Raw genomic sequence first — 72,089 nt, forward strand, 5'->3', positions numbered from 1 at the left:
TTATTTAGCAAATCCTCTTGCAATAAAACATGACCATTATTTTGCTTTTCTATGGCCTAATTTGTGTTTTACAGAGAGATTGAGAGAGAGAGAGAGAGAACCGAATAGGGTGCGTCGGTGGAATAACACATCTGACCCGAAGGTGGGGTTTGGATTTGAACTACAAAGCTTCTGAGGTTGGAGTGTACAGTCGTTGGCCTGGTATATAGTCCCACCACTAAGTTTTCCTTCAATTCGCATGACAGCTTGAATTGCTGTTCTCAATTACTGACTTCCCTTTCTGTAAGAGAATTACATACATACATACAATATATAATTGATGACAGATATATATATATATATATTTCGGGGTCAACAGATATTGACTTACGGTGAAATAAAAGAGCAGAAAGAGGCTGAGAGAGCTTTTGTGTTCTACCTGTCTGCATTTTCCCGATCAGAAACCCGAGGCCCATGAACTACACGGTCTTGCTCAATAACAGGCAAAGTTCAGGAACTCAGTGAGCCATGCACCAGGCCCCCTGCTTTCTCCACTGCATTCCCCAGTGAGTGTCCTTTCTAACCAGGAGAGGGTGCAAGGCCTGGGGCCCCTTCCTGGTCCCACGAGAAGTATTTCCCTGGGCAGAGTCCAGCTGCAAGGTTAGGAGGAAGCCATGACTCTGTATGTCCTTCTCTTCCTGGTACGACTTCCCTCTGTTATTTTCAGATTGCTGGATTGTATTAAAAAATCACAGTCTTCGTCTTTCCGAAAGCTGAGTGTGTCTGTTTTAATTAAGAATGGGGGGCGGTAGGTCTGGGGTGGGGGACACACGCCAGAATAATGTGATGGTTACGTTCCCTCGTCTGAAGCTCTTCCAGGGACCTTTGCCAGAGTTCCTTTATTAGGAGTCACTTTGGGCAAGGACCCAGTTGCCTGCGGGACTTGCCCTTCCCGCCATAAAGACATCATCAGCTTCCAGGAAATGAGCCTGAACAGACCCACGGGTGATCACGGAGCTGAGGCCAGTCCCATGCAAGTAGGTGAAGAGCCCATATACACAGCAGTGGGGATTTGCTGCAGCTGACTCAGAGAAGGAATCCGATGCTTTCTCCACTGCAACTTTCAGGGCTCCGGGATGAGTAGTGCATCCCCCGGGCTTCAGTCCAAGTCCCCATGGCGTGTACATGTGACAAATTCATCGTCTGAGCTTAAGAACTCCTCACTCTTACCAATCTGTGGCAAAAATACACATCCATAAAATGGCCGTAAATTAAGCAGCTGATAGGAAAAGATGGAGTTTGCATTCTATCGAGCAAGCACAGTTTTATTATTAACTTTATGCTTTATTTACAGTGATAGTTAAACATATTGATCTTAGCAACGCAGGAAGTGTTGTTACACCAGCAGCTAGATTTGACTAAGGAAAAGGTAATAATTATCAGTTAGCGGGAATTACTGCTAATAAGGGTGGGGGAAGTGCAGAAAATTCCTGATTAGCAAGCACTGACACTTTCCCAGTGTTGTGTGTAAATTGCCAGGATTTAAAAAATACATCTGCCTCATATGATATTTAAAAAGAAAAAAAAAGGACCAGGCACATAATTACTAGACACATCTAAGATGCAAACCTTTTTTGTTGTTCTTTTAATCGTTTGGAAGAAGAGGAGCCCTTGCTCAGAAGAATTTTGCCCTTTTCTGTGGATAACAAGTAAAATTAACTAACAGCTCAATTATTCTGTTAATGAGGCAATTCCCTCCCCACCTGCATAAATTCAAGTTTTAATTTTTTGCTTCCCAATATCCTTTCTTCTGCCATCAATCAGCGCTCCTTTCGGGGGGAGAGGACTGCAGAGGGAGGGCGAGACTGAGACGGATCCTGCCTCCTAACACGGCAGCGGCAGCGGAAAAGGACAGAAAAGGGCCCATTCTGCAGAGGAGGAAACCGAGACCGGCCTGGGACCGAGTGCGGCTGATGCTGAAGTCCGGTTTCCCCCGCGATGAGATTCAGCCTGCTCTTTATTCCGCCTCTCCTGAGTCTAGACGGAGGCAGGCTCCTGTGTGCCCCCAAGTTCCTGCTGTTTGCTGGCCTTCCCACTGTGTTCATCAGTCAGAGCTCCTCTGCTGCTGGAGAAGTGACGCAAGTGGAATAATCCGCGACCAAAGCAAAGCAAAGGGCCCTTAAGTTGGTGAGGGCAGCCTCACGCCAGGGAACCACAAGGCTTCCTTCGGGCTTTGGAGACACTGGTGATCTGCGAGGTGTTGCCCTGGTGCCTTTGAGCCACTGTGGAAAGTAAGTTCAGGAACCACAAGTTAGGAAATGAGCTAAGGCTCGGGCCATTCAGCTCCAGTGCGTGACAAGCTAGGTCCGCTGAGTCGCACTGCCTGAGGACCCAAATAAAGTGGTCTGCCTGCTCACCCATCTCCTACAGCCTGGATCTCAGTTGTTTTTCCATTTCCTAAGTACGACGCCTGCCTAAGATCATGCCAAGCCCAGGCAGGCTCAGAATTCAAAGGCTTTTCCACACTCTCCATTACTGAGCACTGTCCACGGCAAAGCCACCGTCCGGCCCCTTACCCCGGAAGCTCTGTGCAGCCTGGTGGACTAGTGTCTTGCCCTGTTTGACCTCTCGGTCGTCTGGATTCGGCCTTCTCAGCCTCTCGTGACTTGAGCAGAATTCTGTTCTCCGAACTCAGGTGTCTCTGTAGGTTCCGCACACCGATGAATGCCCTTGGGGGCGGGGTTGCCTGCTTGTTACCCTCACTGGGCTCCCTGACTTCCCTCCTGTCTGCCACCCACTGCTCAGTCCTCCTTCCAGCTGCTGCCAGAACGATCAATTCCTGAATCCCTGCCATTGTTTGTCTTTTGCATCACATGACACCCTCACTGTAAAATTACTAAAATTAAATAACGTAGAGCACATTATTAGACTTCCTCTCTACGCCAAGATAAATATGACACCTTCAAACAGCCCTGCTCCCCTCTGAGGCCCCAGAACGCCTCCTGTTCAGCGAGCGATGGTGGTGTGCTCTGGGTCTCTTGTTTGTGTGTCCCCTGGGAACTAACAGTCCATCCTCGATTGGCTGATTTTTCTTCTATTAAATTGCTTTCAAAAAACAATATTAATAACTTTTCTGTACAAGTGGCAAATATGTCCTCCCAATCTGTTGTCTTGACTTTGCGTATAGAATCTTTTGATGATGAACTTGCAGTTACCTACAAACGAGTTCCCATAAGGTTATCAGCTGATTTCTCAATGAAAAGGCTCACATTGTTATGTACTCAAATATACCTTTTTATTGGGTTTTAGTTTCATTTTCTTGTTTGGAAGATATATCTACTCCAAGACTCTATTTATCTACCTATCTATCTATCACTTATCTTTTACATAATGAAAATGCAGTTAAATACACAAACACACACAGAACTTTCTTATCTACAGTAACTTTTACAACTAGGACTATAGATTTAAAAGGAAATTTTTTCTCTTTAAATATATTTTATTGATTACACTATTACAGTTGACCCATTTTTTTCTCTGCTTTATTCCCCTCCACCCTGTACCCCACCCCACCATGATTCCCCCACCTTAGTTCATGTCCATGGGTTGTACGTATAAGTTCTTTGGCTTCTTCATTTTCCATACTATTCTTAACCTCCCCCTGCCTATTTTCTGTGATTCTCTTCCTGTTCTAGTTGTTTGCTTTGTTCATTTTTTGTTTTTTTTTAGGTTTGGTTGTTGATAGTTGTGAGTTTGTTGTCATTTTACTGCTCATATTTTTTTATCTTCTTTTTCTGAGATCAGTCCCTTTAACATTTTGTAGAATAAGGGCTTGGTGATGATGAACTCACAGTTACCTACAAAGGAGTTCACATAAAACTATCAGCTAATTTCACAAAAGAAACCTTGCAGGCAAGAAGGGGCTGGAAAGAAGTATTCCAAGTCATGAAAGGCAAGGTCCTATTACTCTATTCAGCAGAGCTATCATTTAGAATGGAAGGGCAGATAAAGAGCTACCTAGATAAGGTCAAGTTAAACTATGAATTTAATGTCTTCCTTCCGAGTTTAAAATTCTTAATGGTTTTCTACATTCTTACTCTTCAGAATAAAGTTTTAACTCCAGTGTGCTATCGGCCTCTCCCGACCTTGCCTGCTCCTCCCCCCAGCTCACTGCACCACTGGCCATCTAGAAGCAGCTTCAGGTCACACCCCCAAGAGCCAGACTCCCTCCTGCCTCCAGACCCTTAACCATGCTGCACACCCCGATGGAAGGAGGATCGCCCACCAGTTTCCTCAGGGCTCCTTTGAAAGATGAGAGCAGGAAGGGAAGGGGGAAGAGAGTGAAGAGAAACATAGCAACTGCCAAGTGTTTACTGTTTAGCGGGAGAATCTTCCTGAAATCCTCTGTGCCGTGGTATGAAAAGGCAGGGAGCCGGAGGCAGGGCAGGACGGAGGACCGTAGATACAGCTTCCCTGAACTGACCCCACAGGTCCTGAGACCACTTTCTCTCCTGGGAGAGGGTTTCTGAGACACCTGATTGTCTCGCTGACAGATCTACCAGGGGTGGCTGAGGACCACCCTACGGAAAATGGGAATGAAGCAAATTCTCCATGTTTGGAAGTATGTGTTTGATGTCGCCCCTGCCCCAAATCCACCTGCTCTTTCTATAATCTTCAGGCTGAATCGAACACTTTATTGCAGGTTGCAAGGGCTTCCCTCTGACCCTCAGCATCCTGCCTTGCCTCACCCTCTAATTGCTCCTACCAGCACAGGGCCCTCTGGGAAGGTCCCTACATCACCTCCCTAAGCACAGGATCGTGCCGTTCCCTCTGCAGGGGGCAATTCTGAACTAGTTGTTCAGTGGACATACTTACACTCACCATTCACAAGCCGGCTCACAGCATCACCTCTCACGGAAGACTTCTGTGTCCCCTCCCCAAATGTTTTCTAACCTGGACCCTCACTCTATAGATCCCTAACCTTAAACCTCACCTCACTTCCCATCCTTGGCCTTAAACTTAACCTAGCTAATAATCGTAAACACAGCCTTCCTCACCCTGCCCACCTTAATCTTAAGCCCCACTGCACCTTTTCCATCTCTAGCCATAAACCTTACCTCGCACTGCTCACTCCTAACCCTAAAGCTGACCCTCACAGGTGACTGGAGGCATGAATGCATAAGTGGGTAGATGGATGGATGCACAGAAGATGCATGGATGGACACATAGATGCATGGTGGATAATGGATGGATGCATGCATGCATGGATGGATAGATGATTGAATAGATGAATAGGTGAATGGATGGATGAATAAATGTATGAATAGATGGATGGATAGAAAGTAGATTGTGTGTGTATTTGTGGGTATGGGAGTATGAGGATTGAAAAGTGGTAATGAAATGACCTACTGCAGAAGTTTCAGGCATTGCTTCTAGGCTGCAGTGTACGATTTTCCAGGTAGATGTTTTAGAGTATTATCTCTCTCTCTCTCTCTCTCTCTCTCTGATGGTGCCTGGCAAAACTCCCACTAGTGGCTACTACACCACTACAGATTTGTAAGGAGGACAACCACAACACAAAGGCGGTGTCCCAATGACACAGGTGGCTTCTGTGTTGCTTGAATTTGCTGAGCTGTGGCAGCGGTTTGTGGCTGCAGCCAAACCTGCTTATTTAGAATCCTGGGCAGCAAACAGAGTGGAGAAAAGAGAAATGACCATTTTCTGGCTTAGACATCACCTCATCGTGACTGTGAGGATTCCTGGACAAGCCTATTTCTGTGGCCTCGTGTCTTCACAGAGAAAACGGAAACAAGAAGCTCTGACCCCTGCGAACTTGCGATGAGGCGATGACCGTGAGACACTCTAATACCACGCAGACTCTCGGTGGTATGGATAGGTGGCTCTTGGACCAAGCTACCTGATGATTTTGTGAATATTCTTTGACCATATGTATTAGATTGTCGTATCGCTCCTAGAAATTCTCTTTTTAATTGTAAAATATGTCTGATGAAATTAAAAAGATAAGTAATAACTGGTAAACACAGGTGGCACTGAAGTATTAATGGAAAAATTGCTGTTTGGCTTCTTTTAAAGAATAACAGCAGAAGCTGTTACCTTTCCTCACCCCACAGATAGAATCTAAAGGTTCAGAAAATGTTACTTTGATTTTTACTTTTATCAAAGTACATTAGTTTAATGAGCCAAACAGTGTGTAACCCCAGGCCGTATCCTGTCCGTTTCCAAATCCAGCTCCTCTGCGCCAACCACTCACACGTTATTTCCATGTTGTTCCCATGTTTATTTGTTCAGATAGCTTTATGATGTGTCTGAGCTGCTCTTTGCTGACTTTCCCTTTCTGAGTAGCATTTAGCACCTTCCTTCTGGGGAAAAGGTCGAGCTAAAGGGTCCAGTACTTGTCTGTGAGTGACTGGAACCCCCCGGGAGCCAGCTGAGTCATGAGTTCAATAATGCATTCCACAGACGGTCAGCTCCGTGCCAGGCACGGGGGTCGCCGGATGTCACAGGCCACTAGGAGTGTCCCTCTGTCATGGGCCCCAACTCTGCTGCAGGACGGTGGGGCGTCATCACAGACAGGAGAGACGAGACCAGGGCAAAGTAGTCCTCCCAGAGGACAGCAAGTACGGCGGGCCCTGAGGACGAAGGAAGCGGAGAAGCCACCTGCAGGTCGAGTTGAAACGTCTCCGTATCCGCCCTGCACTGCCCCTTTCTTCACCCTCTGTGTGAATCCACCCGGCCTCCTAGTCCATGGGGGAGAAGTTGCTGCTGGGCCAGACGCTGTGTGCACAGCTGTGGCTCTGCGGTGGCAAGTGAGTCCAGTCCAGAGGGTCCCGCTACAGAGGCCCCGCTACTCTCTCAGACCTCCACCGTCCTAGTTGGCTTTGTCTGCAGGACAGAGACAGCAGAGCCGCTGTCTGTGTTGGAAACTGTGCTTTCGTGCACCAATGGTGCTGATGACAAGTGGGATCCATTTTGCTGGAATCCCACAAGGGTATGTCCAGCCCTCTCTCACCCTACAGGAGTAGAACACACACGTCAGTGGGCCCATGAGCACCCCGGTCAAGTGCACCATTGGCATAGGGAGGGAGGAGAAGAGGAAAAGAGGAGGAGGAGAAAGTTGGAGAAGAGAAACTGTTCCGCGGCTGACAAACCCTTTTCGCACATCTCGTTTCACATTTGCAGTCTGCCCGTGACACAGATGGCACAGAGGAAGACCCCGCACGCGGTACAGGTGAAGGGACAGTGTGAGCAGCTCTGCAGAAGACACCTGAGTACTGCAGCATGGGCCGACTCAGAAGTCAACCCAGTTTTTTGCTCACACCCCCACTCCTGGATGAGACAATGTTAAACAACCATCACAATACATAATCTTTAAGAATGACCATATCTAAGCTTCTCTCACACTCTAGTTGTCTGGAAGTCTGGACATGCTACCTGACTTCTCAAAGCCTCAGCGTCCTCAGATAGGATTGGAAACAGGAACAGCAGCCCCGAGCATTCAAGGCGATGCTGTCTGCCCTGCATTGCTTGCCCGGATCCACACTGTCAGAGTGCCCGGCACACACTGGTCCTGTCCACTGGCCCTGTGAGGCAGGCGCTACGGTGAGCACCGTCTCTGTCTTACAGGTGAGGAGAGTAGCCTCAGGTGAGGTTGCGTGATATTCCGAGGCTCATGCATCTGTGAGGGGCAGGGCTGGGACTCAGGCCTCGGCAGTGTGGTACCGGAGTCTGAGCTCACGGCCACTTACACGGCACCGACACACCCTTCTAAACGTGTGGGGGGCTGCAGAGGGAGCAGGTTCTCAGTAAATGCTGGTCTTTCAGCAACATCCCTGGGATCGCATGGCAGAAGGTGCTAGAAGCCTCCAGGCAACTAATCGGTTGGAATCTCTCCCACTGCACGGACCTGGTCATTTCTTCTCTTCTCTCCCTGCACAGCATAGGTTATTTCAGAGATGTTGTTGCCAATACTGTGAAATCTCTTCCTCTCTCTCGTCTTTCATATCCATCTGAGTAAAACCTAAACCGCAGATGAACTTGGAGATCTACTGGTCTTCCCTGAAGAAACAACTGGTGTTGGAAGAATTCTCCCAACAAGGCAGAATGCACTGATGGCCAGCTTCAAATCAAGCTCACCACCTCCAGGCAGTCCTCCTGCGTTTTTTGACCCATCGAAATCCTGTTTTCACAACAAATACCTCAAAGCTTTACTATTTTGTTCATACCTCTAACCATCCCCGTGCCACACAGATGACAACACCTCCTACTTCTCAGAGAAAAATCAGAACAGTAGGATGAAAACTCCCTCAACATCCCCTGAATACTGGATCTTCAAGCTACCAGCATCCTCTCTTTCGATGCTGATGACTAGATGTGACACCCTCCCCCTTCTTATGGAAGCCATTTCTACCCCTAGTTCTGAGGCCACGTTCCCGGTTACCAGGAATCTTAAAACCTCGATGATTCCTTTAGTACCTTTCACTAGATGACACTCGATCTTCTGAACATGACCATCCCACTTTTTTTTTTTAAGATGCTATTGCTCTCGGCCCCCTGATGAGCACCTGATCTCATCCTTCCTCGTGCAGACACCTTCTGAAAAGAAGCCGGCGTTGGTCCCTGCAATCGCCACCACTCCCTTTGTCCCTGTATCCGCCCGTCCCCTGCCCACATCTGTCCTGCAGACGGCTGAGTGCCCGAGAGGGTGCTCAGTCCTCTTCACGCTCTTTCCCCAACCTCCAAGACACAGGTCTTCCAGACTTTTCTTCTCCAGTTCAGGATCCCTTTTCCTCAGCCACTACTGCCTTTGAATTTTGGTATTCCTTCATCTTGGGCCCTATAATTTTGTTTGGTTCTCCTTTCCTGAACCAAATCAAGCAAGCCTGTGGCTCTAGCAGTCATTTCGGCTGATGACTCCCAGATGTGGGCTGGAAGCAAGCTTCCCCTCTGAGCTGCAGACCCAGGTATGGGGCCACGTGCTCACCGCCCCCACCTTGGGCACTGGGAGTTCCATGCAACTCGAAGTGTGCAGGGCCACGCTGTCGGTCTTGGACCCTCCTCTGTCTCAGTGAACAGCATTACCATCGGGAAACAGCACCACGTGGGCACTTGAAGGTCGCAGGATGTCCCCTGGAGATGTGGCCTCTCACTCCAGCCCTGGCCGAGTCGGGGTCATTTACCCTCTGAAGCCCTCTGTCCCCTTTTCACTTCTGTCGACAGCCACCGTGGCCAGGTCAGTTCTAGGTGCCACCGTTTCTCACCCAGACACTTCAATGACTTCTCTCAAACCAGCACTGAAGCTTGGGTGACCTCTCGAAACGCAGATCTGGTTCTTTTCTCCAAGATTAAAACCTCCCAGAAAAGCCACACTGCTCTGGGGACAGTGACCAGAGTCCTCAATAGGTCTCCAAGGCCAGGCACTGTCTGGACAAGGTTACCTCCACCCACGGGGACCCCTCCCACAGCTCCTGTCCCCTTCGTCCAGTGACGTGAAACAAACCATGCCGCACTTACAAGAACCAACCACAACCACTGTATCAGATCGGGAACTCCACGAGTGGGAAACTCTGAAAGCGCCCAGAGAGGACGGCTCTTTCCTGCGCTGGGATGTCTCAGAGTCGGGACTGGGACTCCTCAGGGACCGCAGAAGCGACTGCCCCACTGGTGTCTTCCTCACAAGCCTGGGGGTGGGCCCGGTGGCCAGTAGCACCAACCCCTGGCTTCTCTGTAGGATCCGAACTCCTCAGAGTGGGCGGACTCTGAAAAGGAGTGAGCAGCAGTCATTCTGAGCTGGCATTGCAAGAGAACCTTCCAGAAATTGTGCCGTGCACAGCCTTACCCTGGAAGTCCCAGAGTGTCATTTTTGTCCCATTCCACTTGCTGAGGTGGTCACACGTCTGCTCATTTTCAATGTCACTCTGATGAAAGGAATATCTACTCTTTGAGGACCAAGTTTTAAAACTGCTGCCTCTTTTTCCCCCTCCCTTGGTGACACTGTGGAGTCCCCTTCAGGCTTTTGCCCAGTCCCTCCCCCACCACCTGAACAATCCCCCTCATTCTTCAGATGCCAGCTCGTCCTTCTCGGCCTCAGGGACACTCTTCCTCGGATTCCAGTTTGACTCAGCTCCCACTCCACCCCTGCTTCTCCCAGCCTGCACTGCTCCGTGGCTGTCAACCCCACTGTCGCTCTAACGTCAAGCGATGGGTGGGCGCCCGGCTCTCCCCCACTGCACAGAAAACTTCCCACAGGCAGCCACCTTAGAGAGTGAGCGAAGAACGAAAGGAGAGAGAGAGAGAGAGAGAGAGAGAGAAACTAGTGCACGGTCTCTCCCCGACAGGCAGTCCTCACCTGGCTGCATGTTGACTCATTGCAATTCACAGATACTGAGTTTGTTACAAACAGAAGATGAGACCAGGCCCGGCAAAAAAGACCAGCACCCCACGAAGGCTCAGACGATGGTGTTCTCTAGCAGTAAAGTACCCCCATTACGGTGTTCACATTGTTAGACACCGCTCTGTGGAACGCTGGACAGTAGCGTGCAAACAGAACTTTTAGAAGCATTGGGAAATTTTAAAAAATTGATGTGACTCCCTTTATTGTGATGCTTGTTTTATTTTGGTGGCCTGGGCCATGTGCCCGGTATCCCTGATGTCTGCCTGTGAGTGCACAGGGCCCTTTGTATGGCAGTTTGCTCCCTCTGTGTGACAAGGAAGAACGTTCTGGCACATGAGGCAAAAAAGGGCGAAGCTTGTCTTCCCAGAACTATGTGCAAAGGTCCTCAGGGGAGGCACCTGGGAAGAACTCTCTTGCCCAGTTTCCTAATCATCCGAAGTGAAAAAAGAACCTCCGCTGCCTCCCCTGGCAGCTGCCGGCCTCGGCACAAGGCGGCAGGTCAGTATGGGGTGGGCGCTTGCCCCGGACTCTGCAGGGGTAGGCGGAGGGCTCGGCTGTGAAGCCACAGTGAGGAACAGACGTGGCAGCTACACCTGGATGTTCACCTCCTTTGAGCTCTGGGGGCTCTTGGAGGCTGTCCAGAAGGGGAACACCTGGGTCCCCCACGGCCTGGATGGCTGCCACACAACTTCACTCCCTGCTGAAACCTTGGGCAGGACAGTCAGCACTGCGAGGGACACGCAGACCCCATGCGGGGGTGGGGAACAGGGAGGGCGCGGTGGAGCAGGCTCCTGCTGTCACATGCTGCCTTCCTGAGTCCCTGCACTGCCACCTTTCCTGCCTCTTCTCGGAGGGACGCTTGTCTTCCCTGAGCTGCTCGGGTCTGGCACCCAGGAGGGACCCAAACACCTGGGTCCCGGCAGGTGGGGCGGGATGACTCACTTAGTGAAATGTTCAGGCAACAACAAATCCTGAATGGAGAAGTCACAGAACAAGGACCCTCCTTACTCTGATTCAAGACCTTACCAAGTCCAAGGGCATGATGTTGAAAGAAGAACGAAGAGGGGGACAGGCTTTACTTTGGGTACCTCCCTTTTCATGTGAGGTACCAACCTCCTAGCAACCCAGCTTGTTCTGTAGTCACTTATTTATTTATGATTTTTACTTTTTAAATATTTTATTGAATGTATTGGAGAGGCGTTGGTTAGTAAAATTACACAGGTTTCAGGTGTGCAGTTCTTTAGCCCATCACCTGTATATTGTACCCTGTGTTCACCACCCCAGCTCATGGCTTCTCCCACCACCATTCAGCCACCTTCACCCTCTTCTGCCTCCCCCACCCACTTCCCTTTGGTGGTCAACATACTGCTGTCTTCGTGGGGTCTTTTTTTTTTTTTTTTGCTTAATCCCTTCACCTGGTTTGCCCAGTTCCCAACCCCCCACCTCTCTGACAGCTGTCAGTCTGGTCCCTGTATCTGTGGGTCTGTTTCGACGTTGATTCTTTGTTTATTCTGCTCATTAGAGTCCACATATATGTGACTTCTTTTCTTTGCATTTTCCTTAGATCAGGTTCCGTAGAGGCTGAACGACTTAGAAACCTTAGCTGCACTGCACGCAGCCACAGAGATCAGCAACACAATCATCAGTCGTGAAAGGTAATGATAATATCGATTCCTCCCACCTCAGACTCCTTTAAATCGACTCCCAGACACATGACATCAGACTGGATGTCATCAGCGTGAGCTCCAAAGTGTCGCACTGGACTCTGAGAAGCCACATGACTTCACTGTGGTCATATGCTCACAATCAACCAGAGTAGAAAATGACCTCTGGCAATTTCATTAATACATGGAATTATGAATTTATAAACCGGGGCCGCCTTTCCTGTGAGCAGGGGTATCGGGTTAGCATTTCGAAACGGATTAAACGCATCTTCCTTTGAAGTGGGTATGCTTTATTTCGGACGAAGGGCAACAGCAAACATAATACCTCCTGTAGTCATATCCTGTTCCTCTTCCGCTCCTCTCCAGGGATCTGAAGCTGCCCTCTTCCTTTTAAAATACGATCACTATGCCTTTAAATAATAATAAAACCTTGTCTCCGTTCTCTCCATCTGCAGCCACAGAGACAGACTGTGGGCCTTGTCTACAGTCACCGTCTATTTCACCTCGTGTGAGAATCACGGATGTGGATGGACTCGGCCACGGGCCATGTGCTAAGAACCCAGTTCATGTCACAAGACACGTGTCCCAGTTCTGTGAGACCCAGTGTCAAGGGAAGGCAGGGCCCGCTGTGAGAAATGACCTTACGGAAACCCTGACCTCGCCAGAGACAACCTTTCTCCCGCAAGACGTGTTAGAATTACAATCAGATCCATGTTTCGGTTTCAAACGCAGTCTGCCTTTCCTCCCGCACTTCTCTGACCGAGTGAAGAGTCCTGGGTAGCTCGGATGAAGCCACACCACGGTCCTGCTTCCCCTCCGCAGCGTGGGGTGATTTGCTCCCGTCTGCCCACACCCACAGAAGGAGGCTGCTCCCCTGAGTTCCTCTAAGGGCCCATCTGAGGTCCGAGTTATTGCTGTTTTAGCTGGATGTTTTACCACTGTATCTGTACCTGATATTTCCTGGGTGGCCTCATTTTGAAAATGCCACCCCCAAATTCCCCAGGCACCCTTGGTTTAAGTCAAATTCATGTTTTATCCATGTGTTAATCAAACTGAAAATTCCCAGGCCCTTAAAATGCTGCTAAAGTGAAACGTTCACATCAGCTTGCGTTTGGATAGCCTGGTGTGGGGGGGGGGGGCTGGGGGGCTAGTGACAGACTGGGGGCAGAATTTTGTGGTAGTAGTGACAGGGGGACAAGTGTCGCTCCAAAGCCACACTGGGAAACAGGCTTTAATGGGTACTTTAGTCTGGTTTGTTATTTGGTCATTGTTTTTTGTTTGTTTGTTCCTGTTTTCTGGGGGGGTTTGTCTTTGTTTTGTTTTGTTTTTTTAGTTTTCATCTCTCTGCTTTTCAGTGCAAATGAAATCCATTTTTTTGGTCAGTACTAATTCCATGCAACGCAGAGAGCCTTCTGCATCAGTACCTGGCTGCCAAAGCATGTGATTTCAGAGCGCCTGCCCCTGTCGGAAAGGGAGGATGGCTGCCGAGCCCTCCCTGATTGGTGCTTTCCCGCTGGTGGTGCTGGAGGTGATGAACACAAGGCTCCACCCCCAAGGCCAATGGGAAGTCACCGGAGTTGGAATCCTCTCCAAAGCAGGGAGCCCACTAGAGTCACAGCCTCTTTTTGGCCTGAGGTCTGGGCACAGGTGCACGCACATGGCATGCCATTGGGTGTGTTGCCATAGGGACCCATTTTCAGCAGGGTCACCTTGGTCCATCCGCCCGACTTCCGCCTCTGAGTGGCAACGGTAGTGTCTACACCACGTGTCCGCTCTGAAGAGCAGCTGCGATGACACGAGTGAAACGCCTGGGATAAAGCACAGCACGAAGTTAGAGTCAGGGCTCAGGGTGGGAGCAGCACCAGGGCTCCCAGGTCCCCTCCATCCTTGTTTGACAGAAGATGACAGGAAGGCAATGGGCTGACCAGGCAGAGCCAGCATCCTGGACCTTGAGTACGTGCTAATCACGCTGTCCTTTTGTTGTCACCAGAGAGAAATGTTGATCCTCTCTTTCAGATTTGAAAAATATATGCTGGGGAAGAACTCTGATTGGCTTAAATTTGTCACATGACCACTTTGTATTAGAACACACTATTTGGAGAATGGCAATAGAACACTGGAGTTTGAAAAAGCCTGCTCTCAGAAGAGCTGTCTTATTCTGAGTTGACAAAATAATAAATATTCTCACCTTGGCTGGTGTGGCTCAGTGGATTGAGCACAGGCCTGCAAACCAAAGGGTCGCTGGTTCAATTCCCAGTCAGGGCTCATGCCTGGGTTGCCGGCCAAGTCCCCAGTAGGAGGTGTGCAAAAGGCAACCACACGTTGATGTTTTTCTCCCTCACTTTCTCTTTCCCTTCCCCTCTCTCTAAAAATAAATAAATAAAATCTTCTTAAAAAGAAAAAGAAAACCCTTTAAAAAAATAAACATTCTCTTCAATTTGTCGGAGATGCTACAGAGATTTCAGCATCCACTCCCTGTTCACAGTTACCTCCAGTAACTGTCTTCACACTTCCTCCCAAGCTATTTGATGGTATACAAAGCAGTCCTTCATAGCAAATAAAAAGTTTTGTGTCTGGGAACCTTGCTTCCCACTTTTTCCTTAGAGCATACAGGGTTGGAAAAAAGTAGATTTACAATTTTCCATTATGAAGAATAATACAATAGTTAATAAAAATCATACAGAAAGAAACTGTTTCATGTGCTCACCACTGTGAACCCCCTTTGCCCTGCCTTGCATTTCACGAATGAGCCCGGGTCGTTTCTGTGCACAACTTCCTCCATTACAGGGATGACAAGTCTTCCCACGCTCCTCCTGGATTTGGCGTTTCCAATGTGCTTTTGTGTTCACGTTCTCATTTGATGTTCATGTCACTGGTATGCAAACTGGGGACACAGGTAAGGACTGTAACTCATTGCTCATTGACTTGCTGAAGTCAAGATTCCTTACAAAGTTCCTAAAGGGTAGAGTCAGGACTCGTAACTCAGGACATTGGTCTGAAAATTAAATGATTAAAAGCCATTTCATCCATCCAGAAATCCTTTTTAACCTAATTTTAAAATGATGACTTTGGCCCTGACTGGGTAGCTCAGTTGGTTAGAGTGTCGTTCTGATATGCCAAGGTTGCAGGTTCAATTTCTGGTTAGGGCACATAAATGCATAAAAGACTGGAACAATAATAAAAAGAACATGGTGATGAAAAATGAAGACTGTTGCTGGCTGGGCATAGCCTATAATGCTGAGATCCACACCTCTTCTATGAGGAGCATGAGGACCTCCCATCCATGAGAGTTTCATGTAGGACCCTCCAGTATTCCAGCAAAAGGCAGCCTTGCTGCGGCTCAATTACCTTTGATAAATGAATGTTCTTGCCTTAATTCAGAATCTAGACACTTTCTGGGACTCAGAGAATGTACCATAGGGCTGTCTTGCTTCTCTGTTCTTGTCAAAAACCTGGTCAAGATTTATGAAAGCTCCTCTGATGAGTGTGAGGTGTTCCCATAACTCCGCTACATCTGACACATTTGATACAGTCGTCTTGGTCTTGGAAGCCTGCGTTGCTGACCTCCCCCTCCTGGTTCTTCCAGAGCTTCCAGCCTTTGACAATGTTTTGGTTTTATGTCATCAACTTCAAGCCAATGTCACTAAAAACCATCATAGTCCTTTAGGATATGAGTGTTTAATAAGTATTTGCTGAGTGATTGTGTGTGTAACTGAATTGGCCAACTTAATTTTAAAAATATCTCCCTGGAAAGGTGATCTTGCTAGCTTTTCCCTATAATTCTGTGATGGTTTGTTTTCCGTATTTTGAGAATACAATAAATGTTGAAATCAAGTAGAAAATAATTATATCTTCTTGACACATTGACACCTATTGTTGTTACAGAGACTGTCTCCATACATAACCTACTTGTCTGAAATTCTACTTATCTAATTTCCATATGGTTAGTATTTATCTGCTGGATCCTCTGTTACTTCTTATTGTCCACCTTTCTGTGTTGTCACATGTTAAGTATAACTTTGTAAACAACATATACTTGATTTTTGTACCTAGTCTTAAAATCAGTAACAATTTACTAACTGAATGTGCTCTATTTATGTTTTTATAATTATTCGCATCATTGGTCTTCTTTCTAGCATCTTAATTTATGCCTCTTACTTAATGTCTTCGTAATAATATGATTTCTGTAACTCTTTATTTATATTTCTGGAATTGTAAGTTCGGGTAAGATGGAGTAGGAAAATCAATTGTGGAATTTTGTTGTTAGGTTAATTTTGTTTTGTTTTTATTGGCTTGGAATATATGTATATATATATATATTTATTTATTTATTTTCAATAGTCATATTTGAAATTTTGTATTGTATATATACTTAATAGGGTTTAAATCCAGTAAGCACTTTAAACCTTCTCTCCAAAAGAAGAAATTAAAAAAATGTCTGATATTTTTTCCCCAAGTGTTTATCTTTTCAAAGAATACATTTTTAAAGTTCCTTTAGAGAACTGTGTTGGTCATAATTGTCTAAGTTTTGAGTTATCAGAAAATATACATATTTATGTTGATTTTAATGATAGTTTTACTGGACACACAATTCTTGGGTGAAAGTCACAGCCTCTCAGAATTTGGAAGATGCCACTCCACTGTCTTCTTGCTCCCATTACTCTCATTGAGAAGTCTGTTGTCAGCTGGTTGAACTCTTCCATTGCTTTTAGAATCTTATTTGAAGTTCTGCAGTTTTACAACAATATATCTAAGTGCGAAGTTCTTTTGTTTTGTTTAATATTGCTTGATATGCACTACATTTTATTCTTTATATTCTATATTTCTATATTCTCTGTTTTTTATATTTTTTATTTTCTTGCCTCTCTTTCAAACATTCTGGGTGTCTCTTCTGATTGACCTTTGTGATCCTCAATATTCAGTTCACTTGTGCCTTATTCAATGTTTAACCCACTTATTAAGCTTTGAAATTATATATATAAATATATTTTTATATAAGTGTAATTTATATATATTTATACATATAAATATATATAAAACATATATGTATACATTACATATATTATGCATTATATAAAATATATTTTATTTAATATATAAAATATGTATTTCATATATTTAATGTTTTAAACAACATGTATAATTTATATATTTATATATAGATGTATATTTATAGATATATAAAATATAAATGTAAATATATGCGTTATGTTTTTTAATGTCTCTATAATTTTAATATATTTTATAAAATGTCTGTATGATTATATTTTAAATCTGTATGAAATGTTTTATTTAATATTGGTATGTTTTCATTTTGTTCTATTTCCTTAAATACTTCACACATTTATTTATATCATATTTATGACTCTGTGCACATGTGTGTGTCTAGGACCCGCATTTGACATACAATCTCCAGAGAAGATGTTCATTTGCTTTTCCTACTGACCAGGGCACTCCATTGGTTTGGTGCTGTTTGGATCATTGTGAGATCCCTGGTCCAAAGCAGAGGTCTTAGAGTGAGTTCCTCCACTCTGTCAGAGTCTAGACTTCACTCGTTTAACACTGACTTGCTTATTGCCAGAGATCCATGTTCCGATTTCAGCCTGGTCATCTCTTTTGTATGCATGTTTGTTTTTAGTTTATGTATACTTACTTATAGTCCACGAAGTCCAAAACAATTTAAAAATTATGTGTATTTATGTTAGTATTATTAAATCAAAATTAAACCATAATCCGGTTGCACTTTAGCCAAAATGGTCGTCTGATCACCACGCCTGCCGTTCCACCAGAAGCCCGTTCACTGGAATGATGTTGTCTTCTCAAGCATTTGGGGCCCCCATACTTTCAGATAATGATGAAAAGCAGTGCTAATAACAGCAACTACAAACTGAAAATTTACAAGGCACCAGAGGTCATATCACCATTTGTAAGTAACGCCTGTAAGTAACGCCTTTGTCTCCCCAGTGTGGTGACAAAGCCGTGCTTTGGGGAGTTAAAGTGAATGCTGTCTGCTTGTCCTAAACCTGGTCGAGAGGGTAGCTGGGATTGAAAGAAGGCCACCAAAGGATTCTGCGCCTTTAATACTATATCGCGATAGTTCTCAATTTAAAAAATATAATGTCCTATAAAAGCTTTTAGAAAAATTACTTTTAGAATTCAAAGCCGGAAAACATAGGAATTTATCTGCTCTTTGTAAACAGTTAGGATTCCCTGCGTGGTCACGGGTCCACTTCACCTGTGGCACCGGAAAGCTCTGGAACAGACTGGAAGGTCAGCCCAGTCAAGTACGGCTGCCATCGTTATTCCCATTTCCCCCTCTAGTCATAATACTCTACTCGTGTGTGTATTTGACTGTACATTCATTGTAGAGTGTTACATTGTAACCATTTAAAATGAATCAATGATTAAAGAAATAAAAACAGAGTATTGTAGAGACATGACTGCTTTACAGAGGAAGACTAAACGACACAGACTGTGTTTTCAACGCATACACTAGGTCCCGACAGGCCGATCATCCACATTGTGTAACGTTGTGACTTTATTTTTTGGAGGGTGAATCCCCTCCTAAGCATGCCAAGCAACCACAACTCGAAATTCATTGTGGTAAACACAATCTGATTGACATTAGAAACCTTACACAGGTTTTCCTCCAACATTTCCTTTACGCGGAGCAATTTTTCTGGGTCTGCTGAGTCCTGCTCATTGCGAAGTTGAGAGGAACAGAAGCCCAGGCTCTGTGGTCTGCCAATCTCGCCAAGACCACAGGACGGTGTACCAGGCAGGATTCTCCAGAGAAACAGAACCAGTACAACAGAGATATGTTAAGTATGATAAGAAATTGGTTCAAGTGCAATTATGGAGGCTGAGGAGTCCCTGCAAGTTGAAGACCCAGGGAAGGTGGTGACACAGTTTTGAGGCCAGAGGCTACAGCTCTCAGTCCCAGTGAGGGCAGAAGCCTCATGTCCCAGCTCAAGCAGGGCTCCCAGACCAGCTCAAAAGGCCCCCCTTTTCTCTGCCTTTTTGTCCCGCTCAGGCCCTCCCTGGATTAAATGAGGCCCACCCACACTGGGGAGAGCAGTCTGCTTCCCTCAGGCCACTGATTCAATTCAATTCTAGGCAATGTAAGCACCCTCTAGCCACACCCAGAAAACTGTTTAATGTGGACACCCCAAGTCCCATTCAATTTGACCAGAATTAATCACTATAGCCAGCAAGTGGATGGGCAGGACTCTCTTTTGCTTTCTCTATATTAAATATATATATAACGTTATATAAAACCTTCAAATAACACTGTCATCTCCACTTTCCCAGCTCTCCAGGAGGGAAAAGCCTTTCATTTGTGGTTCTTCTTGATGTTATTTCTCCACACTCTAATTCCATTAAGATAAAATCATCTATTGCCCATTTTCCTTGAAATACAATATTTTCTAATTATTGGTTCCTGGGGCTCCAAGTGCAGCTGAGAGGGTCTAGGCACTAACCTGAGTGGTCTCAGGGCCCGCTGGGTTTTCCCTCATTTCCAGTGTCAAGTGGCTACACCGAGGGTCTCTGAGTGTGCCTTCCATAAATATGCCTTTCCTCCATCAAAACGACCCCTTGCCTTTAGAAGAGCCCCTATTTCTCTACAAGATTTGTCACGGCCAAATTATGCACCATCTCTTCTCTGCAACATACTACACTAGGTATTATGTTTTTATTCTAACTTGTGAAGTGACGGCTTGCAAAACATGTTTTAAATTTAAATCGATGCGCTTTTTAGGATGTCTTGTCTTTCTCAGATACAAAGGTTGCAACTCTCTAAGTTCAGAGGGAGCATTGGAAAATTCAGGAGACAGAAGGCCAGATATTCCTTAGGAATCTTGAGCTGCAAGGGCACCCACACGATTAGGTTGTTCAGTACTTTTTTTATTTGAGGAAACTGATGACCAGAGACATCAAGTCACTTGCTCAAGAACACACAGGAAATTTTGACAGAAGTACTAAAAACTCATTGTTCTGTGCTGAAAATTGTCATAATCACAGGAGATTACAAATCCTGAAGGGAAGTTATAATCTGTCCATAATTCTCATTATATACTATTTTGGTGATAAAGTCAGACCCTCAGAAAAGTAACGTTCACCCATCCAAAGATCATAGCATTTCAGGACAACCTGAAAACTTACAGCAGAAGAGAAGATTGTGTGTCAAAAGTCACAAGAGTGTCCTCACCTGCTGGGAACCAGGCCAGGGGCTCCTCAGCACATCACCTTGTTCAGTCCCAGTGAGAACTGGGAGAGGCGCCTACAGCAACCATTTTACAGGTGAGGAGACTGAGATTTATAAAACTAACTGATCTGCTCAGATTCACCGGATGGCCAGGGACCAGGCAAAGTGTCTGATCTTGGTTTCACCATCTCTGAAGCTCCAGCTTCTAGCAGTGGGTTGTTCTGCCTCTCTGGATACATGGGTGCCCTGGGGACCAACCGAGGCACGTGGGACCTGCCGCCTGGAATTGAAAAGGCCAGTAGAGCTCACCTGGCTGGGAGCCCAGGCTGGGAGGCGGAGACTGCAAAGGAGAGGATGAGGGTGCTGCAGGGGGTGGGGCAGTCAACACAGAGGAGCTCAGGCCCCATTCGGCGTCGGAAGCTGTGTATAAGGCAGACTCATAGGCAGGATCAGAATTCAGCCACGAGAACAAAAGAAACCCTGCCATTTGCAGGGCCAGGTGGATGGACCTAGAGGGCAATAGGTTCTGATGGCGTGAACTGGCTCTTCTGAAACGTCCTCTCTGTTAGTAACCTCTCCGTTAGGTTCTGTAACAAATTACCACGAACGTAGTGGCTTATCTTAAAGTCAGGAAGTCTTATTGCACAAAGATCGGGGTGCTGGCAGGGCTGCGTGCTGCCTATAGGCTCAGGGGGGAGTCTGTCCCCTTGTCCCTTCTACCCACCCTCATGCCTTGACTCATGGATTTTCCCTCCAACTTCAAATCCAGCACCGTAACACCTTTTAATCTCTCTCTCTGCTTTTGCAGACCCCAGGCCATTCTTGTGGAAGGAGCCATGTGATTACATTGGGCTCATCTGGATAATGTGGGAAAATCTCCCCATCTCAAGATCCTTAATTTCGTCACACCTGGGATGTCCCTTTGTCATGTAAGGCAGCATTTAGCCATAGATAACTGGGACAAGGGTGTAGACGTTTTGGGGTTCACTCTTCTACTGACCACACCCTGTCAGGACCAAACTATCCCCGAGAGACATGGGGCATGAAGTGTCCAGACAAGGCTGACCTGGAACCGCAGCAGAGAAGCAGGTGGGGGGGTGACTCCATCAGTGCAGGTGCCGGCAACCCCCCACCGCTCTTTCATCCCACAGCCGAGAAAACAGAGCCCAGAAAGGTGGCGTCTCCTCCAAGAGAGGCTTCTGGGAGCTCAGGTGATGTGTTTGGATGCATCCTGCAGCCCAGAGGGAACCCACTCATCCTCTCTGACCCCTGGGGAGCCGGTGCAGAGCCCAGGTTAATGGGGGTGAGCCTGGGAGGAGGCTGTGGTGAATGAGTCGTACAGAACCAGAACTCAGTGTGCAAGAGGCACTAGGACAGCAGGAAGGAGAAGCACCCGGGGTGTGAATTCACCATCAGTGTTAGCGCGCGTGAAAATCTCCCCTCACACGGCTCTGGCTTCACCCCGAAAAATCGTTCTTAAACTCATTATCTCATAATAACGTATGTAATAGAAGTTACTCACCCCATTCAACAGAACAGAAAACCGAGGCTCAGAAAACCAGGGAAACATGCCTGTGGCTATGCCGCTAGTGAGTTCTATGCTGGTTTGAACACTGTCATCTCTTGGCAGCAAGTATCAGCTTCTGCCAAGCAGCAAGCTTCCATGTCCAGAAGACCTAGGACCCGTGAGTATCACCTGCTATGGCCAAAGCTGTGATAACGTTAGGGTGTTGAGAGAAGGAGTATATCCTGGGTTATCCAGGTGGGCCTCAAATGTCATCAGAGATATCCTATAAAAGAGAGGCAGAAGGAGCTTTAAGAGAGAAGAGGAAGAGACCACGTGACCATGAAGGCGGAGATGTGGCCACAAGCCAAGGAACGCCTGCAGCTCCCAGAAGCTAGAAGAGATAAGGGACTGATTGTCTCCTGGAGCCTTCAGAGGGGTCACTGCCCTGCCACCACCTGGATGGCAGACTTCCGGTCTCTGGAACCGTGACAAAGTAAATTTCTGTTGTTGGAAGCCTCTCGCTTTGCTGTAATTTGTTACAGCAGCCACAGGAAACTGAAACATCCCCAGTCTCTGGCTTTACCTAATCTGAAAAATTTCAAATAGGTCTGGGGCCCTTTTAAATGAAAAATGTTACATTTTAACAGAAAAGTTTGCAGAGAGGACCATTAACGAAGCGTTAAAAACATGATTCCGAGCTTTAAAGAAATCTCTGTGTACAATGCACTAAGCACCTACTTACAAGGTCTGCGCTTCTCATTAGCCCGACTGGCCAGGGTGCAGACTTTCTGCCATGTTTCCAGGGCGTGCGCAGGGCGAGACCCGTGACTTCTGCGGGGGTCGTCCGCCAGGGCAACCGCTGCTCTTTAGGACCAGTGTCCTCCCATTCGCTGGCTGCAGAATTAGCTCACTGAGGGCAGGGGCGCTAGAGCGTCGCATTATTCCCCAGGGAACTTCAGGGGCCTTTTATGGAGAAATCTCCCCCAGAGGACCCAAAATAAAGGTTACACTTACCATCACCTAAAACTGAAACTCAAGTAGTGGCATAAGCCCCAGGTAGGGAGTGCCTGACCAGCTCCATCTGCCCCGACTGAAACCACGATCAAAGTTAATGTGATGTAGAGCCACAAGGACAATGGTAGGTTCTGGAAGGAAGTGTGGCTGCTGTGGGCCTGGGAGTTGGAGTTCCCTTCAGTTTCTGCTCAGGAGCAAATGCCAAGCACACAGAGCTGGAGGCCAACCTTCAACATCCTTTACCCACTGACTGTAAACACTGGAGGGGTCACTGGGTTCACGCACAGAACTGAAGTCCTCTTCTCAGAGACTGGCTGCAGTGGACGATCCCCATGAGCGAATTAAACCTGAACCGCTTTGGGAGGCCTGGTCACAAAGGAACACAGACGTTCTCCTCAAACATTTGCGAAGTGCTCAAAGTCACGAGGAGCTCCAAGGATGGTGGTGGCCGCGATGGGGAGATGGCAGGGGTGGTGGCCGTGGGAAGGGAATGAGGATGATGGTGATGGTGGTGACGGTGATGTCATTGCTATTCACTCAGACCTTTTCCATCCTAAAATTCTGTTCTTTGGGTCAGCAGGGTTCTATTAGATCTTTGGTTCCACTGAGACAAACATTTCAGGAATTATGTCTGATTGCGAATTGATGGTTTGGTCCAATAAGCATTCACCAAGTGCCTGCAATATTCAAGGTGCTGCCTCGTGCCTTGCAAAGCAAATTTTAATCAAGTCATCTCCAGTAATTTTAATCAAGTCATCTCCAGTAATTCAGGGTCGAGGAGGGAAGACGGGAATAGCCTGGAATTCTACCAGGGTTTTGGGAAGGGCTGGGGTGAAGGCACACTTAACTGAGCCTGGGTGTTGAAGGGAGCCTGCCCGGAGGAGGTGGTGAGCACCATCTGGATAGAACAACTTGTGAGAGTAGCTCTTGCCACAGGGAAGAGCAGGTGGGACCCTGGATGGAAAAAGACTGTGCCCCAGTCTGTCCCTGTTGGTCAGGTAGAGCAGGAATGGGAGGTGTGTATAATGTGTGTGTGCCCATGTAATTTGTGTGCAAGTGCTAGTGTGTGCTGGCGACCAGAGAGAGGGTGCTGAAAACCTAAAATGACTTTAAATTTTCACACGGGGAAGTGAGGTGGACGAGTCTGAGATTTACTAAACTTGGTCAATCATCAGAATTATCGGAGCATTTAAGAGGTGTAAATGAGTCGGGGGGTGGCTGGGGTTTCAGAAGATTTTTTAGCATGCCAGGCCCGCTGCTGTGCCCGAAATGTAGATCCCCTCCGGTAACCCTGAGGACATCCGAATAAGGTTAATACTATCATTATGCCCATTTTGCAGATCAAGAAACTGAGGCCCAGAGTCCAACAGTTCTCTCAAGGCCTCCCCGTGGCCCAGCCAGAGGCAGGTCCAGGCTTTAAGTCTTAAGCTCCTGTGGCCTTAACCCCCAGGCCCTGCCTTTCAGGGCTGCGTGTGGGTGAGCGGTTGTGCCAACTTGGGGTCCGGGCCTGCAGGGTCTCGGTCTCAGCAGGGACATAAACTCTCCGGTAGCTTTTTCTCAGCTGTAGTGTGTTAACATCATGCTGTGCTCTGCTGTTTGGTAGCATCCACTGTGTACACACTGTCCGGTCTCAGGACACCAGGTGGGGTCCTCAGTGTCGGGGGGCAGGACACTTCTGGGGTGGGCAGATGGAGACCGGAAGTCAGCAAACCTGGGCTCCTCTCTGCATGGCCGACCTTGCTTCTTCCTTCGTGAGGTGCCCACTTCCCCAGGATGAGCATTTGTAAAATGCCTGGTCATTCTCCACAGCATAGCAGGTGTTCGGTAAATAATGGTTGTAATTATTACTTTGCAAAACATCTACCCGATGGACACTTAAGGGTTCCCCTCACTCCTTCTCCCAAATGGACATTCTCCCTTGGAGTCTCCAAACGTTCTCAGGGCCCTGAGGCATGCACTGCCCCTCGCTGTGGGCTCAGCCTTCCCCTGATGCATTGGCCACTTCTGGGGCCTGTGGTCTGCACCTCAGCTCCTGCTGCAACTCTCGAAGCAGGTCCTGCATCCTCACTGCCCAGTGAACTTACCGAGGGACATGATGGGGGCGCAGACCGCGCACAGGTTCCCTGACCCCGCCCACCTGGGCCTTCCTGCAGGAGAAAGGGAGGAGCCGTTGGCCTGCTCCTCGGGCCTTCCGACCCTCGACCCTCGCTGCCAGGGCGAGTGCTGTGAGCTGCTTCCAGATAGTTCTACTGGTGCCCCTTCCTGCTTGTGGCCTTCGCACAAATGTCCCTCTGAATGACTCCCCCACCTCCCGCCTGGCACTTCCTACCCCCTCCCTTATTTTTCCTTCAAGGCGCTGTCACCATTGATAAAATGTCATGTTTTGTACTTGTGTAGTTTACTTCCTTTCGCTTACTAAGTTTATTATCTGGTGTATATGTAAGAGGGCACTCAGGGCCATGTCCCCAGTGGCTGCATTGTGACCATCGCCAAGCAGCTACTGAAACGATGTTCTTTAAATGAAGACGTCTTGCTGGCAAGTCTTGTCGCCAAGGAGGCCACTGTGCAGGTGATTTCAGTAACTACCACCCTGACGTACTCGATTCCACAGAACAGTGAGTGACCTGGCCAATGGCTCCAACGGCAGCCACTGCTGGTGATGGGACGGTCACCAACAATGACGTGCACTCGAATAGCTCTCTTCATTGAATGTAAAGCGCTTTGCAGTGAGTACTTCGGAGGGGACAGACGGTTTGCCCAAACGGTGACCTGAGGCTATAGTAGAGTCTGGGTCAACTCCTATGCCAAAATGGCCCCAACGTCTGCATTTAACCCATGGCAAGAGGAAGTTCCAAATGTATTCAACATCAGAACCTGATGTGATTCTTGGAATCAATACGCTTTTCCAGGTCTTGGCTGTGGAGTGCAGGTGCCAGAGGTGTGAGCAGGGGCACAGGGGTCAGCTATCCACACACATCCCGTGGTCTCACGCATCAGGTCTCGGGGTGATGGTGGGAGAAGCTCAGCCACCACCCTGCCCCTGGTCCATTCAAAGAGCTGAAGGGTGTGCAACCCGGGCCTCCTTTCCCCCGCCCCCCAGGGCAGGCTGCCCTTTGTGGTTCTCTGTGAGAGAGAGAGACAAGGGGAAGGGGGCAGAACAAACAGAGAAGGCAGAAATGACAGGGGGGTATTATTTTCTCCTTTCCCCTCCCCAGATATTTATAGTTCAGACAACGCCCCAAAGAGACCCCTAGACTCTAAACTCATAAAATGCCTAGCTGGGAGTCAGACCACAATTTACTTTTCTAAAGATGCCTCAATTATATCCAAGGAAAAGCCTGGTTACATTTTTAACACTCGGGAGCAGCGGCTTTTAAATTTATTCAGACTAATGAGCGAGTATAAATTCGGGGAACGCTAACTCACAGGAGTCGGCTGCGGCTCTGGGAGAAACACAACAAGAATGTCACTGCCGGGGAACAAAGTGAGTGGGTGATATGAGTGACAGTAAAGATTTCTTTTAACATCCCTAAAAGGCGGCTGAAGTGACAGGTGAGGGGACGGACGTGGAATTCTGCAGCGCGCGGAGATTCTGTGGACTATCAAGAAGGGGCGCACTGACTTGATACCAACCTAGTAAGTTCAGCGGAGAGGATGGGGGGGACTGGAGGGCGGCTCTGATGGCGGAAGGGCGTCCACCTGCTTTCTCGGGAGGCCAGGGACACCTATCGCCACAGAGCCCGGAGGAGGTGACTTGCCATTGAACAAGGGGCCTGCATCCCCCACACTGGCAAATTTCACGGAAATCAGGCACATGATTTCAATCTCTTCCCGCGGAACTCCAAAGTGAACTTCACATCCTCTGGAGACGGCTTCCACTTAGGATCATCTCAGAGGGAACGGAATCCTAAATTAAAACCCATCAGCGTACACCTGCTTTTCAAGGGAGTCGCTCCGCAATCAAATCTGCAGGTTTCTGGAGCTGGAAGGAAGCCTTCAGCTCAGGGAGAAAAGAGTGGGAAGCAAAACTTTGAAGCCTTAATAAGTGTGGCGTTGTAACACACAGTCCTGCTTTCTGGGGGGCTGGTGGCAGTGTCTGAATGGACTCCAAATACCAAGATGGCTCAAGTCTTGTCACTTTGATTTCCTTCTGCATCCTAACCCTGCCCACTGGGACCAGGGCCCACCCTGAGCTGAGCGCAGCCCGGCTCACCTCTCCAGCCTTTTCTCTCCCTCTGCCCACACACCTCCTTAGTGTCAGGTGTTTGAGCTTCGTCACCATTTATCGTGGGCTAAATTCTCTCCCAACGTCACAGATCCAAGCTCTAACTTCCAATATGATGCATTGGGAGATAAAAAACTAAAGTTAAATGAGGGCACAAGGGTGAAGCCCTGAACTGATAGGACTGGTGTCCTTATAAGAAGAGGAGACCCCATCACCCTTCCTCTGCATGAACGTGTAGGAAAGGACAACGAGGACCAAGCCAGGTGGCTGTCTGCGAGCCAGAAAGAGGGCCAACCCCAGAAACCAACCCTCTGACACCCGCATCTTGAACTTCCAGCCTGCGGAACTGTGAGGTGATGTCTGCTGAGTAAGACCCCCCAGACGGCGGTACTTTGTTACAGCAACTCAAGGTGGCTAATGCACTGTTCTCAGGAATAGCCCTATGGCTTGACTCCTGTGTCCGCTGTTCCCTCTCTCTGGAACGCCATCCTCTTGTCACCCACTCGATGATCTCGGGGTCCTCAGCTCAGGCACCTGGGAGTTCCCCCTGGACTTTCTATACTGGAAAGAATCTCCCTGCTCTGTGCTGACCGGCACGCCATGCCCCTTCTCTCCTCAGATGCAGTGCACCGCCTTGAAAAAAGATGGTTTTGCCTCATGCACCTGTCAACTTATTCCCAATACCTCCAGGCCACAGGCTTGGATTTGCATTTTGGTGTTTTCAGAACCTAGCTTGGCATCTGTCTCAAATTTCCTGCTTATGGAGTAGATTGATTGCTGGAAAGATGAAATACATAGATAAATAAACAAATGACTGAATAGACACATGGATGGATGGATGGATGGATGGATGGATGGATGGATGGATAGATACATGAAACTCTATTAACTTTTATGGTCTGCAGGTCCCCCAATGCCAAGAAAGAGAAAGGGCTGAGGCTGAAGCAGCAAAGTGTACTTTCTTAACACACACCACTCTTTTTTATCAAACCTTTGTGACTAAAATGTCCTTCCTTGTTCCCTTGTTGCACATGTCACTGATTGCTGAATCTTTGCAGTACTGGCTAGATTTTCCTAAATCTTTGCTTGTGAGCTGACTAAACCCTTTATTTATTTAGTACATCATCACATCTCATCTCCACGCTGATTTTACTTCAAAACGGCAGCTAAAGGATAATGTGGGATAATCAGAATTGTGGACCAGGCGTTTCGACAAGCCACCATCTCCTCTCACCCTCACGGAGAATTGCCGGAGAGTGAATATCCCGAACTCCCGTTATCCTGAACACCATGGGGATCAGCAAGCTGAGGCCCAAGACAAGATTCCAACTGCCTCTCTGTGGCCCCCCGTCCAAGGCCACCAGAAAAATGGGGAAGCCCGCTGCCCAGTGCCCTCCCAAAAGACAGACAGTCAGGACTGTCTGGAATCACACCTATACGTTCTGCAGGAGGAATTAGGCTGGGAGATATATTTTGTCTTTGAAATATTTTACTGGGGAAATTTGCTACGGTGCTGAAAGCTGACCTCTTGGACAAACACACTGTCATAAAATGTGCTGTTTGCTATGAGTGCATTGGGGGTTTTAAATCACCAAACTAAAGTACCCCAGGCTCTGACAGTAAAATTTTCATTCAAAGAAGGACTCAGCTTCACAACACAATAAATTATATATGACTGGGGCATATAAAACATTTAAAGATATACAGAATATCGCTGCTTTTGTGTTCGGTGGGAGAGTTCGGCTCTGGAAGTACTTCGTTATGTCAATTCTGCCTATTCCCAAGGAGAAGAGACACCTTCTCTGCCCTCCCCGCCACCTGAGAAGCAACAAAAGTTGCCTATCTCCCCTAAAGTTTAGATTTTATGTTTTCTTTTCTTTTGTTCTGTGTATGTGTTGGAATGAAACAATGCCCCAGTGGGTACCGAGGAGGAAGGAAATGGTAAGCAGAGCCTTTGGTGACTTCTAAAGCCAGAATAATTAATCATAACCTGCAGAGACACACACCAGACAGACTTGAGGGAGCTATCCAAGGCACGTCAAGATGCAGTTGGGAGACTTGGAGGGACTATCCAATATTTATTTATTATACAATAAAAGCTGTAATTACGGGAACCACTCTTTTAAGGGAGCCGAGTTTAGAGGGCTGCATATTAAAATAATTGACGCAAGGCATTCTTATATGCAAGGTTGCAAACACAGTCCTGGTGCGTGATAAAAACCCATCATACATGTTTTTAACCTTTCTGGACTGACATGTGATCACAACATAGTGCTCACATGCAAGAGTGTGTTAGTCAGCAATTACTTCATGAATGCCGTATAACAAACAACCCCCAATATAGCAGTTTACCCCCACAAACACGCCCTCGCTGTGGGCCTGCAGGCCACCTGAGTTTAAATAAACTAGTCTGGCCTTGTCTGAGCGGTTGTGATTCAAGACTCTGGTCAGTTGGACTTGCGTCCAGGCAGAGTCAGAGTCAAGTTTACACTCCCTATTTCTGTTTGGACTGGAGCTATCTGGGGCTCTGTTCATGGCCAAGGGCAGGAATTCAAGACAGTCAACAGCAACAGGCAATGTCTCTGGAGGTCTTGGCTCAGAACTGGCTCAACTCTCCTTTCACCAAATGCCAATGACCCAACCACGTCATGCGGGCAACCCTGCAAAGCTAACAAAGCAGGGGAAGGGGACTTCACTCTGGTGGGCGCTTGTGAAAAGTCACATGACCTGTGGCATCAACACATAATTCAAACAGAGGAAGCTCATGAAGAATTGCAAATAGTAATTTTGTCATCCTCCGCTGGATTTTATCTCTGCCCCGGTCTTAACTTGAGTAAATCATGTCTCTCACCCATTCCAGTGGCAAGGTGTGATCCCAAATCAACAATGTCAGCCTCGCCTTGGAATTTGTTCAGCAAGCAAGCCCTCATGCCCCACCCACCCCCTGAATCAGAAACCCAGCTTCAGGTAGTGACAGCAACCTGCCTAAGCTCACGGAGCACTAAGTGATGATCTGACCCCAGAGACCCTTCTCTTCTCCCTACCTCTCTGTCAACCAGGAAGAATGGAGGGGGACAAGTAAGTGGAATGGGTTAGACAGTATTTCTTTAAGTGGAAAGGAGAGTGAAAGCACTTCACAAGTATGCAGACAGATTCATTCATGTGCCTTTCACCTCCTGCCAAGCCCACATTCCAGCACAGGTATTTAGTTAATCACTGTTTGTGCAGAAACTTGATCCAAACCCTCAGGTCACTTCATTGTGACTTAGTCTATTTTTGTTTTCTGCAATCCCATCAGTTTCACCGGTGACTTCCAGGCCTGCCCAGCCCTGGAAGGGACATGGGCAATCTCCCAGCAAGGAAAAACCTGTTTTCCATGGGGCAGGAGCCTGAGGGGTGTCCTCCCCTGAGTAGGGGTGACAGACCCTGGGAATGCTGGGAAGTGCCAACTGCATGCTGAGCATGGGCAGCCCAGTGAGCCGGACAGAAAGCCTCACATGATTACACGGGAGCCCTGGCTGGGGCGGGGCCCGGCTCACAGAGCCAGGACATCCTGGAGGGACTCAGACTCGGGGGGAGGCCCACCCTCTGCTTCTGACACGAGCCGTGACCCTCAGGAGCTCTGTGACCCAATAGTAGAATAACTGACATTATATTATGTTATGTTACATTATATTATATCATATTATATTATCAGTGTTATCATGTCAATACGAAATATAGTACAATACATGATATAACATTTTATTAGATCATATATGTCATTGTATATACACATATGCCACAATAATTATTAGAATTTTGTATAATATAACTATGTCCCCTTACAATATCTTAAATTGATAGGATATGAATGTATTTTCTGTTATGGTATGTTATAGCATAATTAATATAATTACATTGTATTATGTATTTTAAATATAAATATATTGCACATCATATATAATACATTGTAATGCGGTATCATATCATTATACCTAATAAATGTAATGCAATGACATATGTGTACCTATGTTGCCATTACATTGCATTATTTTTACTATGATTGCCCTGCACCGAGTTTGCCCCGGGGCAGGGCTCCCCACCTCCCTTCCTCCAACCCCACAACCTGTGAGCACGAATCTTGAGCAGTCCCGGCTTCTGTAGAAAACGGGGCTTCGAAGGGGAGGGGCCTCTGAGGTCAGAGGGTCAAAGACACTGCATGTGTGGGTCTGGCGAACTGAGCTGGAACCTCAGTGCTGCCCCTGGGCCTTGGGCCCGGACCCTCCCGAGGCCTCATCTACACGAGGTGGTGATCGTGTCAGCAGGTAAGTACATGCAGCGGCCGCTGCGTTCACGCACCCAGCGTACACCTAGCACGTACCAGGTGTCAGAATAGATGTGAACCTGTCTGAGGGGCGTGTGTGTGGGGGTCTGGGGTCAGACGGTATAAAAGGGAGCCTCAGGTTCCAATTCACCACTCGGGGACCCTCAGGTGAGTCTCGTCACCTGTTCCAGGCTTTCCGGAATCCGCACGAGGAGGTGTGAGCCCCGCCCCAGGGCGTGGTGGGGGGCCCCCCCGACTGTGACAAAGCTTGCCAAGCACCGACCTCTCAGTTGGTCCCCAATGAGGGACAGTTTACTTCCGAGCAGCTCTGGTCTCCTTCTGGAAACAGGACAAGTTACACTGGGGGTGACAGGGAAATGACACAGTCTTGCTTTGCATCTTCATCTCCGATACGGGGATTGTCCAGGGGACCGTGCAGGTTCTGGGAAGGCGGGGGGCGTCTGAAGGAGCGGCCCTCCGCTGCCGAGGTCGAGTGACTGCGGCGCGTGAGCCCAAGGGCAGCTCTGCGCACACTGTCGCGGACTCTCCCACCGCAGCAGCACCCCCACGTGCCTCCTCCCTGGGCTCACTCAGTCACTGGCCACTCACTGTCTCCGCCCTGGCAGCCCCGAGACTCCCCGAACAGTGTAGCAGGCTGCTCTCAGCCCTTCCCGTGGCCCGTGGCCCGCCGACCCCTCGGAGGGGGTTTGCTTAGGCCGCTCAGCACTGCGAGGCTGGGCCCCAGCAGTCGTCTGGCTGAGGAAGCAATGCAAGACTGCAAGGAATTTCTGCAGTCAGACGGTTTGGAGAGTGCTCTGTGCACATGTAAATAAGGAAACGATAACAGCCACTAGCTACACGTGGCTAAACTCAAATTAGTGAAAATAAAATACAATTTAAAATGCAGACGCTCAGGCCCTGGCTGGTGTAGCTCAGTGGATTGAGCACAGGCTTGGGAACCAAAGAGGTTCAGTTCCCAGTCAAGGCACATGCCTGGGTAGCAGGCCAGTTCCCAGCAGGGGACACACAACCATACATTGATATTTCTCTCCTTCTCTCCTTCTCTCCTTCCCTTTCCCTCTAAAGATAAATAAATAAAATTTTAAAAATATAGAAATAAATAAAATACAGATGCTCAGTCACGCTGCCAAGGCCCAGCAGCCACTGTGGTGAGGGGTGGCCGTGACCCAGACAGAACCTCTTTGTCTTTGTGGAACATTCCATGGCTCAAGGTGCTCTCTCCCCTCTCATCATTGCTACTGCCCCTCGCTTGTCGTCCTTGCCTGTTAAAAAAAACCCTAACCGATCACTCGTGCACTAACTTGTTCAACAGCTGTCCCCCCAACCCCACTGGCTTGGAGCTCCCTGCGAACAAGGGGTAAGCTTATCTCTTTTGACATTTCAACTCCCCCCTACCCCAGGGAGTATGAAGGGGGTTCGTACCTAGGGGGCACTGAAACTATGGGGTTAAAGCGAATGAGTGACAGACTGAGCCTTCGCATCCCCTGAAACTGACCGCAAAATCTGTTTATAAACCAACTAGTCTTTTGGTGGGATACACCCACTAGGTGGCCATAGCTCTTCGAAAGGACAGCAGCTACCATTTTTTCAGGCCCACCTGTCCCCACTGATGCTGTTGATACGTCGTGCACTGGCCACACAGGTTGGCCAGTCTGGCCCCCTCCTCCTTGCCTTTACTCATGTAAGGTGCCCGGCTCCCTGACATCCTCCAACATCCACGTCTGTACAATTAAATCCAGTCCAGAGTTCAAGAGCCAAGGAAGGGCCACCTTCTCCAGGAAGGCTTCCTGGATCTGATGATTCTGTCTCACCTCCTCACCCTCTACCCACAAGAAAAGTTTAGGAATGACCTCCTTCCACTTTGCCATCCTTGGCTCTAAATCTCTACAAGTCTCGGGAAACCTCTTAGCCCTGGCTGGTTTTGTACACTTTTGTTGACATTTCTGATTCACTATTTCAGAGCAGAATCTATGCTCAGTTTAAAGCCATGTCCCCAGCTCTGAGAAAAGTACTTAACACATGGTAGGTACTTAAATTTTTATTTGAATCAACATAAGTAAATAAATGATCACTTTGAAAACCATGATTCTATGATTTTTCTGTTATAAGTAGTCATTACCACAAAACAGCTTAAGTCTCTTATGGTTTACTTCATGACCTTTTTATTTTTGTTTTTCAAAAATTTATATCAAACTATACAGCGTCAAGCTCTGTAGCTTAGGTGATTTGTAAAATTGAATTTAAAAATTAAAAATTTATTGCAGACAGTGGTTCAAAGACTAGGGCTGAAAGAAGCAAATTCCTAAACCGAAACATCTCTTGGGAATGGAGGCACGTACATTCTGATTTTGCAACAAAGTAAATTAATTAAAACAGGAAACATGTGGGCCATCGGTATAACTTGTGTTTTAGAGCGACACTAATTTTAGGCCTAGAAGGTAATAGAGAAGCTACCAAGAGGGGGCTGCCCTCCACCCTTGCCTCCCCTTGGACTAGGTTCCGGGGCACAGTGACAATTTTTCTCTACATTGAAGGCTTGAAAGGTCTTTGTTCACCCACCGCCACGTTCCAGCAGCTCGTTGACCCCACCTACAGCTGGAGACCTTTATGCTGTCGAATGCTGCCCCCTGAATATCACCCACACAGCGGGGATGTTAACTCCACTGCTTCCTGGAGGCTGGAGAACTTGGGGAGCACTCAGGCGCTGTCCCCGGGTGAGGAGGTGAGGGGGGATTCATGCCGGACTGGAAATTCGGGGTAAGCCTTCTTCCAGTGTGGAGGTTTGATTGGTGGGCAAGGATCGTACGATCACTGTCCAGAATGGGTGTCAGGAGCAAAGGGAGGATTAAAAAAGAATATTGTGAGGACTTCTGCCAAGATGGAGGCATAGGTGGAGACGCCGTGCTTTCTCACACAACCAAGTTTAGAGACAACTAAACGTTAGCAACAGAAAACACAGCCAGAACACAGAAAATTAAACTTTTCGGAGGTCTGATAACAACAAATTCTTCAGCCTGACCGGTAAGGGGCGAAACCAGCAGCTGGTGGAGCGGGGTTGCACAGGAAAACTCGGTCAGACTGACTCAGGGGCGAGGAATCCAGGTGCAGGGTTGGACCTGGTGGGCAACTCAGTGAGCGACCTCGGGGAAATAGCGAGGGAGCAGGGCTACGGGTTGACTGTGGTCATTCATTCTCAGGCATTCGTGCGTGGATAGACAAGCGAGGGAGTGGGCGATTGGACGGGAACCAGCAGGCCCTAGTGGTGAACAGCAGCGGAGGACACTGCCATTTCCCCGCTCTGACCCCGCCCCCACATTCAGCGTCACAACCCAGCGACCTGGGAGTCCAAGGCTCTGCTCCTCCTACTTAATGAGTATGAACAGACCAAAAATGGCTCAAGAAGATCTCAAAGCCCCAGAGCCCATAGATTTAACCGATGAAGAAATAGCAAAACTCTCAGACGCACAGTTTAAAACACTGGTGATCAGGATCCTCACAGAACTGGTTGATTATAGCCACAAATTAGAGAAACATCTGAAGGCGAAACTAATTGAAATGAACGGAATTGCACAGGACACCAATAGTAATGGAAAGGAAACTGGGACTCAAATCAATGGAGTGGACCAGAAGAAAGCAAATAATGGCCAAACAGAAAAGAGTGAAGAAGCAAGAATTCACAGAAATGAGGAGAGTCTTAGGAACCTCCAGGACATCTTTAAAGGCTCCAACATCCGAATTATAGGGGTACCAGAAGGGGGAAAGGAACAGCCACCAGTGGAAAACTTATTTGAACAAATAATAAAGGAGAATTTCCCCAATCTGGCAAAGGAAATAGATAGCCAGGAAATCCAGGAAGCTCAGAGAGTCCCAAAGAAGGTGGACCCAAGAAGAAACACACCAAGGCACATCATCATTATAACAGCCAATATTAAAATGAAGGAGAGAATCCTAGAAGCATCAAGAGCTAAGGGGACAGTCACCTACAAAGGAGTCCCCATCAGACTGTCAGCAGATTTCTCAAAAGAGACCTTCCAGGCAAGAAGGGGCTGGAAAGAGGTATTCCAAGTCATGAAATCCAAAGACCTACAACCAAGATTACTCTATCCAGCAAAACTTTCATTTAGAATGGAAGGACAGATAAAGTGCTTCTCAGATAAGATCAAATTCAAGGAGTTCATCATCACCAAGCCCTTATTATATGAAATGTTAAAGGGACTTACCTAAGAAAAAGAAGTTAAAGAAACATGAACAGTGAAAGGACAACAAACTCACAGTTATTAACAACCACACCTAAAACAAAAGCAAACTAAAAGGACAGCTAGATCAGGAGTGGAAACATAGAAATGAAGATCACATGAAGGGTTAGCAACAGGGGAGTGGGAGGAGGAGAGGGGGGAGAAGATACAGAAAATAAGTAGCATAGACAGTAAATAAAAAATAGATGGGCGGGGCAAGAATAGCATGGGAAATATAGAATCTAAAGAACTTGAGACACATGGTCATAAACTAAAGGGGGGTAATGGTGGGGGAGGGGGTGCAGGGTGGAGGGGAGTGAAGGGGGAAATAGAACAACTGTAATGGAATAATCAATAAAAAAATAAATAAAAAAAAAGAATATTGTTGTGCAACTACAGTTGTCCCCCTTTTCAGCCACCACTCTCCCCGACCCCACCCACCCCACCTCCCACACCCATTCCTACCCCTGTTGTCTTCGTGGGTCCTTTATACACGTTCCTTGACGACCCTTCCCCTTCTTTCCGTATCCCCTCCCAACTCTCCTCTGGTTACTGTCAGTTGGTTCTTCTTAGTTTTTTCACTTTTTTATTGTCCTTCAGCTGCAGTCGTCCCCATTTCCCCACACCACAGAAAGGAAGGGGATGTCAGGGGTACACTGTCTGTCGCTGTTCAGCACTGAAGAAAAGTCGATGGTGTTTTTCAAGAACTCCCTGCGGCCCTGACTGGTGTGGCTCAGTGGGTTGGGCATTGTCCGGCAAAGCAAACGGTGGCCAGTCAATTCCCGTTCAGGACACGCGCCTGGGCTGCGGGTTCAGTCCCCAGTCAAGGTGCTTATGGGAGGCAACCAATCGGTGCTTCTCTCTCAAATCGATGTTTTCCTCCCTCTTTTTCTCCCTCCCTTCCCCTCTCTCTAAGAATCATTACATAAAATCTTAAACAAAATAAGTCCCTCCAATGAACAAGCAAAGAATTGAACCAGTTGCCCGAGGGAGATTCTCCTGACATAATCGAGTCTCGCTGAGCAAGGCAGTGGAAGAGTGAGGCCGAGGCCGTGTGGGCAGCAAGCTGGGTTGCAGGCAGACGCACCAGTCGGACCCAGCTCCGTGCATGTGGACGGATGCTTTCAGTCGTCAGCACGCACCGCACGGCGAAGAAACACACCTTCGTGACACCAGATGCCATTTTCTTCTTCCACGTGGGTTCACGTGTACCTATGTTTAAAGGGAGTGCCTGCCTTTTTTTAAATTCTGGAATGTGGTGACAGACCCCGCTCTTCCCACAGGGAGCCCACGCCGGGAAGAAGGAGGGTTGCGGAGAGCTGTTTTTGCCTGTCCAGAAAGCATTTGCAGAATGAGACCTTAATTGGAGTGCATTTTGAAAAAACTCTCCTTGATTTCCGATCTATTAATGAGTTGTATCAGTACAGATATAAATACACATCGGTTGATGTTTTATGGAATTGCCTTCCCCCCTTCGAGCCACCTGCCAGGTAGGTGGCTACTGAAAGCACAGGGAGTGATGAATGCTGGTCCGCAAGTGGCACTTAGTCACTTCGGTTCACCCCACGCCCCGCGGGAGGCTGGTGGGAAGCTGCGGTTCTCCTCCAGGGAAGTCGTTGTCGGGGTGAGTGCTCCATTGCGTGTGGGGACCGAGGTCGCGTGTTAATAATAAAGCAGGTTAACACCTCCTGTTACCTGCCCAAGGTAGGTAGCTGGGAGGTCAAGGCCCTTGGACAAAAGGTGACCATATTCTCACTTGGGAACTGCGTCCTCACTTCACTGACATAAGCGAACACTGCGTTTCACGTCTTTTGCCTTCACAGCCCAGCGAGGCAGGACTTGGCCGTCTCTGGCTTGGCAGGGCCCCGTCTGTTACGCTGCACATCCTTCCCCTTGGCAGGTTAAATGAGACTCTCTCCTTTCAACGTGAAGAACAGGACATGTGAGCCAGACTGGGGCCGGTGAGCTTCTTTGAAGCATTTTGAATGAAGCCCCTCCAGGGAGGGGTGAAAGGCAGTGTTAAAATACAAAGGCCAACACAGGACACCAGTGAAGTCACCCACTGGGGGTCTGCAAGGTGGAGGTCACCCCAGGAGGGAGCCCATAGAGGGGCCAAGGGGCCTGTCCAGGCTCCCTAGCTGGAGGTGCCACAATAGAGACGAGGTCACTGTGGAAATGACCCTGTCCCACCCCCTGCTCTCCTGAGACTCCAGAGTGGGGACCAAAGACTCCACCCCCAGGACAAAAGGACCAGTGTGGTAAGCTGTTTTTCTCTGTTTACGCCAGTAGGTTATGGATTCATCCGGGTGTACAGCTATCTGTGTACAACTATATCATGCCATGTTCTAGATCAAACTGGACTGGGAGAAAAATGTCGCGTAATCTGCTTTTTAATATTTTCTCCCAATCGCTTGCTATCTTGAGAAGCAGTTTTATCTGGTATATCCATTCCCATAGTCACACCCGCGCTTACACACACACCCATATCTACTTGATGTGGCAATTAGGCGGACCCTGGCCACTAGTCTGGCCAGTAAAGCTGTGAGCTACGAGATCTGGACTCGGCAGGTGTATGTTTAGGTCCAGCCCTGCCACTGACCACTGTGTGGCCAGTCAGTTCATGTGTGAACGGGTCTGTCAATCCTGCCGCAAGCGGAAGGTGCACGGGTTGTGGCTGTGTGCCTTACAAGAGCTTGTAAATTTAGAAAGCAGTATAATCCACAGGATACACCAACAGTGGGTGTATCCGAGTGACGGATTGTGTCTTCGTTTCATTGTATCCTTCATAGGTCTTCGGGGTTTGCCCCAGTGGGCAGACTCTTACTCAGGAACAAAGGAACTAACTACTGAGAGAAATGTGCATATGTGCACACCTGCATGTCTGTGCACGTGTCTCGGTGTATGGATACATGTGTATTGTGTGTGCATGTCTATGTGTCTTGTGTGCATGCCTGCATCTACTTCTGTGCATGTGGCATGTGTGTGCAAAGAAAAACGTGGTGATGACACAATCATTCCAACAACTGTATTTCACCCAAATCAGGTCTTTTGCATGTGTCACTAGGCTGTGTCCGTGGACCACACAGCGTGGGAGACAGGGGACCCTGGCCCCTGGCGTCACCGTGCTTCCAGCAGATGCAGCCACGGAAGGGTCTTCAGAGCCGAGAGGTAGGCTGGACGCTCTGGACAGGGAGTTGGGGACCTGTGTGGGAAATGTGGGCTGTGTATTGCTTGGTCCCTTTGTCCCCAGGAAGTCCTTGCTTTGAGGGAATGCATGAGCTGGGGGAGAGGGGCCCAGGAGGACCCTGGAAAGCTCAGGGCCCAGTGTGCACCCCCAGAAGCCTGGGTTGGGGGCTGGCGCTATCCTACTGTCTGCTATGGCCCCTGCCTGAGCTGCATCCAGTCAACCTTGACTGAGGAAATGTACAAGCAAATGGATTGCCCTGTGGCGTTCGTGGTTCTAAGAGTGACTGAGACAGTGAAGGTCAGAACTCCTGTAAACCTGTCCACGTGTGCTCCGGAGATGAGACACGTGAGCTTGGAGGTGCCAACCACTGCTGGCCCCCGGAGTTGGAGCCTGTGCGTGGAGTAAGGGTGCCTTTCCTTTCGGCATCAATTCTAGTTCAGATCCGCCTGCTTCAATTCACCAGCCTTCCTTCATACAGACAAAATCACGGCATATGTCTGCATTAGACAACCACTGTGTCAAAAGATGTGTGTATTCTCACTGGCAGTTTAATCACCTGGGCATGGAGGTGGGCTAACAGGTGGAAATCGCTATGTTGGGAAATTCAGTAAAATTAAGGAGAAAAAAACCCAGCTTGGAATGCTCTTTCTCTGGCTTTCTAAGTTATGAGGGGTGAGTGGATCTTGGAAAGAAACAGTTTATCACCTTCAGCATCTGAGGACAGATATTTGTCACCTGATTCACTTCCACCGTGTGGAATGAAACCCGGAGCCCTAAACCGCACGCAGGGGAGGGCGCAGATTGTCGCATTCCGGGACTTCATTGAAGATGACAGGAAAAAGTTGTTCGGATGCTTTATTACGTGTGGAAGGCTCGTAAAACTCAAGCGGAGCCACCAGGAGGAAAGTGCGGTCAGAGTTAAGGGTGAGCGTGAAGGAGATGCCGCTGCAATTGAACTTGAAAACCTCTCTTTAGAAGCGCACTAAAAATCACGCTCAGACCGATAGGAGACTTGAGCAGCCACACTGTGTCAGGATCCCGCAGCCACGAGCGCTCACCCAGCCGTGGGAAAGCAGATGCCGAGTGTTTGCTCTCTCTCTCTGTTACAAAGTGGTGGCGGGTGCACTTAAACACCACTTAAATGCCAGGCGGGCAGCTCCTTTATTCATTGAACACATCGTCATTAAGTGCCACCCATATGCCAAGCTCTGTACTAGGGGCTAGAGATAGAAGGGTGGGAATGGCGTGGTCCGCGTTCTGGAGGAGCCGTCGCCATGGGAGACAGACTGCTAACCAGGTGGGCAGGGTAGCCCAGGGCAGGGTCCCGATCTTGGTATGTTCGGTGTGAATTGGGATAATCTGCTCACAGATAAGCACCCACTCAGTGCACTCGACTTCCTTGTAATAATTAATAGAATTGTACAAACTCATGGAAGAAAGTTTCCAAAGTTTGGAAAAATAGTAATTTTTTAAATGTCCATCAACTTAACACTCAGAAGTGATAGATCACCTTGTATTATAGTTTTGTCAGATCTTTTATCTATACATATATAGTTGACATCGTTTGTGTTTCTTGCTATTTGGCCTTAACGTAAGGCTTTTGTACGTTACTTTAAATGCTCAGTAACATTAGTTTTATGATTTGATCACGTGCTATCATCTTTGGGATGTTGCGTATTGGAATGACTTTGGGGTAGCTTTTGTAAAACTCCTGGGCCTGGGTACCCGCCCCCAGACGAATTATTCAGAATCTCTGGGATGCGTACACTCCTCGGCACTGAGCTTCCTGTGTGACCCCGAGGTGCCACCCACATTGAGAAACCGTGCATAAGCTAATAGCTTTTCAATTACTGTTAGACTATTGAGTTATTCCCAAGAGTTGTGTTTTAATAATAAATAATCTTATAATGGTGCATGGCAGCGATCTGCATTAATGAGCATATCAGCAAGAAAATGATGAGAACAAACAGTAAAACCTAAACCATCAGTGTATGGTCACATCCACTGATTCCCAAACAGTAGTTGTCCTTCTTCGACCTGATTAGACAAAAAAAAAAATATGTTGACCACGTGGACTTCCCAGAATCCGATTCCACAGGTCCAAAGGCCTGGAAGGTGCACTTCCCTGGTAACCCCAGCAATGCCCTGCAGGGGGAGCTCTGCAGGCCCCTGCGCTTGGCTGCCTCCCCTGTCCCCAGGGATCCAGAGAGGTGGTGGTCCAGCAAGGGGCTGCTCGGATCTACCTTTGGGATAGCATGTTCCTCGGGGCATGTAATTAGCTGGCACCGTCCAGTCACCACACTTGGGTCCTGGATCCTTTTCGGTACCCACACTGCAGCCATCACTCTCTCGGCCACTGTCGGCCAGTGGTCAGAGCTTCTGTCAGGGCCACTACCGGCACCAGGCCTTCCCTGCCTCTAAGAGAGCACCGTCAGCGGGGAATCCCACCCCGAGGCCCCCATCAGCCTGGGCCGGGCTTTCTCAGTGAAACTGTGCGTGGTCTGAGGCTGTTCCTGCCCCACCCCCTCCTTTCACTCCGATTTTTACGGGGGTCCGACCCCTGTCTCTGGAGACTCCTCCTGCCCCTGCACCTCTCCCCTTTTGTCACTCATGACATTTCCCTGGTTAGTCTCCTACGGGTCAGACTGACTTTGGGCGTCGGCTTCCTGGAGGATGCTCAGACGAAACTGAGGTGCTGCCAGGCAAAGTGAACACAGAGACCCCACGCTCGTGGTGGACGGGAGCCCTGCACCCACAGAGCCCCTCACGGGAGCCGCTTGGGTGCCTCGCTCACCACGTCTGCCTTCGGTGACATCCCTCTGATGGTCGGAAACCAGCCACGGTGGGCGTGTTCGCACTACAGAAATCAGCGAATGCTACAAATCACCAGCCCTTCCCCGCCTGGAGCACCAGGTGGTAAGCATTTTCTAGAACACCACTGTGTGCAATGTCACGGCAGCCAGGGTTCTGATGAATTCTGGTTCCTGGTCCGCACATGAAGTTTCCCTTCTTCAAGGCGGTGGGGACACATGGCCCCACCCACCCTCTCGACATTAATCTCCCATCGATACCCCTCCCGAGGTCGGATAAAACCCCTGTTGCTTTACATCCCGAGAATTCATCGCGTAAACACTTGTCTCCACCTGCTCCCTGAGACTCGGTCTGTTCAAGTGCTTCTTGTCATCCCGCCACACACAAAATTCTCTGCTAGGTGACAACACTCTATAATTTTGTAATCAATAAGAAATTTTTGCTGGCAAGACAGCACTTACAATAAGTCAAATTCAAAGTGATATGCTCCAGAAATAATGCCCTCTCTTTCACTTATTTATGTTTTCAGTCTGAGCCTCTCGAAAAGCTCAAAGCCCCCATTTGTATTCCAAACGGGTAGAAATGCTCAGGGGCCCACGGTTCAGTCCCATCCTGAGGAGAGAGACGCCAAGACAAGCAAACAAAGATCCACACACAGGGCTCGGCTTCTGGAAGGAAGATTCTCCCACAACACAGTGAGAACACTAAAAATGCCCTCAAGGCTGTTGATATTAACACCAAAAGTCATATTAGAGGATTTTAACCTGTGTTTTATTAATACATGTCAGCATCCATGTTCTGAAGTGCAAAGTGAGCTTCAGAATAGCAGAATGTCGTTTGTGGAATCAGCAACATTATATGCATGTGTGTGAGATGTGTCTACTCGTGTCTGTTGTCTATGTGTATGCACGTTTGCGTGTGCCTGTGTGTGTTTGTGCATGTCACCTGCATCGGTAAGTGTGCATCCAGTAGGTGTTCAATAAAAGGGGACTGACTTCGTGCCTTCCCCCAGTCATCCGAGTGTGTGGGGAAGGAGGCGCCTGTGTTTCCTTGCTCAGCGTATTCATTATTAAAGGAGAGAGATTGCTTTCTGGTGTTGCCGTAAGTGAACACTAATGCATGAACGTCGAAAATAAATAAAACAGGCAGACCGAAGAAGACGAGGCCAAATTCCCAGTGGAACTGTCTCTGCTAAACCTGGCCACACGGCCCGTGGCTGGGCAGAAGCAAGAGGGACTCGGAGGTTGTTGGGAAGGTGGGTGCGCCATCGCCCTGGCAGACACTGAAGGGCTCGGAGTGTCCAGGGCGCCTCAGGGCCTGCAGGCAAGTGCCCTACGACTGAGGAAATGATTTCTTATACACAATAAAGATTTCCCAAATAACCCCTCTCACTTTTTGCTGCAAAACCCCCACTGAGCCAGGCCCAGACACTGAAGAAGATCCAAGTGGCCCAGGGCTTTCTGGATTCGGTTCCTTCCACCAGAATCACGCCAGGGCGGGGGAGTGAGGCTGGGGAGGCAGCGTGGAAAACTGCCTTGGATTTATTTTCCATCATTTACATGATATTGTGTAGGATCGGAACGCAACTCAATGGATGGACGCCATCATCGTCTGCAAGTTACGTGACTGCTGCTACAGGCACCGGGAGCCAGATAAAGCGTTCCTGTCTTAAAGGAGGTAAATAATCCTTCCATGCCTCTGAGGAAGGTGCTGCAGGCGGCCCTGGTCGGTGCGAGGAAACACCATTCTGCACCCCGTTTCCGCAGAGACAGGGTTGGTCTGGCAGCTGTATTCTTACGCTGCTAGACAGAGAGTAAACCACACACAAGCACTCACACCGGCAGGATAATGGCCGTGCAGTTAGACAATAATAGCTCCCTTCGAGAAGCGAGACAATTTCTTTCTCTATTTTCTTCCTATCTGAACAACAGCCCTAGGTGACAGACAGAAGCCCGGGTTTGGGGCATTCCTTCAAATAGCTGCTCTCCTGACAAGCTGAGTGACCGGAATATTGCTGTGCAAACTGTAATGTACTCATAAATCACCCAGGGATCCTGTCCAAATGCAGATTCTCGGTCCAGGTGCAGCTTGAGTCTGTATTTCTCCACGACTCCCCTGTACACTGCTCCGACTGCCGACCCTGGAGCCCTGGATTCAGCAGCGAGGACTCCGATGGGGCCATCATCACCCTTTCTGAGTCATGGTTTCTTCATCTGCGAACTGTAGAGGCGAAGGTTGAAGAATCCCTGAGGGTAATGCCACATGAAGCTTACAGAAGCCTCCGCTGGGGGTCTGGGGTTCACAGCTGTCCCTCTGTGGATGCTGTTACTATGGATAATGAGCTCGCAGGACCGGTGGGGGGATTAACCACCTGATGGGGACAAGGTGCCGTCGACGAGACACACCGACCTGCATCACCTACCTCTTCGTCGACCACTAACGACTGTCTATCATGAGCTTCCTTAGCCCTGTGGACGCTGGTGGCAGTGCATTGTGCATCCATCATCTTCCCCAAAATAATAGTCAAGTGGGGAGGGATGTTACAGGAGAAAGCCGTTTGCCACACCCAGGTGCCACAGCCTAGGCACCCTCGGGTAGTGTAGGGCAGCTTCACCTCCCAGGGCCTGGCAGAGGCGCTGATCCGTGACCACGGAACTCGAGCCCTTGCACGAGCCCCATCACAGTGGGCGGCCAGCTCTCCCTTTCAGCGCTGCGTGGGCCCCCCACATTGTCTTTGCTAAGTTGCTGACCTTAGAAAGCTGTGACTGTGTCCGTTGGGGCGGGGGCTGCGGGAAGGATATGGCATCAGAAAGGAGAGGGTGGCAGAGCCCCCGGGTGGGGAGCATGCTTCGGGACTTAGCTCCAAGAGGAGGGTGCTGGTTGGTTTGACACAGCAGTCAGAGCTCTGGCAGGGCAAGGGAAGGGGCGATTTGGGTTGCCTGCCCCTAAATTTGAGTGGGTGGTGAGATCAGAGCATTAGAAAGGGGTTTGCACCTGTGGCCACTGGAGAGTCAGTACCAGCCGACTCTGCCTCATCCCTGCCGAGGAAAGGGCCTCCTGAGTTCAGATTGTAGAGCCCGGTCTATCGGCAAGGCGGGTGCAGGAGGCCTCCCTGCCTGGCTTGGGGGAGGATAAAGTTGCTCTGCTTTTCTGGATGGCAGTTGGGCATTCCACTCAAAACTTGTGGATATGTTCATGCCCTTGGACCTCGCAGACCTGCATCCGGAAAATTATCCCAAGAAATCCACAGAACCACGCAGAGTGTCCAGCTGTGGGGCTCTGTGCCTGGAGTCCGGAGGCAAGAGTTTATTTTCCTTTCTTGGTGCTTTTGACGGGTAGGGGTGTCCAAACACACAAACCAAACCAACAGCAGTAAGAGCCACACAGAGACACCGCGCATGAATTTTTGCTTTTCTGCCTGAGAGCTGGGGCGTGAGTGGAGGCAGCTCTGTTGCCTGAGAGTGATCCCCCAGCACCCTGTACCCCCTACCTGGGGAAGAATATTCAGCAAATGCCCGCCCTCCCCAGTACTCCAGGCAGACCTGAGTATGCAGGTGTGTTAGACTCAGAGAGACAAGGGCCCTGCTTTGTTGCATGAATTGGTACGTGCCCTTCTGAGCCAGGAGCAGGTTTCTGCAGGCTGGATGCTCCTTCACTCACAGCCCTGTTTCCCCTCTGGGTGAGCATTCCAGCTGCTTGCAGTTTGCCTGGGAAGAGTGGGCCATAAGCCACGGGACACTGGGACAGTGGTCAGCAGGAGTGGGCTGTGCACCGGGCCCAGGACCTGCCCTCAGTTTGCTTTCATCCCAGTGGGCTGAGATGGCTAAGAAACGAGCACAGGAGTGAGTAAATACATAGGTGGCATACATAGTAATTCCACTGACTGACCATGGATGAAGAGGAAACATACAGGAAACAGTGTAGCACTGGGGATGAGGTGTTTAGCTAGGTCAGTCTCCAGAGCCTTGCTGAGTTGGTGACAGGTAAAAGACGGAGGAGGGACAACTCATCCACCCTGTGGAAAACCCCTGGGGTGGGGTGTTTCAGTGACCCTCTAGAAAAATGTGATGGTAGCTGGAGGGGCAGTGAGAGCTTGGGAGGGTTTATTTTGGGTGGATATCTTACGGCAATCGGCAGGCTGATAAGAACGGTGTAGTCGAGTGAAAAAATTGATGGTGCTGAATAGAATGAACAAACTGGAGGAATCTAGCCCTTGAGAAAGCAAGATGTCACGGGATAGGCTGCACATGAAGAGGAGCTTGTCTTAGGGACGAAATGGGTGCTCCTTCCATCAGACACGGGGAGGCAGACAGTGTGGATAAGGACACAGGCAGCCTGGTGACACTGGGGACATTAAGGCGGAGTGGGTGTGTCTCGCTGCATTGACCTTCTTTGAAATGCCAGGTGAGGTCATCAGTAGAGGGTGGACATTTGGGAAAAGCAGCTGTGAATCTATAGGCTCTAGAGCTGGGGAAGTCAATTTACTTGGCAAATGCAAGACTGTCTAGTTAGATTAAATGCCTATTTCCGATGCGTGGTCACTAAATGAAATTCATCCACTCAACCTCGTTTTGTGACATTCTCCAGCCACGATCAGCTCCTTGGGAGCAGGTGTAGAGAAAGTAAACCATTGGGTATAACCAAGTATGACTGTTAACTTTATGTGTAAATTTGGCTTGACCACAGTACCCTGATATTTGATGAAATACTGTTCCGGATATTTCTGTGAAGGTGTTTTTTAGATAGAGTTAACATTTAAGTCAATAGACTTTGTGTAGAGTATATTATCCTCCGTAACGTGGGTGGGCCTTACATAATCAGTTGAAGGGAAACCCTTCTCTGGTCCCCAAACTTCTGGTCTACCCTGAAGATGTTGAACTTGATGGCCTCCAAAATCACCTGAGTCAAATCCTTACAATGATTCTTTCTCTCTACACACACATCCTGTTGGTTCTGTTTGGAGAACCCTGAGTAAGACATGAGGTTTGTAGGGGGTTGGAACTACTGATGGAGCCTGATCATTAGAGAAGGAGGAGAGAATTAAGGCTGTGTGCAAGGAGTGGTTACGGCCATGGTCAGGGAAATTGCACATGACAGGAAGCTGTTCCCATCACAAAAGGCCACGTTCCTCTGGAGTAAATGACAAGTCTCAAATCTCAATAGACAATCGCAGCAAACTTTTACATCTCATGCAGGATGGATGTGACCTGTGTTCACTGTGGTCCCTCAGGGACCTGTCTGCTGTTCATTGTGACTGTCTTTCTGAAAACTTAAGTGTTAAGAAATAATATATATTCTCCACACGCAAAAAGCAACATGATGGTGTGGAATAATCACCAGACGTAGAATAAGGACAGTTAGAAAGTGTCTTGGTTCCACAATTTACCAGTTCACTGCTTTTGGGAAGGTCACTTCACTCCCCTTGTTTCTCATTCTCTAAATGGATCTTACCTGATGACAAGGTAAGGTTAATCGATTGGGAAGTCTCCTTAATTGTATAGATCTCCTAAAAAATGATCCAGAAGGGGTTACAATAAAATACTTCAAGACAGTGAAAACAGTACCAGAAATTTAAAATCCATTTTGAAGAATAGGAGAACAAATGTATTTTGAGGGCTGATGAAATTATCATGATTGAGCAATGTGTTTACTCCAGAGCGTTGAAACAGCAAAGCCAAAGAGAGAAAGTTTTTTAAATGTATTTACTTATTATTCCAACAGCAACCACATAATGGGAGAGATGTTTCTTGGAAGTATTTGATTACCTTGCAACCCAGGAAAGTGACAAGAGATGGGTGTGCTCCAGTATAATGGATGCTAGTCATCGTGGCCTGAGTTCGGGGGCCAGATCTGCTAGTTTCTAGATGTCGCTCTAAACTAGGACAAGATACTTAGTATCTCCGAGCCTTCCTTTTGTCCCCCAGAAACCGGGGAGCTGTACAGTGTCTTCTTTATTGAGGTGTTGTAATGCTTTTAATGGAGGGGGTGCACCTGAGGTGCTTACCACAGTTTAACATACACATACCTGGTTAACTACAGTTTTGATTGTCATTGTTATGGCAGATACTTCAAAGTTCTTATGGGCTTTGGTCTTACAAACCCTTGGCCTTCCTACCTCTGGCATTCATTTCTTATTCACGTATCTTCTGAGTTCCCTGCTCTAGGAACTACTTTAGGGTTATGTAACCATTCTGAGCCTTAATTTTATCATCTATAAAAGTCAAAGACTGGGGGAAGTAAGGACACCTCTCCTGCTAGAAAGTGAAATAAAGCCAGAAAGTACTAGAGGTGGCAATCAAGTCTAGGGCTCCTGGAGCTCCCCAGGCCTCCATTAGATCCCATTTTTCTGACCCTGGACCCACCCCACCCTGCCTGCTTCCTCAAGGTCAGCTCGACCTGGGGAGATGGGTGGTCCTCTCCATGATGAAGTTCATGTCTACAGACCTCACATCTCAGGAAGTTGTCGTCGGGCCGAGCTGCACTCCCCCAATTGTAACCAGACAAAATTAACTTCCGCTCGAGGAAACCCTTCCCAAACACTGTGATGGACACAGGTAAGTTGGGAGCTTATCTGGGTGAGATGTGCACTAGCTTCACAACAAAATCTCCTCTTCTGAATAAGAGACTGCCACACACCAGCAAGTGCGATCGTCCACAGAGAAGGTCATTTTATTTATATGCATGGACGTTTTGTGCTTAGAATATCAGACCTGCTAGTCTACATTTCCACGGGTTCATAGTCTTTCAATTAGATACTCGGTTGAATATAAATCATTTTGCCAGTGATCCTTGCGGAGGAATGTTTGAAAAAAAAAGCTTTGCAAACAAGAGGTCTCATCAGCTCAATATTACACTTTGTCATTAATGGCACTGACTGTTTTCATTCATTATTCAGCTCAACTTAACAGTAATTTGTGCCTGAGAGCAGAAGCAAAGGGGAAAAAAACGAAGGCTAGGGAGAATGTGTTTATATTAGAAATAATTTTAAAATAGTATCTCTAATGCACAGTGAAAAGGAATATTATTTTCACCATTTAAATTCAATTATATGCACAGTGGTTTTGCCCCTCTCTTAAATGATGAAATGGCCCTGTGGAGCCTTACGTGCAGTGACAGTTTGAGTGTATGTATCCTTCCTTCTTTTCTTGCCCTGCTTCCTGTATATACTTTCATTTTCAAATTAATTATCCTGTGGTGGAAAACTTTTTAAGGTGAAGGAGGTCAGTTCTCTTGTAAGAAACACTTCAAGATAAGAAGGGAGTAGATCTTTAAGATCTTAGGTTGCACTGGTTCCTTCCTCCCACAAGCATGTTTACGCTTCCAGTGGGTCTCAGGCATGGACTTCGGCACAGAAATTACTGGGAAGGAAAGATGAACACCCACACTCCAAGACAGATGGATTCCCAAGGGGAGGTAACCTAGGAACAAGCCACTGCAAGGAGGTGATCGGAAACAGCAGCGGCATGGACCACGGAGGCAGCTTTTGATGCAGAACGTTGGTGGGCAATAATGTAGAGAGAGGCTGGTGGGATCCAGGGCCTAGATAGACAGACAAGACGGCATGCTGAGGACCCATCTGCAGGTCAAGGTTGCCGGAGGGTAACGTGTGAGGAGGGAGTTGTTGGTGGGAGGGATGAACAGCTTGGTGGGCGCCACATTGTGAGGAGCATCACATGACTTCAAAGGATGTGCAACCAATGGGTGCAAGTAAACTGATGAAACAAGCTCTGTGGTTTAGGTCATAGGACCGACGCCAATTTACTGGTAATCACTGGGGGAACCCAAGTGGCAGGTGCATAGGAATGTTTGCAATTTCTTGTGATTCTAAAATTATTTCAAAGTTAAAAGCCTTAAAATATTTGAAGCTATACAGAGGACAAAAGTCTACAGTTGTTCTTATGAAAAAAGATACATAGTTTATAATCATCACAATAGCTTTGTTAACTCAAAAGGATGTCCCGATGGCACCGTGCACTTGGGTGCAAACTCACGAGCCCTCAAATTCATTATTTACACGTCCTCATAGTCTACTCACTGCTCTCCAGTGTGCCTTGGCACAGAGTCCTTTATTGCTACCGATAAACCTTCTGTTGCCCAACCGTGTATGTGTTTTAAGAAGGGTGCTAAGACTTGAGGTGATGGGGGAGAGGCAGGGCAGGGTAGCACAGAGTTGGGCCTCCTAATAAGATTGGATTGGATGGGGACTCCAAGGGTTTAAAATCACGCCCCTCCCCAAACAAAACAGAATCCCAGCAAGACCAGCTGAGTCACATGATGCCTTAGTGGTGGAGATTTAAGGAAAAACAGTCTTGCTCATTGGTTCACCAGGGCTTTCATTTTTTGCTACTTGTTGGAGGAGCTGAACTCTGTTGGAAAGAGCCCAGTCCTTTGAGAGAGACAGCTCTGCACTTTACCCCCTTCTTGCCAGGTGTGTCATTGTTATGGCAGACACTTCAAAGTTCTTGTGGTCTTTGGTCTTACACACCCATGGCCTTCCAACCTCTAGAGCATTCATTTCTTTTCTACATATCTTCTGAGTTCACTGCTCTAGGAACTACTGTTATGTAACTGTTTCAAGTCTTAAATTTATTATCTATAAAAGTCAAAGACTGGGGGAAGTAAGGACACCTCCCCTGCTAGGAAGAAAAATAAAGCCAGAAAGTACTAGACGTGGCTGTGTTCTGAAGGAGCTTTAGGGGTACTGTGGAGTCGACTGCCCGATAGCAGCTCCGCCTCCGCTACCCCGGGGACCGGGGTCCAATGTGCTGCATGTTCTCCGTGGGCAGTGCTGAGGGAGGGGCATCATCCACAGCACTGGGGGGACAAGGGCTACCCTGGTGCACATGTGGAAAGTTCTCTGCTCTCAGCACTCACCATGGTCCCTGAGTGTTCAATAAATATTGCCCACTGTGACGACTTGGGCTGACTGGATCTGAACATGTTGTATAATCTTTATTAACTTTCAAGTTCACATGTATAAAATGGGGTTAATCATATGTACTTAGAAAGGTCATTGAGAAGATTAGGCGAGTTAACATGAGTCTTAGGTATGGGACAGAGTAGCATCAGTCTCTGCTGGTTCTTCTCTTTCCTGCTGCTTGTCTGTCTTTCATGCCTGGCCAGTCTCTCTCTGCCCAAATCCGCCAGCAGCACAGGGTCAAGACCTCTGACCAGACCCCAGCAGCCTGCCCTGGCCCAGGCTCCTGGTCCAGGTCTCTCATCTTGGACTGCATTTTAATTTTTATAAACAGAAATTTTATGGAGATTTAAAAAGTAAAAGAAAAAAAATCCCTCAAAGTTAATGTCTAGATTATATGCTTTGAATATTTTGGCACAATTTCCTCCAGCTTCATTGTGCATAGTTTACACAGGTGAATCGATTCAGAAAGAGAACACCTTTGCATCCTCTCCTTTGTTTGGGAAGAGGGTAACAGGGCTGAAAAGGTTTTTTCTTTGTCATAAATTTTTTCTAACACTTTAATGCAGTGTTTTGTGGCTGCTGTATACATATGTATTCAATAATTTTTACACAGAAGACTCTTTATTTATACTCATACATATAAATGTTTATGTAGATATTTATGTATGTTTGGCTAATCTAATGAAGAACACTATGGTACATAAAACTTGGGCTTCTGATGGACTTGTCTAATGTGGGATTCTTGCAGCTCTCCTGAGTTCTGAATGTCAGGCGCTTTGTCCCTAGAGTTCACTCCTCTAGTTTTCTGACATTCATCAGTGCTGGCTGGAAGCTTCTTGCTGGGCCTCTTCTTACCCGGCTACTCACCTCTTTGGGTACCAGGTGTTCCTCCCACGAGCTGCATCTCTCACGCCAGAGACAGGTCTGGTTGGCATTTCCAACTGCCAGGTCCTAGGAGAGTTAATATTCTCAACTTTTCGAAATCAGAAACAAACAAACAAACAAAAAATTCATAACTGGCTCTTTCCATTCTATCATGGTGCTTTTTAAAGACATGTGGACCCTCCTATATTATTATTATTATCATCATCATTATTATTATTATTATTTTGAATGGAGCTAATAGGTATTCCAAGGGGCCTCAAGTGAAGTGGAGACACGGTTTGGTTTTAGGTGGTTGGTCATAATGTAGATATTCAAAGTCATAAATACAGTTTGAGCAATCATGAGTTTTGGGCTACAGCAAGGCTGAGGTCCAGGCTTGACTCGTTCACTTACTGAATGTGTGAAAGACAATGAAGTCACTTGAACCCCTTGAGTGTCAATGTCCTGTCTGAAAATGGGGAGGGGGGTGGCAACAGCCTCCTGGAGGAGCCATTATAAGGACTTCTGACCACTGGATTTGTGCTGGTCATTGGACACCCCAGTGTGCCCCATCCAATCTCAGAGACAATGGGTATGTTAGCACTCAATGCCAAAAAAAAATCTTAACATTGTCCATTATTTTTGAAGTGAAGTTGGCAGGAAAGTTACTACCCATAAACCTCAGTTTCTCTCTCTGAAAAATTGCGGCAACATATATTTATTCTTAGGGCTGTTTTATCAGAAGAGATAATGCATTTAAAGTGCCTGGCATATGCCAGGATCTCAATAAATATTCATTTCTTCTCACTCTCCTTCCTAATGCCATCTTGGATTTCAGCGCAAGGTGTTTGACCGGGCAAAGAAGGTCACCCTGAAGGGATGGGCATGGTGAGGCTGTACCCCTCCAGGCTTTAAAGAAATTGACTGAAAGTCAGGCCGGGCCAGGAGTCTGGTGCCATTCGGGTGAGAGACAGAGTTAAATTAAGGTTTAATCTTAGCCCCTTCCATGTGTTAACCAGGCTGTGCAGAGCCAAGAGTCTGAAAGAGATTCAGTACTGAATTTTCTCACTAATCTGATGAGAAGAGAGAGACATGGAAGGAAAGAAAATGAGAGAGAGGAAGAATCAGAGTTCAGATGGCTAATTTCCTAGCCAGCAGATACTGGAACGTTTCCATTAGAAAACTGGAGAAGAGACAAAGAGAAACAATCACTGAAGATGGGCTTTGTTGGCCAGAAGAAGTTACCGTTCTGCCGGAGAGGAGGGCAGTGGGTGAGTGTAGGGATGGAGGCAGGTACCCAGGGGACACATTTCATTTTAATGTAGTTGCTTTGGTACGTCTACTGGCACATTCAATTAGCACTGGAGGGGAAATAAAAGTTCCCCACATGTCAGCTTACTCTTCCAGCACAGGGGACAGAGCTGGGCACATGCGGTGACCCCGTGTTGCTTCCCTCAGAGAGCACTTCCCATCAGTGAGACAGCCTTTGATGTTAAAGAAAATGGATATAGTCCTTCTTTTCCTCATCTGTTTTATCAGGAAAAAAAAGATGTAAGTGTTGTTTTCAATGAAAGCAGTTGTGTAATTGTCTTTTTAATAGGTTCTCCCTCTTCCCAGAGTCGTAAGCGTCCACCTCCTATGTCTGTTCCTTCTCTCCCATCCTCTCTCGAGTTTTGCTGATTCACTGCATGTGGACCTGAACCAGGGTCCACTCCATGGTCCCCTCCACAATCCCCAAGACCATAGAGGCAGGGAGGCAGGGGGAGGAGCTCTGCCGGTGATTCCATGGCCACAGTCCCCAGCTCCTGGGGGTTGCTCCAGTCTTCTCTCCCACCATATTTTTCTCACATCTCCAGTTCTCCACTCAACCAATGTAACATCTTTGCTTTGTGATCCCGTGAATCGTTCCTTTACATCCTAAGTCCCCCAAAGGCCCACCACCTCTGACGTTCCAAATTCTGCTCAGTCTTCAACATTCTGGTCAAATTCTATCCCCAGGCCTCCCCGTCCCAGCACCTGCTAAAAATCCCCTTCTATTCACCCCCCTCAGAACAAACCTGAGTGAGTCTGAAATCAGAAAAATGTACTCATTCATTTATCCATTCACATCTGTCACATTTATGAAGGATTTTACAAAAACAGCCACGCTATTTCTAGTTCTATATGCTCTTTCCAAACCTGACCAATTCCCATCAAGAGGTAGAGTCTTCGTCCCCACCCCCATGACTGGGAAGCATTTGTGACTTGACTCTTACAAAGTGGAGGTGACACAGTGTGACCTCTGACAGTAGGGAGGTGAAGGGAATACTGTCCTTATCTGGGTCTCTGTCTTGCGATGTCACTCTTAGAACCCACATTTTGCGAGGAAGCCCTAGGCCACACAAAGAGGCCACATGTGGGTGTCCCCATTATTGATAGCCTGCAGCCACTGTCAAGCTCCAGACATGTGACTGAATGAGCCTTCAGGTGGTGCCAGCCACTGAGCCAGTTCTCGCTAGTGGATTCCAGCTGAGGCTTTGGACACCTCAGGGCAGAGAGCACTGCCCCCATTTGGTCTTGTTCATGGGGCTGACCACCGGATCTGTGAGCCTAACGCCAGCTGTAGTAATATAAAGCAGAACACCCTTCATTCACCCATCTGCTCACCTGTCCACCTACGACACATTCCCTGATATCCCATTGGGTGTTACACACTCTAGGTATAGGGGATGCAGAGCTGAAGAGGTTAAGTTGCTGGCCTTGAGGAGCTTGGAGACAGGCTGATCATTCTACTATTGATCTGAGAGTCCCAAGTGACCATACAGCACCCTTCCTATCATCCCATTTTAGACTTTTAACGTCATTCAATTATGCATGTGTTTCTGCTTTGCCATTTCCAGTGAAGCTCATTTAAAGGACCAACTCTATATTTCCTATGGTACATAGCAGAATTCTGTAAGGATAATACAATTTCAAAATACGTTTATTCATTAAAAAATGCAGCTCATCCACTGGCATTAGGTTTTCCAGGTCCCAAGCAGACAGACAAACTGGGTTTTGGAGAAGGACTTGAATGAATGTAACCATCCTGAAAAGGACAGGAGAGGAGCAAGAAAGGCATCCCACTGGCTTGGTCCTTCCTCTCTGACGGGCAACTGCTCTCTTACTCAGCCCACATAGAAATTCCGTACAACTGTGTAGACTTTCATCCAGACGGGCTACTGAACATGGTGCAGGGAGCCTAGCCCATGTGGGAAACCCCTCCCAGCCACCACGGTGGCCCCGCCCCTGAAGATAGAACACAGGTGATATTTGCTTGCAAGACCTATGAATTGGCTGCTTTGAAAAGAACTCCTTTCAGTGGGCGACTTTCTGTCTCTGTGGCTCTGCTGAGTGGGGACTTTACTGCCTACGTACCTCCTAGTTTCCCCCTCTTTTGATGGTCCTCAGGCTTTGTGGAGAATGTTACCAAGCAATGCTCCCATTGTATGAATGGGTACAACAAGGTATGAAACTTAAGACAAACTAGTTTAGTATCTTCAAGAATCCTTACACTTTTTAAATCATTTTAACATTCAGCCCCAAAGCCCTACTTTAATTTTTGCTTTAAAAAATATATATATATATATAGTGAACAGGAGTGTTATAAAACATTGGTGTACTTACTTCAGTGAACACAGGAAGAAAGTTGAGGAGTGAGAAGTTATTTCCTTTAAAGACTGAAGGTACCTTCTTTATCCATCAACAGACACTGACATTGCTTCCATATATGGCTATTATTATAAATAGTGCTGCCATGAATGGAAGAGTGTATATTGTGTTTGAATTAATGTTTTATATTTCTTGGGATAAATACCCAGAAGTGGAATTGTTGGGTCATATGGTAGTTCTATTTTAAATTTTCTGAGGAAGCTTCATGCTGTTTTTCACTAATTTATAATCCCACCAACAGTACACCAGGGTTCCCTTTTCTCCACGTTCTCACCAACACTTGCTGTTTATGGATTTATTGATAACAGCCAGTCTGACAGGTGTGATACATATATACAATGAAAGGTTAGTGATAAAAAAATGAAATCTTGCCATTTGTGACGACGTAAATGGATCTAGACGGTATTGTGCTAAGTGAACTAAATCAGACAGAGAAAGACGAATAACATATGACTTCACTTACATGTGGAATCCAAAAGAACAAAGCAAATAAAACAGAAACAAATTCAGAGATACAGAAAACAAATTGATAGTTGCCAGAGGGGAAGAAGATTGGGGGTGGGGTGAAAAACAGTTCTACAAATTGCCAGTTATGAAAACAGTCATGGGGACATGGCAAAAATAGTACAGCCTAGGAAATACAGTCAGTAGTGTTTTACTAACTATGTATGGTGTCAGTTGGATACCAGAGTTATATCGGGGTGATCACTTTGTAAGTGACATAGACATTTAATGAACATTTGTACACCCGAAACTAATAAAATATGGTCGTCTACTATAATTGAAAAACAAAAATATTTTCTAAAAATTTACACACTAAAAAATAAAAATATAAAAATGATAATAAAATTGAAACCACCACTAGCCCGGCTGCTCCGCTCAATGAGCAGGAGGAAGGTGGCCAAGAGACAGGAGGCCCCGACTTCGTCCGAATGTGTCCCATCCCTCTGGCCAACCTCGCCATCCAGAGACTGCCTGTTTACAAACAAGTGTGTGTGCCTGGAGGTCGTGGGTGGCAGTGCCTCGGAAGATGATGTAACTGTTTATTAAAAGAAACTGCAGTGCTGGGAATTATTCTGTGGGTAGCGGGACTTCTTACAAGAAATCCCAAGAACCCCAGAAGCTTCTGGAGAACATATGTGGATTTATAGATGAAGAAATGGTTTTCTCCCGGACGAGACCCTCCTGTGGTGCCTCTGGAGAGCTGGGTAATTGGAGTCAGAACTCTGGACGCGAGCATCCTGACATCATTAGTCCACACCTTCCTTTTGAGAGGAGGAAATGGGAGGCTGCAGGAGGTGGAGGTCACTTGCCCAGGGTCATTCGGTGGTTAGGAACAGTGGTGATCGACTCTGAATGGATCCCTGCAGCTAGCACACTCTCACTCCGCAAATGGTGCCCCGGTTCACTCACCTGGCCCCACACCCTAGCCTCTTCTCCACTTTCGGGCTTCTGACTCCTCATGAGTGTTTTGGTTCAGTCCTCACTCCTTCCAAAGGGTTTGGCCACTGTCTCTCTTTTTAAGCTATGTCTTTACCTAGAAGATGGTCAGGCATGTAAACACATAAATATGTCAGGTAAAACTCCTACAGGGACTGGGGAGGACAGAGATAAAGCAGGAATCATTCATACGTGAATATGTAGACAGAGCTGGCCCAATAAATGTGTCTGCTGGTCGGGGCTCACTGAAATTGGCCTCTTGCAGCCAACAAGAAAACCATAGTAGAACAGAGATTTGGTGGGGAAATGTCCTTGGATGGGCTGGTCTGGATGACCTTGGAGAGCTGTTCATCTCCGGGCATGTCTTTTCTTCGGCAACTCAGTCCAAAGTTGCCATCACACAAAGCTGTTCACTCAGCATCTCTGCGTGACTGTCTTCTTTGTGTATCTCCATTGCTATATTGCTGTAAAAATAATAGTAACAGTGAATAATAGCAACAGCGGCAGCTACACCAGGAAAGCCATTGCGGAACGCTCACCTGTCAGGTAAAACTCTAGGTGTGTTATTCCATTTAACAACGAAAACTGTCCTGTAAGGTGGAAACTTTCTTCCATTCCGTTTTACATATTGGAAGACTAAAACGCAGAGAAGTAAAGTAACAGCCCACAACAGAGCAGTCCAGGCAGGTCTTATTCCAGAGCTCACTCCCTCCCCACCCGGCATCTCTCAATCATCCACCTGCTGCTCCATGAAGACCTCCAGAGCTGGTTTCCCTCTTTTGTTTTACATGCTCCTCTTTGAGCCTCTGAAGGACAGGGACAAAGGGCTTCAAAAATTTTTATGAATGGAGTGGCGATACCCTTGGAGGTTTTGAAACTTACATCATCATGTATCCTCATGTTGTTGATGGAACAAATACAGAGCCTCCATGAAGGGAACACATGGCGAAATCATTTTTTTATTTTCTCTCTCTTTTATTTTAAATTAACCACTAGCTCTTTAAATCATGACTGCACTGTCACTAAGTTTTGCTGCATAAAGGGCTTTTCCGAAAATGGGACACTTCATTCTGATTGCTTCCAATTACATCCTCACTTGATGTGAATCAAATCAAGACTTTGCTGCCTAACACCCCCATGATCTCATCGCAGTGAAAACCCACCAATGAGTGAGTAAATATGATGATGGAGAAGGGATCCTCCTGAGTCTGCTTTAGTGCAGGGAGGACAGTGCCCACAGAGGGCCGAGGAATCATTCCTGAGGTCACCGTGAGTTCCCAGGAGGTCGGCAGGAGGGAAAGGAGCCACAGGAATCAGGGTCACCCTCAAAGCATCTGTTGAGAGATCACCCAATACCCTTGTCCATAACCAAGGACATTCGAGGTCATTGTATGTAGTTTTTCTCAGTTTTTTTCTTGGACGAGTTGCATGGGATGTTCTTAGATGAAGAAGTCTATAATCAAATAATTATTGGACACGACTCACACAGGAAGTCTCACAATGTACATCTGCATATAAAAATCTCTGAAATGTACAGAAGAGAAATGTCAGCTCAGCTGCAATCCAGCTGCCGGCTTCTTCTGCAGCCACGACCAGGATGGCTGATTGTCACTGATCGGGCATTCTCTTCCACTTCCTCGGTAACAGAACCCTGATTTGGTTCACCTTGGCCGCACCTCAGACTAAAGCGCTGCTTTTCCCAGTCCCTCCTGCATCACGGGGACTTCAGGAAGGGCAGTTTGAAGGCTATGGATGAATCCAGGAGAGGCACCAATCTGTCCACCAGGCATCATACTGCCTCGGTCCTGTTACGTGGGAGGCAGATGTCCTGGCCAGGGCTCTAGCAACTGTCCAAAACTACAACGTAACTTTGAAGATTGAAGCCATTCATTGCTAAGGGGGGTGGAGAAGAAAGATCGAAGGATCTGGACTCCTTATCGTACCAGCCCAGGGCTGCTTACCTCCAGACTTCCTTCACTTAAAGGGAAAATAAATTCTCATCTTGTTTAAACTACTGTAATTTCTGGTCTCATTTACTATCACTGAAACACAATTCATGATTAAATTAGTCATCAAAACTCTTGTCCAAATAGCTTAACTATTAACATCCCTTAGAACATATTTTGCAAAACAGATCTGGCTCAACCCTCACTATGTACATTATAAGAGGCAACCAAAGCCCAGAGAAAGGCTGTGATTTGCCAGGGGTTGAATGGTTGACTGGTTGTAAGTCTGGACTTCGGCCCAAGTAACCTGGAAATCGGCCCCTCACTCTTACCTCTCACACATATTTTCCAGACCAGTTCTAAAGTCATTTTAGATACACAGTATAAACAATATAAACAGCCCCCCAGTGCATGAAGAACAGAGCTGCACGTGCCTTAGAGAGAAACTGAGAGGGCCTCAGAGGGGCAGGGGGCCAATGCAGGTGAACTTGGACTGGATTGCTAGTCACTGGGCATTTAGGGAGACTTGAAATCCCCTTGTTCCTCAGGTGGCAGTGGAAGTGTCTGCAAGAAAAGGCAGTGGGGTAGCTGGCAAGAAGGATACATCTTTCTTCTCACCCTTCAAATCTAAATAAATCAAAAAGGCCTCCAAGGAATGCCACCATGGACTGGACGGACTGGGAGCTCTCCCAACTCGCAGATGGATCACAACTCCTGCAACAGAGGAAGAATGTGGCATCTGTTTGAGGTGGCTCTCAAGTGAGTAAATCCAGTCTGTCAAAGCCGCAGGGACAAGTTCTTCCTGCTCTGTCCTTCATGACTCTGGGCGAGTGGACACATTCAAAAGCTGGCATGCACATACACAAAACCATCCACATGCATACAGGCATATGCACACACACTCACATACAACCTCCCACCATACACATATGCAGGGGCATGCATGCTAACACACAAAGGTAGGCATGCACATGCACACAGTCATACACAACCCCAGCACACACATGTAGCCATACATGCCTACATGCATATACCACACATAGGCATGCACACACACCCGGCATAACCCTCCACCACACACATGCATGGGCACACACACCTACACATATACCACACACATATACACACTCATATGCCGACACACATCCCCTAACATCACACCCCACGTTCAGCCATGTGCACACATAGAACACATACATACTACACACATATATACAAACATCATATATACCACACATGCATGGGCATAGACACACAAACATATACTAAACACACTCCCAAATGTACCCCTCACACATGCACACACGCACAGCAGCAACGCACACACGACACACCATACACACATCGCCCAGACACATACACCACACACACAGACTCACACACACCACACATTCACTCTGAAACTCGCTGGACTGAAATGGAAACAGGAAAGGGAAAGTTTTATCATTAATTACTCCCCCATTGTTAGAAAAAATTTAAATTATGACATTGTTACCTGAGGGCTCACTGACAGACTTCTTCAGTTCTCCACCTGGCACGGATCCAAGGCTTCTTTCCCCTTCTTTCTTTTGAGTTCTGGAATGTAGACAGCAGAATTTTCCAACAGTAAATGAATGTGTCTAAACCCCAATTATGAGGCCTTGTCAAGAGAAGGGGCCCTTAGCTGCTGGTTCACTCCAACTGTACACAATGAAATACTAAATATTTGGGCTGGGCGTAGGTTTGCCTCTCTCCAGAATTTTTTAGGAGTTTGGGGCTTTTCCCCTATAAAATCCTAGTCATTCTTTTTCAAGGGATTGTTTAACACCTGTAATGGTATTTCAGGCCCTGGCCGGTTGCTCAGTTGGTTACCGTCGTCCCAATGCACCCAGGTTGTGGGTTCGGTATTGGGTCAGGGCACACACAAGAATCCCCAAAGAACGCAAAAACAAGTGGAACAACAAACTAGTATCTCTCTCTCTAATCATTCGATTTTTTAAAAAGCTTGTGGTGGTATTTCACATTTATATCCAATAGGTTCCCACATTTATCAAAGAGCATGGGATGAATTCATACCGTTTTCTCTCTTTTTCCATAAGCCAAAGTGAACTACAGTGAGGACAGCCCCCAGGTCTCGGAAGTTTGAGAAAAAAATTTATACCTTATCTCTCGTTATCATTGCCCAGTAGGCATTTTGCTCTGGGCCAGGGTTTGGCGAATGATAACGCAGGTGATCTAGCCGGCCTCTCCAATATTTTCATAAATAAAGTTTTATTGACACACAGCCATCCCATTCATTGGTGTCATGTGGGACCCTACTCGAGGCAGGCAGTCCAGGACTTCAGTTCCTTCTGCCTTGTGGTCCCCCTCCTCTTAGTTCCTTTTTAAAATCCTCATTCAAGGGCTTTTAGACAGAGGAAAGGGGAGACCAGGAGAGACTGATTGCTTGTCTTCTTATATGCACTCTGATCAGGGATCAAACCCATAACCCGCATATGTGCCCTGACCGAGAATCGAACTCATGACCCTTCAGTCTATCTGACAATGCTTCGACCATCTGAGCTACACCAGCAGAGCTCTCCTCTTAGTTCTTGAAGCTGACCCATTTTGCTGGTCAGCACTCAGAGTGCATACTACATGTGTGGGAGGTCTTTCGTCTTCACCAGTTGTGCATGGAAGTGCCATACATGACTCCCACTCATATTCTACGGGCTAGACAGTCATGGCTGCCCTCGTTCCTCTTCGTCATACCTCTCACATCCTTCCCAGGTTTTGCTGCAGGCCTGGTTCAGGCCGGGTGTCATTGGCTTCTGTCATTGGGACTGCATTCTCTCCTGCTTTCTACTCCATGCTGGGTCAACGGTGCAGTCTCCTGCCATTTTCGTGAGACAACTTCAGGGGCCCCTATTTGTCTATCACTCAGTCACCAGAACTTTGGGACTAACTGTCATGTTCCTCCAAGGTCTGACAAAAAACCTCCCTCAGCCCGATGTTTTCCATGCAGGATCGCTGACCTCTGTCTCCCACTGAGTGGACTGTCTTCTTTTCACTCTTCTGCCCGTATCCACATTGTGGTTTGCATGCATTGGTCGCTCTGTCTGAGCAACACTCGTCTCCCCAAACCTCAGCCATCAAACCCATTTACACATCTTCACGCTTCCAAAGGCATCACAGGGAAGCAGACACTGGGCGGTTATTATCCATTCCTTCCACCCCTAGAATGAACACATTTTTTAGCACATGGTAAATGACCAATGCTGTTTTAAATGAATGAATGAATAAATAAATACCTGTTGGATTCCATACGTACTTGTGCATCCAATGAGCTGGTGTCCTTCCTTCCTCTGAACTTCCATAACTGTACTCTTTCTGGGTAGTTTATCACTCTTTAGTTAGCATTAGCTATTCGTGTATATTTGAATATTAGGCTGTACAATTCTTAGGGATAAGACAGTCCTCATTAACATCACTGTGTCTAGCACGTGGTAGATGCTCCTTGAATGTATGATAAACAATAAATGAATGGACAAAAGAAGGCGAGTTTTTCCTTGGTGATTCAGAGCCATACACATGCCCTGAACCTCATATTACTTCCTTCAGGTGGGAATGGTGAAGGAGGATATTAATCTTAGAATGAGAAACGTCTTTCTCTCTTAAAAAGGGCTTGAAAGGCTTTACATCAAGAGCCAAGAATATTCAAGGTTAAGCATCGGCTTAAATCCTTGAGCAGCATAGCTCTTCTTGTTCTTTTATGCATAGGCAGGAATTAAGAGCCTAATGCCAGCATGAATAACTTTGGACTTAGTTGCACCATGAAGAGACAAGAAAAAAGGATAGGAAATGGTTGGGGTGTTGCATCAGGTATCACACTGTGTTCAGCTGAGTGGAAGTGACTATCCCTGAATCGTTTTCCCTGTCCATACCATGGGTATCACTTCATTAATCAAAGTTCAGCAGTAGTGTGAAGAGGATGGGTGTGATCCCAAAGCCTCGTTAGGGGGCTGATTCAGATCAGCTATGTTAAGAATCACTTCTTTGGCCCCACAGACTTTTCAACTCTGGGAAGTTAAAAACAAATAGCAAACAGGCAGTTTCTCTCCCTGTGCTCAGGATTTTGAGGAGGAACACTGATTAAGTAGACTGGGAACGGCAGAGGCACTGGATCCCACACGACCCATGTGCTCCTCTGTATTTCCCACTCCCTTGAGGTTGGGTGGTTACGTGCTGGGGGTTCCCCCAGAAGCGGAAACCAAAACATGGATGAGTAGACCAGCAGGATCATGAGATAAGTGGGAGAAAGTACAGACAGTGAAGATGATGGTATCGAGCCAGCTTTCACTGGGGTCAGCTGGAGCTCCATGCTGCTGAGGAACTCTGGAGATCCATGGGGAAGGAGACTCAGAGTTACCCTGATGGAGGAGTAGGGAAGTTGGGTTTTTATTCATCGTTTGCTGAGTGCTGCTCTTAGAGGTCCGCTCCCACGGCAGAGCGGAGGTTGGCACAGCGAACTGTATTGAGAGTGCAGAGATAGACACCAAGGAGATATGAGCAGAGTGCCTATATGGGGAAACACATGCCACATTTTGTCTCACTGACCACGATAGAAAGTGACACGGGCGATCTTAGACAAAGACCTGCTTTCTCTACCTCTTCTCTCCCATCACCATGATGACCACCCAGGCGCATGTGTCAGAAAGATCCACAGTCTGATAATGAACTTACCAGCCTGGGTACCTGAGTGACTGCGTGGGACAACCCCCTCTATCCCTGAGCTCCTAGACTTGGTGTTGAATTTGTAATGAGTGAGAATAAAAACATTGGTGGTATTAAGTCACTGACATTTCAGGGTTGTTCTGTTGTGGCAACTAGCATTCATTACCCTGGTGAATATCCTAGACATTATAGATTTTGCATATTCTATGCAAAAGAATTTATGCATATTCAGTCATTATTAAGTTTCTACTAAATGTTGAGCATAATTTTAGGAAATTTCGTAATCATTGACTCATTTAACCTTTACAGCTTTTTCAGAGGGGTATTATTATGCTTTTTAGAAGTGAGGAAACTAAGCCTCAGAAATGTTCATTAAGTTTCCCTTGTCACACAGCTAGGATGTGAGTGTCTTGGGCACTATGTGTAAGATCGTGAAGGTAATCAGACTGAACTGCAGTGAGAAACCAGTTCAGTCCATCCTCAGCTTGGCCTTTGCCTTGAACACAGGCATCTCCATGATCAAGGCCAAGTCCTCCAGGCTCCTCTGGCTCAGAGAAGCCCTGCCCATTGAATCCAGTGCTGGAGAAGCTGCCATATGCATTTCAGTTCTAATTCAGGAGAAGTGATTGTCACAGGAAATAACAAATCGTTTACTAACATCTTTAATCAGGAAAACTGTGAAGAGCACCAATTCTGCGACTAGTAGAAAAGGCATTTCTACAAGTTTCAGTGCTTAGATATTAAGATAAATCATTAAATCAAATGTTTTACTAACTAAAGACAATGGTTTTGATTCCACATGCTACTCAAAGTTGAGCGTGAGCAAGCACCCCTTGGAGAGACTGTCGGGACAAAGTCCTCAGAGTCCCATGTCCACAGATTTGGATTCAGTAGAACTCTGATGGGCATCGCATCATGGATTGTATTTCCAACAAAATCCCAGGGTCGAGATGCTGATGCTGTTGGTCGGGGTGGGGGACTACTCTGAGTAAGATATGTGTGTGTGTGTGCGTGTGTGTGAGACTATTATATATTATATATATAATTATTTCTTCTATGATAACTCTTAAACTTTACTGAAGCCCATAGCCCCAACTTTACTTTGCTCTTCTTTGCTGTTTACATAATTTTGATCTTTGTAACATCACCAGTCCTTAGAGTCTCTTCATTCATTTTCCCACTCATACAACAATCGGCTGTGCACCACTCAGAGCTCCCCAGGTGCTGGTAGGTGCTGGGAGTTCAAATCTAATTAAAACACTATTGTTATTCTCAAGAAGCAACTGGTCAAGGGGATGGGTGGTAGTGGTGGGTATGGATCTGGGAAGAGCGACAGCAGCATCCGCGGGCAATAGTTTGGTTACCATGGTGGACAGCGAGCCATTAGGGAAGGTGTGAGAGGGTCCACTGTCTCACCTCCTGCTCCTTTTTTATTTTCCTTCCTTAACTCTTGATAGATAATTGATTTGGTGAGTTCTGTGTGCACCACCACACGGGGGTAACTGTCAAATGCTTCAGGTTCCCAAATAAATTCAAAGTATCCACCATATAAGCAACTGCACCATGCCTACCTTCGACTTCAAAAATCCGCTATTTAATGACTGGAATCCAATACAGTGGACAGATCACTGGAAGACACTAAAAATGCCCCTAACACACAGAAGTTTCCCTCACTGGTCCAGTGAACCCAAGGTATCCTCCAAGTCCATAGGAAAACGCAAGTTGTACAGGAGGGCTCAGTCTTCTTAAAGATCCAAAGCGTCCGGGAATCTGGGGAATTTGCTGCCTCCAATAGCCAAACCACCGTGGGTTCTGCCATTTGCCTAGCAGTGTGAACTCACTGAATCTATAAAAAAGAAAAGTAACCAAATAAAAGCAAAGTTAATGTATATACTTGATATCGGGTCTTGTTCTCACCTGCAGTTTTCTCTAGCCATGTTGGCTCCAGCTCCGAGTCTGAGGTTGGCAGTCAGAGCCTGCAGTTTTCACCAACAAGCTAAACAAAAGGGCCCCTTACTTCTGATTAGAATCAGAAGTGCAGACCCAGACAATACATCATCCACGCCGACATCAGGGAGAAAGCGCTCAGCTCTCCAGCTCCCTTCTCCAGCCTTCTTTCCCTCCACGTCTGGAGGAAAGTCTCAAGTCAACTGTCCCCTCAGTACATCACTGTTGAACAGAGTGTTGCTAAGTAGAGCCCTGAGAGAAATAAATTATTTCTTTAAAAAAGGGTAGCAAAAGCAGAGTGGGAAATGACTCTGTCTCACAAGAATCTGCTGTATTGATAACGCTTTGTAGCATTTTTGCAGGGTGAGGGCATTTGCCCTCTGAAAAACACCTGGAACTGGGAAAGCTGGAATGGGAGCCAAGTAAAACAAACACGCTCTGGGCTGCTTTTCACTTGCTGACGCAGTTCTGAAACTTGTCTGGTGGCCCAGCCACTGCCCAAGGAAGGCAAAGAGCTTCTTTGCAGTCCAGAGTTGACGGCTGCCTGCCTGCCTCTGTCTCTGGACTTTGAAAACATCTTTGTGGCTGAGTCCTCTTGGGATGCTACTGTGACTTGGCTACTTAATGGCTTGTTGCCTATAGTAAAGCTCTGTGATCCCTGCAGGGAAGGGGTCAGGCTTAGTCAGTCCTAACAATGTGCTTGCGTATCACTGGTGCCCAGTAAGCATTAAGTAAATGAGATAAAACGGATGATTGGTGGGATGGACAGGCAGATGGATGGATGGATGGATGGATGGATGGATGGATGGATGGATGGATGGATGGAAGGATAGATGGATGGAAGGATGAGTGAAAGGATAGATGGATGAATGGCAGATGAATGAATGAGTGGGTAAATGAGTGAGTAGATGGATGGATGAGTGGGAGAATGGAAAGCTAGGTGGGTGAAGGGGTGAGTGGGTACAGCGTATATGGAAACATGCATAGACAGAAAAGCGAGTGACTGGACAGAGAGAAAGATAAAGCGAACAATGGATGGGATACTTGTTTAATGGATGAAAACTAAAACAAGTGGTTGATGAGTGAATGAGCGTAGGATTTTCAACTCAGTGCTCCTGGACTCTTCATCTCCACAGATTATCTCTTTGGTAAAAAAAAGAAAAGAGATTCCATGTATAATTTAGTGGTAGAAAGTAGATAAACTTGGCAATGAAATAAAAAGAAATAGTTTACAGAATACCAATCATTTTTAAAATAGAAATGTTTGGAATTCTGTCTCCTTTTGAACCATAAGTCCACAAATGTTTTTGAACAACATTTAGATATTTAGCAAAACGTTAGAGTTCAAAGCTACACAAAGACGTCATTTGAATACCATACCACCACGACGTCTCTGTGTGTGTCTCTCTCAGTCACTCTCTTTCTGAATCATCTTTGTCACTTCCACTAGAGTCATCTTTTTACAAATCAACTCGTATCAGGACACCCCCTGCTGTCCTGTCATCTGCTCTACCGTGGGCCTCCAGCACCCACAGGACACAGTCAGCCAGTAACATGGTTTTCGAGGCTGTTCCTGTCCAGCTCCTCTCCCTGCCACACTCACCACCATCCCCAGGCCCCCTGCCATTGTAGTCAGAGGAGGACGATCAAGGCCATGTGTCTGGTCCATAACCCCGATCTGCCACGTAAAGCCTGTTTCCTGACCTGTATGTGGAACCCACCTCAACAAACGTCAGCTCCTTGTGAGCCTGGAATACCCATCCCTCCTCCTTCTTGGGAAGTCCTCTCCTGCTGAGTGCGAAGCCTTCTGCATGTCTCTACCGTCTTCATGGGGGCTCCAACTTCAGTGACCTCACGTCACCATTTATTTGCCCTAAGTGTTCCTTTGCCACACTGTCGTGGAGTGATGCCCACGTGATTCTCTCAGCCCTCAACAGAGAGCAGGTGGTTAGTGAATACCTACTATGTGTCAGTCTATACGTTAGCTGATTTACTCCTTTTCTATTAACACACTCCTAGGATGCATGGATGTTATTACTCCCGTTTAATAGGTGAGGCTCAGAGAGGGTGTGTGTCTGCTCTGAACCCCTGCAGCAGACACTTTTCCTTTAGAGCACCTGCCACTGAGAGGTGCTTAATAAATGTCGAGTAAGCAGATGTCAACTAATTTGACCTCCATCATGTGATCCTGAGCTCAGATTGATGGATGAAGGGGCGACCATCTTTTCATGTCATTGTCTGTGCGATATTAAACTGGTCTCTGCAAATTCCCATTTATTAAATTTCTCATATTTTTCACTTATGATCCATTCCCCTAGGACTTTTACAATATGTTTAAGCTGAAACTATGACATTGTTTTCTTAAAGGGCAATCCAAGGTCTGCTGTAGGTTGGACATACGGAACAGGCGATATTATCTGCCCCTGAAAAGGTCCTAGTGGAGACTAACATGACAATTTTTTAGTGTTTTGGGGGGCTGTGAGGGCACTTGCCCCACTGTGCATTTCACTGGGTCCATTTACTATAATATTTGCAGGGTCCGAAGACTGAGCCTGGGTCTGAATTTCACATCCCCCATGTCCAGTAAAGTAGCCGATGTGAAGAGATGCTCAACGAATACTGGCCAAAGAACTGAAATGACTCCATTGTTACTTAACTGCTCTGAGCCTTACTTTTATCTGCAAAAGGGGTCCAATGAGGACAACGACATGTGGCTATGGGCATCTAAGGGGGAGAATGAATGTGTGAGCTAGGTGTGTCTTGACTGGTGTGTTGGTAGAAAGCCTTGTGTGAACAGTGGTAAGAGAACGAGCTAGGGAACGAACCAGGTTCAAAGTCAGAGAGTCTAACCCAGTGTAGGGGTCTGACCTTGGACTTTACCCCTTTAAGCATCAGTAGCTTTACTTGTAAAATATGGATAATAATAGACGGTGTTCTATGTTTACTAAATAAAGACACTGGACTCCAAGTTCATTTTTAATTTTAGAGAAACAACAATCAATTTTTAACATAAGTATACCTAATGCAAAACTCAGGACATACTCTAAGAAGAAGGTGCTTTTTTCTGAAACACAAATCTGCCCCGTGTCCTGCATTTTCTGTGCATTTGACAGCATAAAACACGTAACATGCTGGCCTGCAGTGTATGGTCTGCGGTGTTAGCCATTATTTTACTCTATGTGCTCCGTCAGTAGTGACTCCAGTCTCTCTTCCCCTTTTAAAGTAATCTGCTTTACTGCCATCACGCCTTCCCGCATCCCCCACCCCGTCTCTGCCTCTTAATATACTTGGAGATGTCAGAAGGGGTCTCGGATGTAAAAAGGGAGCCAACAGCTGTCTCAGAAAGAAGTTGCTGTCAGTTGAAATGAATGCTGAGCTAATAGGCCTATTAATAATGAGCTTTATTATAGGAGGCCACTTACGTTAATAATTCTCTGTATTTGGTATTTGACGCTGTGACATTTATACTGAGCTGAATGGTGGCTCTGTGTGTGTGTGTGTTTAAACCCATTTAGCTCACTTTTACTCTGAATGCAGCTGCAACACTGGGGAGCAGAAAGTGTTTTGTTTAAACACGCACACTCCACACACACATGGCGTCGGATTATGTGTTTCCTCCCGGGCTTCGGTGCAGCTTGGGCACCCCAGCACAGAATGGATGCATCAAAGGGGAATGGGGGGAGGACGGGGAGGAGGCTGGAGATCAGTTCTTACCTTTTCACCCTGGGATTGTCAATCTAGCCCAACCTCTGCCCTTGCAGCAGGGAGGAGCTCCGGGTAGGCTTAACCTGATTTGCATACTGTGAATTCTCACTGCAGTAGCTGGAATTGTGACAGGGACTAATTAGCATTTCCACCCCCCTCTCTTGCCTCTTTTTTATTTGACGACAGTGCCTGAGCAGTAGGGGAAATTTAACTCAACCCAGATTAAGAAGTCCTGCTCTGGTTCTGGAAGTTAGAAAAATCAACACTACCAGTGGGTGTTGCTTGGCAAAGAAGAGGTTGGGGCAGAGGGAATATTTATTTAGGTGGCAGTGACTGCAAGGCAAGCCGCACAGTACATGTTTCTATTTAAATGCACACACTGCAAGAGCCTGGAGAGTAAACTGAATTTGCTCAAGTGTCCCTCGGTCTCATATGCCAGGGGTGGGGGCAGCCTTGATGTCCCACTGCAAATCCAGCCTGGAATTCTCTCAGATGGGTTAAAGAGCTCATCCCAAACCACAGGGCTGCAGATTGATAAAGCCCAGGTTCAAACTTCACCAGGGCCATATCTCCTGTGTTCTGATGTCCTGGCACCCAGGTTTCACATGGGTGACTTTGCCATTGTAAATGTATGTCATCCAGGTGATGCCAAAGCAGTCACCATGTCTTTGTGACTCACAGGCTTGTCCTCAAGCTGGGTAGGGACACTGTCACTGGGAGCACATTAGAAATTCAGAAGCATGGGCTGCATTAGAAGCTGCATTAGAAGCTGCAACCAATCCCTAGGTGATTCATCTGCATTAAAATTTGAGAACCTTTGCTCTGGCCAGGTAGCTCAGTTGGTTAGTGTAGTCCTGATACACCAATGTTGTGGGTTTGATCCCTGGTAAGGGGGTCAGGGTGCATACCAGCCAGCATCAACCAGTGAATGCATAAATAAATGGAACCACAAATTGATCTCTCTCTCCTTCCACTCTCTCTCTAAAACCGTTAAATAAAAATCCAATAAAAATGTTCAGAACCCTGCTTTAGAGCTTCCTTGGATGGATACCTGGCTTTTCCTTGAACATGTCACATGCTGCGCAACTTCCCTTCCCAGAGTACAGTCTGTCTGCTTGCTGGGCACATCTCACATCTCAGCAGGGCCAGTACTAGGGAACTCATCCTCCTCTCCAGCCCCAAGGACAGACACGGCACCTCTCCCCCAGGCCTGGCCCTCAACCCCTGTGGTCTTTCTCCAGGGGACATCACCAAGTGCCCTGGCCACCCCACCCTGCTTGTAGGAGAACAACCAGCAGGTTAATTTCAGGGCCACCAGTGCATGCTCAAAGTACCTGACAATTACAAAAAATACATGTATATGTTCAAGCCAGACTGCCCATGAAAGATCAAGCTAGATGAATTCTCTTAATAAGTGGTTAAAACATGTTAAGTGTTTCCGGCGCTGGTTTGCCGCTCATGGGTTTTCAATAAGATGCTCTGATGATGGAAGAACCACTTTTATCAAATATTAAGCTACTGTAAATTTACTGTAATTGAATAATTTGCCTCTTAGCCTTGGTTCACTAAGACTGAAGAGAGGTTTTCATCCCTAAGTGATCGCTCCGCAGTCTGTTTCAATATATGTCATGTCAAGCTAGCCTCGTCTGCCCCACCATTTGAGACTTAGTCATTTCAAAGCTAAGAGACCCCGTAAATGGTCTGGATGATTGACCATAAAGTATGTACATATTTAGTTATATTAAATTGTGATTAGGGTTTCGACTTCCATATTTAAACTCAGAGTAGTTTGCCCAGCTTTTATGACTTTATGGAAGTGCTAATGTGAGTTTCACAAGGCTTTTTATAGGAATCGAAGCAAAGGCAGCCCTTTCAGTCAAGTTCATATAAATATTAAGGAGATGGAGAAACAACAACAAAAACCCAGACACCAGTTGGAAATAGATCAGATCAATACCCACATCTATAAATGATGCCTTGGGAGATGGAGAAGGAAAACAATTTTGAGCTTTGGAAGAGGACATCTGAATTTGTCCCCCAGCTCTCACCATATTTTGGTTTACTTATTCGGTCAGAAGTCACCCTAAGCCTCAGCTGTCTCATCTATAACATGAACAGCCTGTCCCGTGGGGATGCCCCTGAGTGGGGATGTGAATGTGTCTGTGAAAGGACTTGGTAGACCACGACACTAACGTTTCTCAAAGCACTGCCTTTGGACCACCTGTGTTGGAAACATCCCAGAGGCCTGTTAAATTCGGATTTCTGGATGTCACATCTGTTCCACTCAGTCAGAATGTCTGTAGCTAGAACTCAAGAATCCCCCCTTTTTTCAAGAATATCGGGTCATTGGCATACGCATGAGAGCACAGGAAATGCATCTCTGAGTACACGCTTGTTCTTACTGTGTCAGAGTAGGGGAGGACGGTGACTTCACTCTTCTTCTTCAATTGTCTCTTTCTGTCTACACTGTAATATCCAGGCGTAGCACATGAAAGGGAAGGAGCTCATAACCCCTGATTGCCCTCAGCAGGAGAAAAGGCCTCAGAAAAGAACAACAGAAGGTATGGCATTAAACATAGGTTATATCCTATCACTCCCTGAGCTAGGATGGCCTTCTTTCCCTTTCCTACTCAGACTCTTACTCATCCTTCTAAACCCAGGTCACAATCACCTCCATTTCAACATGTGTTTAGACCCCTGGCTTGACAGATGAGAGCCATAGTCCCTTCATGCGCACATATTGGTGGGAAGAATTCCAATATGGCCTCCAGGATCCCCACCCCCTGGTGACAAACTCTGTAATCTCCTCTGTTTGAGTGTGCACATATTTGGTGAAGACACTCCCTTGATTAATTCACATCATATACGACTGTTGGTTGACACCTTGACTTCCACCTGCTGAGTGCCTGAGCAGAGGACCCAGCTAAGCTCTGTCCAGGCTCCTCACCCACAGAAACTGGAAGAGACAATACATTGTGTTGATTTAAGCCACAAAGTTGTGATGCTTTGTTATGAACCAGTGAATCACTAATGCAACAAAGGGTGTGAGTACTAAGGACACAGCAAAGAGACTCTGGAGACTCCTGGGCCCCTGCTCATGAAGCCTTTTTAAAAATGTACTTATGAATTCCAGAGAGAAGGGGAGGGTGGGAGTAAAAGAGATACACACACACACATAAAGAGAGAGAGAAAGAGAGAGAGAGTCATCAATATAAGAAAAACATTGATTAGTTGCCTCCCACATGTGACCCAACCGGGGACTGATCCCACAACTCAGGTACCTAGCTAGGTATGTTCCCTGATTGGAATTGAGCCCACA

Source organism: Artibeus jamaicensis, unplaced genomic scaffold (genome assembly GCF_021234435.1).
Source record: "Artibeus jamaicensis isolate MK-2021 breed Jamaican fruit bat unplaced genomic scaffold, CSHL_Jam_final contig_444, whole genome shotgun sequence".
NCBI lineage: Eukaryota > Metazoa > Chordata > Mammalia > Chiroptera > Phyllostomidae > Artibeus > Artibeus jamaicensis.